Below are 72,089 nucleotides of genomic sequence, written 5' to 3' on the forward strand. Positions count from 1 at the left end.
ATTTTAAAAAATACTTTGCTGTGTGATACTCTGTCATTTTAATCACTTACCCCTGCACTGAAACAGCGGATCTAGCGCTGCAACGAAGCTACCATTTCGCCATCACTGAGAGCGAGGCGCCACGGCGGACACGCCCACCTCAGCTGGCCACGCCCCCTTATTCGTCTTATAAAGTGCGCGCAGCTGGAAAGCGCGTCACTTTAGATCGTGAGTCTCCTGAGGCGGAAGCCGGGAGTGAACCTACTATTTTAAAAAATACTTTGCTGTGTGATACTCTGTCATTTTAATCACTTACCCCTGCACTGAAACAGCGGATCTAGCGCTGCAACGAAGCTACCATTTCGCCATCACTGAGAGCGAGGCGCCACGGCGGACACGCCCACCTCAGCTGGCCACGCCCCCTTATTCGTCTTATAAAGTGCGCGCAGCTGGAAAGCGCGTCACTTTAGATCGTGAGTCTCCTGAGGCGGAAGCCGGGAGTGAACCTACTATTTTAAAAAATACTTTGCTGTGTGATACTCTGTCATTTTAATCACTTACCCCTGCACTGAAACAGCGGATCTAGCGCTGCAACGAAGCTACCATTTCGCCATCACTGAGAGCGAGGCGCCACGGCGGACACGCCCACCTCAGCTGGCCACACCCCCATGACGCCTATTCTCACAGACATAAATTATGTGTCTCGCTAGGAAGCGCAGCGGACGGGCGCAGCGGGCGCGCCGTCAGCGCGCCGAAGGCGCGCCAATGACAAGCCCGTCTGGGCCCGTCCGGGCCTGGACCGGGCCCAGGGCCAGACCCCCTGCCTTTTCCTCTGATTCTGCCCGTACGTGTTGGACCAGCACCCAGCTACACCTACTAAACCCCCGCCCTTGCTCGCCTAATACTTGCTGCATCCCAAACCACCTTGAGTCTGCTCATTTTCTCTGACCGCAGTGCAACTTCACTCTCCCGCCCTTCCAACCCTGTCTCCCCTCTCGTCCCCCATTTCAGCCACCCTCTTCAAATCAGCGGACCCTGAAAGCTGGCCTGATCAATTGCCGCTCTCTCCCCCGTCATGCCAATGACATCTGGATGTCTATCTCCTCAGACGAATGGGATATTTTATTCCTCACCGAGTCCTGGATCACTGACTCCTCCTCTCCGGATCTCTATCTGGCCATTCCCCCAGGATATGAGATAAAATGTTTGAACCGGGCTGGTGGTAAATCTGGAGGCGGTCTAGCTGTCATTCTCAAATCCTATCTCCAGCTGACCTTTACCAAACTTTTTAATATTGGTATAATTGAAGCCATGTACTTCTCGATATCTGACTCCACGGCAGTTATCCTGGCTGGCACATTAGTTTACAACCCCCCGACCGCCACTTCCCCTTCTCTCACTGCCCTCTTCCACCAACTGGCTGATTTATCCCTCAAACACCAATATTTCTTAGTCCTTGGTGATTTTAACCTCCACGTAGACAACCCGCTCTGCGTGAAGGCAAACAATCTGTTGGAAACTATGGAAAGCCTGAATCTCAAACAATTAGTTGTAGGCCCCACTCATGTGGCTGGTCACACCTTGGACCTTATATTCGCTAATTTCTCGAATATCACTGTCCTCCCACCCCTCCCTCTCACCTGGACTGACCATTACCTCATTCCTTTCTCTCTTGTCCTCGGACGAAAAACTGCCCCCCTGGCCCCTAGGAAGGAGTTGGGAAGAAAGTGGCACAAGGTTACATGTGACACCTTGGACCCGGTATTCCAATTTCAGACGGAGTACCTCTCCTCTGATATAGATGAAAATGTCTCTAGGTTGAATGCGGCTCTCGTCAATGCGATTGACTCCATTGCTCCTCAGAAAACCATCACCTCCACTAGATCGCGACCCTCCGCTCCCTGGTTTTCTACCCCCCTTCGTGAGGAGAAAAGCAGATGCAAAGCCCTTGAACGTAAGTGGAGACTAAACTACGAACCTGAAGCCAAACTCTTATATAGATCTGCCCTGAAAATTTTCCTTAAACAAAAAAAAAACGCTATGAAAGATCACTTCTCCTCTCAAATTACCAAGGCCAAAAACTCATCTAAAACCCTTTTTAGCATTGTTAAAGATTTTATTAATCCTCCGGCCAGGGCTCCTCAAAACACCGCGAGTCAGGCTCTTTGCGAGGGACTTTCAGACTACTTCCTCGAAAAGATAAACAAACTTTGTGTCTCCTTCCCCATAGGACCTGTCCCCCTGCCTTCCCCCACCAGGCCCCCAGATTCCCCGTCCTTTCTCTCTTTTAATAAACTCAACCGGGATGATGCTATTAGGCTACTCACCCATTGCAAATCCGGCGCCCCCTCCGATCCTGTGCCTGCGAAACTTATGGGAGAACTGGCGCCTTCGCTAGCCTGCCCCTTCCTTTCCATCTGGAATGCCTCTCTCCACCATGGCTTCTTCCCTACCACCTGGAAGGAGGCCTTGGTGATTCCCATCCTAAAAAAAGCGGATGCGGATCCCACTGTTTTTGCTAACTATCGCCCCATCTCCCTTCTCCCTAAACCCGCAAAAGTCCTCGAAAAAGCCGTGCAGCTGCAACTCACGGAATACCTGGAAAACCACTCCCTACTCCACGAATCACAGTCCGGATTCAGAGCTGGATTTAGCACTGAGACGGCATTGCTGGAAGTATCCGAATCAATCCGGGAATGCGTGGACAGGGGCGAGGAGGCCATGTTGGTCCTCCTCGACCTGTCCGCAGCTTTCGATACGGTCTCCCACCCTATCCTCCTTGACCGACTTAAACAGATAGGCATTGGTGGCACTGCTTTCAGTTGGATCGAGTCCTTCCTCTCGACAAGAAGTCAGAGGGTATTGTTGCGGCCCTTCAAGTCAGAAAAAAAACCCCTGTCATGCGGGATGCCACAAGGTTCTGCCCTCAGCCCCCTGTTCTTCAACGTCTATCTTGCCCCACTGGCTGACGTGGTGGAATCTTGCGGAGTCAGGGTGGTCTCCTATGCTGACGACACTCAGCTGGTGTTTTCCTTTAGGGACCACTCTGACTCCGCATTCGCCAACTTCCGCCAGTGCCTCAACAACATCAGCACCTGGATGACCGCTAACCATCTCAGATTGAATGCAGACAAAACAGAGGTACTGTTTTTCAATCAGAAAGCCTCCATCCCCTCCTCTTGGTGGTGGCCCACGGCGCTTGATCCCGCCCCATCTCCCGTTCACTCGGCTCGGAATCTGGGCTTCCAGTTTGATGACTCCCTCTCATGCAAAACTCAGGTTAATAGAGTGACGTCTGCCTGTTTCCTGAAGTTGCGCATGATCAGAAAAATTCTTCCCTATCTCCCCATGGATTCTCGCCGCACAGTTACCCAAGCCCTCATCACGTCCCACCTGGACTATGCTAACAGCCTCTATGCTGGTGCCCCCCAGTATCTGGTAGGCCGGCTGCAGATTGTCCAGAATGCTGCGGCCAGACTGATTGGTAACATCCCCTACCGCCAATCTGTCTCTGCGTATCGTAAGGAACTCCACTGGCTTCCAGTGGCTAGCCGCATCCAGTTCAAGGTCCTTACCCTCACCTATCGAGCCGTCAACGACCGCGGACCCAACTATTTGAAAAAACGTGTCTCGATATCCCGTTCCACCAGATCCTTGAGATCCAATGACCTCCGCCTCCTGATCTCGCCCCGTTTTAGATTATCTAGAATGGGTGGCAGAGGGTTCAGCGTCATTGCTGCTAAACTGTGGAACTCCCTACCAATCGAGTTGAGATTCTGTCCCTCCGAACCCATCTTCCGAGCCAAACTCAAAACCTGGCTCTTCTCCGGACTTTGAGTCACCCTACTGCTTCTCCTTGCTCTTTGCTCCCTCTTCTCCCTTGGAGGCTCAGGTTTTTAGCGCCGGGACACCCCTTCGGGGGTAGCTGTGCGCTCCATAAACTACATAAAATAAATAAATAAATAAATAAATGGCAGGCTCATCGCCCTGAAAACTGTGGCAGTGAGGAAACTCCAAATATGCTTGGCAGTGCCAAAGCGGCACCACCAGTATATTAAGGGGACTCAGACCACAGCAAAACAGCAAGGGATTGTGGATCCCTGGCAGCAGCAATGTTCCCATGGCGGTCTGACCGCAGTGGACCACCGGTCCGGCAGTAGCTGCATAGCCACTGTGGGCATGGCGGTCCATCTAACCCCCAAACTCATAATAAGGCCCATAATCTTTCTGGTCACAACCGTCCAAAATAGTCCTTTTTATAGAGGAACAAAAAAGGCAAAGAATACAAGTATGGTTTCCATGTGATGCACCCCACTCTAACATGGGCAAACCACTCACTCTCGACTCACATAGTCACGCCTCTCACCGCACTCACACAAGCATTACTCTTAGATACACTCATGCAGACGCCCTTACACTGCTTATAGTATACTCTGCCAGACACATTCGTCGCTATGCACTCACACCGACCTCACCTCATGAACACACCATTATGCTGTTCTCACACAAGCACACCACACAGTATCACCTGCACACCTCTCCCACTGCACTCATATGGGTGCACTTCAACACTGGCACCCTTCTCTAATTGCACTCAGATATGTACACTTTTCACCCTGTCTCGTTCAGCTCTCTACCGGCACTCATTCAAGCTCACTGCACAGTGTACACCTAGATAGGCACACCCCTGCTAGTGCTCATAGAGGTACACCCCTCACCTTACACTTATACACCAACACCCTTCAACTGGCACTCACACTTGCACAGCACTCACCTTGCACTCATTCATGCTCACTGCTAAAAATGTACTCACACAGGCGCACCATAACCCAGCACACCTCTTAATCTCCACATACAGGATTACCTGTAAAGGAGGAGGAAAGCGGGGTAGACCGGTAGTGGACTATGGCGGTGCCATTTCAGTCCAACCCGGAATCAGGCAGCAGTCTAGTTGTGGACCCGGCAAGAGGGGAGGAGTCGAGAACGGAAGCAGAAACGGGACGCATAAATCATCCAGAGAAGACGCTGAGTGTGTGCGATATCGGAAGGTGCACCCTAGAAAGGGCGAGAGCGAAGAAGGAGAAGGCGAGGACAGAAAGGAGGAGAACGACAACCGAGTGGAGGAGGACGAGAGTGGAGCAGAGGACGGTGGAGCGACGATGGAGCAGACGGAACGGAGCCAGGAGAGCATTACCCTGAAGGTGACCAATTCTGGTGGGCTGAAGGGAGGATAATACGCCCCTGGTCTCAACGCCACAGTCTAAGGGACGGGCCATGGCTTAAGGCAAGTGCCTCTCAGGGGACCATTTGCCTCCCGCACTGTACCTCCGGTGGTGGTAGCACAGGCTGTACCAAACTAGTATCGGTACTGACCCCAACCTATTTTGTTTACTTTCCTCCCTTCCCTCACCTGACGAGCATATCTACTGAAGATTCAGAGCACGGAGATCGAAGATCCCTTAAAGACAAGAAAGACCCAGAGCAGGAAGAATCTGGCTCCTGACTGTTTATTTATTTATTTATTTTTTACTTTGGCCTGAGTCACATTTGAGAAACAAAATCCTGGAATACAACGAGTACCCTATCTTTAAACACAATAAAAAGAGTGGCTATACACTCCTGAACCTCACGTTTTGTGGTCCATCTTCCTATTGGGCACCATCACATCCTACATACCTCTTACAGTGAAGCCATTTAGGGGTACACCTCATCAAGCAGTCATATACGCAGACCGCTTCCAATGGCACACCATTCATTATTCATTCACTCACATTACACACCATTCACCCTGCACTCAGGCCCAGTTCTCATCCTGACCTCACACAGGAATCAAGCTCGCTCTCTACTCACATTGGGATAACCCTCACCATGTGGTCATAAAAGCACAATGCTCACAGACTCCAACATAGGTACTCATCCTGCACTTACATAAAAACACTTTACACACTTCACTAACAGTAGCACACTGCTCCCTGTATGTTCACAAACAACTCTTAGTCTACACTCATTCACGCACAACCTTCTACTACACACTTCACTCAATGACTGAAGCACACTCCTCACTCTGCGAACACAATAGCACATTCATCACGTTGCACTCAGAAAGGCAAACTGCTCAACCAGAACACAATTTCTATTTCACTCAATCACAATTGTTTGTGGCTTTCCATTTTAGAACATCTCCACCTGCGCTGGACCCCAAAAGCTCACTTCATGATCTTGCCAACAGAATTCAGGGTCTGACCACCACTGATACCCATATGAGTGTCCTCATTGCACTCTCTGGCATGTGACTCTCATTTGTATTATAGTGGGGTAAGGAAGAACCTACTTTAACAGCAAACTTTGACAGACACATCTGTTAACCCACACACCAATAGTTTGCTCCTAATGCATGGGGCAAATAACCCCATCAACCTCTTCCAACATGCACACATTCGAAATTCTGATACATGTCTATAGCCCACTTATGCCCTCTTCCTATTGCTAGCCACCTTTCATCCCATGTGGGCGCCCAAGCCCCACTGCTCCCCAGCCAGGCTTTCAACACTGATTTTTCCCACCAGCCACTGTGGCACATTGGAGAGAGACCCTAGAAGATTGAGGTCACTGGCAAATCCTTCAAACCCATGTGGAGTGGATTCCTCTGACCGGTTGCCTCAAAAGCAGTTGAAGGGTGAGGTTGGTGTTCCTTAGGTAATGGAGGGAAAGGCTGCTGCAGGACTGCGCATCACTGGCTGAACTATTGTGGGGGTTGGGAGGGAGGTAAGCACACATGAGACCCGCTCTATAGAACATCATGAAGGCTGGAGTGGCCCTAAAAACTCTTGATGAGGACAGGGAAGCTGCAGCCTGTGCAGATAAGCGCAGTGGGGGGTGGATTCCGGCAGTCAACAATGAGGGAAAATTATTTATTTATTTCATTCTCCCTCGTGGTCATCGGTTGAATACCCCCCCACAACTCTGCCCCAACACCCACCGCTCTTACTTGCATGGGCAGCGGCTAATACAGGAGTGGCTTTGTGATCCACTGCCTGCAGTTTGCCTTTCAGCAGTGGGGTAACAGAAAGGGAGCACGGATTAGGTGCGTGCAGAGAGGTCGATCAACAAAGGGAGAGATAGGGTTCAAGGGCACTCTTAGTCCCCAATCAATAGATACAAAAACAAAGGAAGAGTGTCCGTCAGTAAGGCGTGAGTGTGATCGAGATAGCACGTATAGATATAAGGCCAGCTGTAGTTGGTCAGAAGGCTATGCTAACTTTCAAGAAAAAACTCATTATTTCTTCAAGAAACCCTCACTCACCCTAGTGGTGACATGCTTCATCATCGGGTCCACTCGGGAGATCGAGTACCTCCCGAGTGTGCTACGACGCCAGGAGACTGCGGAGCAGGTTGTTGTGAGAGTGAGATGTGAAAAAAAGTGTAGTTAAAAATGTCAGCGGTTGTACCAAAAAATCATTTATTCGCTGGTCAACTTGACATATTAAAATTAAAGGCTATGTGCAGGGAAACTATCCAAAAGAAATACAGGTGTTTCCCTGTTAGGGGAAGGTCAACATGTTTCTGCCCTTTAAGTGTGTGAGTTTACAGGGCTTTCGTCAGGACCAATAAGCGGGTGTTACCTCAACAGGTATAGGCGCGCTAAGGCCTACCCTGCTGTAGGTTGTGAAAGTTAAAAACAGTGGCACTATGTGTAAAAATAAGTGCGTGGAAATACAAACCAAAAGGCTTGGGGATTTGCCTCTGTTGCGAGGAGCCCAGAAGTCTGCAGATAGGTAAAAGACAGACAGACAAACAAAACACAAAACATAAAATGAACAGATGGTCATTACTGATCACGGTTTGTTGCCATGCAACTTTAGGTGTGGCGTGATACGTGCTAACAGACCTATCAATGGCCGTGGTCGGAAGGGATCACGTTGTAGAGTGGAAGTTGTGCCCAAGAACCTTGGTGATGGGCCTCAACTAGAGCCAGGGTAGTGTGACCTGGCGCAGTAAAAATAGTGAGGTAATGCAACGGGGGCTTGCAGTGCTAAGTCTGTCCGTGAGGGAAGCCTGGTAGGCTGCCCATAATAGTAACATTACCTATGGTAAGAGTACGGAGACATATTCCCCGAAGAGTGATGTAATAAGACAGAGCTACGTAATGGTAATGCGCAGCCCTGCTGGCCGTGAATAAGAGAGCTTAAATAGGCACACTAATTGAGAATATCGGTGGCACAGTCCTCACTTGTATTCAGTATGAACCACGCCCCATAGATTCAGAGGGGGGGGTGGGAGCGACAATGGCACACCCTGTCAGGGTAAAAACAAAAACACACACAAAGGAGAGTTCAAGGAGAGTAGGCAGAAGCTTACACACACAAACACTTAGCTTATTAAGATGTCAGGTCGCTTGTACATACGCCCGCAACGCTCAGCACCCTCTCGGCACCTAGCTGTCCCCGCTGGATCTCGTGGATCACGAGCGAGGAAACAGCCCGGCGCTAAGAGAGGGAGGCGTCGGGACGTCGGCCAATCCCGAGCGTTCACTGGAACGAGGCTTGGGAAGCAAGCCTCGCGTCGTCGCGTACAAATCACTGTTGCACGCTGTGTCAAAACGAGGCTTGGAATGCACATTGGGTGCGCATGCGCGCACATGGATAGTGTTAGAACCAGATCGAGGCTTGGCACGCAAGCTGCCGAGCGAGATTCTAAAAGAGGCTTGACACGCAAGCCTGCAAAGGACGGACCGGCTGAAAGGTTCGTGAAACAGAAGTCGGCTATGATAAGAAGTTTAAAACTCACGTTAAAAACAATTAACATTGTGTATGGGTATAGGTTCATTGACAGTTAGGAGACAGAACAATCAAGGTGTTGGGGTACCCATCATCGCAAATGTAATAAGGTGGATGATGGTTTGGTCAATCATATTTGTGTACTGTGGGTTGTAACACGGGAGTACACTAATCAATATGAACAGCACACAAAACGATAGTGGTGAGTACCCACCATCATGGATGATATATTCAAGGGTCTGTAGTATTGGCATACTGAGGGCTGTGGCCAAAAGAGCGATATCACCAGTGAAGAGAATACATCATTGGTAGTGCCCTGAAGTGGAGAGAAGCACAATATTAATGTTTCAGAACGCTGGCCCAAGGTATTTGGTCATTTAGACCTTGATTGTGTGTGTTGAGTCTGTAGACCCAGCGCTGCTCTTTTTCAAACAAAATATTCTCTCTGTTCCTGGGGTTGTTGACCTGTTCTATTACTGTCCAGGTCATATCATTGGGGGTATGATTTGCTTGCAGAAAATGCTCGCTGAGTTTGGTCGTTACTTTCTTGCAGCGAACATTGCTGCGATGTTCGCCAATGCGGGTCTTCACTTTCCGAGTTGTCATGCCCACATATCTCTTGGCACACGGGCAAGTAATCAAATAAATAACATGAGTGGAATTGCAGTTGGTATGGGACATTTGCGTCCATATTTTACCCGGTTCCAGATTTAACTGTTTTGTGTGGGTGGTTAAATGACAGACACTGCAGTCGGTACAAGGGAAGTGTCCGGTAATGGGGGGTAAATGCCATGGTTCAGTAACAGATCTGATAAGTGCTGATGGACATGCTAAGGGCCGTGTGTGTACCAGGGCATCCTTAATACTCCTGCCCTTTTTGAAAGAAAACAATGGTTTTTCCCAACTACCAATGCTACTGGTGATAATTCTCCAATTTTTGTTTATTGACTTTTTTACATTGTCGGATAGTGTGCTATATGTGGTAACACACGTCAAAGGGACCTCTGTGTCGATTTTTTCGTTCTCTTCCAGAAGGGCTTCCCGGGGTTGGTTCCGGGCCCTAGTCTGTCCTTTGTTGAGGATGCCTTGAGGGTAGCCTCTTTGTTTCAGTTTGACAGTTAGGTCCTCTGCCTGTGTCTTGTAGTCCGTAGTGCTACTGCAATTCCTTCTTAAGCGGAGATATTGCCCGTAGGGCAGGTTCTCACGTAGTGGTCTTGGATGGAAACTACTGAATTGTAGAAGATTGTTCCTTGCTGTCGGTTTGTGATGGGTCACAGTAGTGAGAGCTGTCCCATCGATCCTTATCACCACATCCAAGAAAATTATTGATTCTTTGCTGTAGTTGTTCGTGAATTTTAGGTAAGGGTCAAGAGTGTTGACCCAGCTTAAGAATTCAATGAGACTGTTTTCAGTGCCCGTCCATAGTATGAGAATATCATCTATGTACCTCCTCCATAAGCCTATGGAGGAGGCAAAGGGGTTGGAAGGGGGCAGGATGTGTTTAGTCTCAAAATCGTAAACGTACAGCCCCGCTACGCTTGGAGCGAAGGTGCTGCCCATAGAGGTCCCTGTGCATTGAAGGTACAGTTGTCCCTTGTACTCAAAGTAATTTTCTTTTAGTGCCATCCTTGCACATTGTAAAATAAACGCCTTGGGCGTGACATAATCCCAAGTCACAGTGTCCAGTGCTTGTGCCAGTACCCGTAATGTTTCTTCCTGCGGGATACTCGTGTACAGACTCTCTATGTCCATAGTGACCAAGATGACAGAGTCTGATTCAAAAGAGATGTCATTCAGTAGCCTAAGAAGGCTTTTAGTATCCTTCAAATAGGTGCTGGAGTTTTGTACTATTGGCTTTAGGTAATGATCGCAGAATGTGGATAGCGGTTCCAGTACTGAGCCGATGCCAGACACTATAGGTCGTCCTGGTGGCGGTAATCTATTTTTGTGTGTTTTTGGCAAAGTATAGAAATAAGGGATTGTTGGTCCCCCTGCCGTGAGATAAGCCGCCTCATGAGCTGAGATATGTTCATTCAACTCCGCCTCTCGTACCATTGTGGATATTCGTGCTTTCATATCAGCAGTTGGGTCTATAGTGAGAGGGGTATAGTTGGTCCTGTCATTTAGGGAAGTTAAGCAGACTTCGTCATAATCCTTGGTATCCTGGATGACAATTCCACCGCCCTTGTCGGCGGGTTTTATGACGATGTCTTTGTCATTTTTCAAGTTCTCAAGGGCTTTGTGTTCCGCCGCCGAAAAGTTGTTGAACCGTTTGGGGTTCTCAAGGGCTTCCAGATCTTTTGTGACCGCCTGTTCAAAGGTCGTGATTGCGGCTGGTATAGTATGCGGTGGTGGCATGAAAGTTGATTTAGGTCTGAATGTTGTGTCAAACTCCTGTTCGTGGGTTTCAGGCTGTTCTTTAGACTCAAAAAACGCCTTGAGTTTAAGTTTTCGGAAGAATTGTGCTAACTCGCAGTGGAGTCGAAATTTGTCCGGACGTGAAGTTGGGACAAATCCTAGGCCCCTCTCTAGGACTTTTGTTTCCTCTGGTGTGAGAATTTTCTTTGAGAGGTTTGTTACGAGACTTAGATTGCACTCGTGCTGGCTGTTGCTGTTCGACTGCGAGTGTGTTTCCCCACTGAGTCCTCGTCCTCCCAGGTCACTTGTGTGTTTCCTCTGCTCCGTCCCCGTCCCCGCCCGCCTCTCCCTAAAAAAGGCATAGGTGGGTGGTTCTGAGGAAAAAGGGGTTGCATGTAGGGGTTCCAGTTCATCATCGGGAACTGGGGTTGTTGGTAAAACATGGGTGGGGGACCATTGTTTGGTTGTCCATAGTTCTGCCACCTTGGTTGTTGTGTAGGGTAATTAAATCTGCCCCTACCCCCTCTTCGTCCTCTTTGTCTTGGGCTCTGGTTGCTCGTGGAGCTCCCACTGGACGAGTGGCTATCTGAATCGTCAGATTTGTTTGAATCCTTTTTTGGTATACTATAGTTAGGATCAGAGTAAGGGTATACAGTTTCAAACTTAAATTTTTTTAGATCCTTTTGGAACTTTGTTAGTTTTGCTTGCATCAGGTTGTCTTTGTATTCTACAAGGTCTCTATTAATTTCATCCAACTTTTTTTTATATCCAGTTATTGTAGTTTTGAACTGGGCTTCTGTCTGTTGGATCTCGACTTGTAGGGTTTCTGATAGGCGTAGTGCTGTTTTAATGATCAGCACTAGCCAGTCTCTTGTGCAATGCCATGCAATCATGGCCCAATCCCTTCTAAAGGTGGCATCATTTAAGAATATTCTTGGAGCGTTGGTGACCAATAGCCCTTTTGGGGCCGAGTTAGAGGTGAGGTATTGTTTTAAAATTGTACCATGTAAAATGGTTCTAATTCTATCACGTTTTATTTCCGTCAATTGTTCCCATTCTGCTGTGTGTGACACTGCTTGAGCTATTGCTGGATCTGCAAAGATGTTTGGGTCTGCCAGTAGTTCGTCTATCTCCTCCGTGGTGAAAGTTAAACCCAGGTTAGGCGTTGCCATTTTAGTTTCTATAGATACACGTTATTGTATCTATGAATATTTTGAAGGAATCAAAGGAAAGGGAAAGGTAGAGACTCTCACTGCTGTGTGCAGCTGAATATCGATCAACAAAGGGAGAGATAGGGTTCAAGGGCACTCTTAGTCCCCAATCAATAGATACAAAAACAAAGGAAGAGTGTCCGTCAGTAAGGCGTGAGTGTGATCGAGATAGCACGTATAGATATAAGGCCAGCTGTAGTTGGTCAGAAGGCTATGCTAACTTTCAAGAAAAAACTCATTATTTCTTCAAGAAACCCTCACTCACCCTAGTGGTGACATGCTTCATCATCGGGTCCACTCGGGAGATCGAGTACCTCCCGAGTGTGCTACGACGCCAGGAGACTGCGGAGCAGGTTGTTGTGAGAGTGAGATGTGAAAAAAAGTGTAGTTAAAAATGTCAGCGGTTGTACCAAAAAATCATTTATTCGCTGGTCAACTTGACATATTAAAATTAAAGGCTATGTGCAGGGAAACTATCCAAAAGAAATACAGGTGTTTCCCTGTTAGGGGAAGGTCAACATGTTTCTGCCCTTTAAGTGTGTGAGTTTACAGGGCTTTCGTCAGGACCAATAAGTGGGTGTTACCTCAACAGGTATAGGCGCGCTAAGGCCTACCCTGCTGTAGGTTGTGAAAGTTAAAAACAGTGGCACTATGTGTAAAAATGAGTGCATGGAAATACAAACCAAAAGGCTTGGGGATTTGCCTCTGTTGCGAGGAGCCCAGAAGTCTGCAGATAGGTAAAAGACAGACAGACAAACAAAACACAAAACATAAAATGAACAGATGGTCATTACTGATCACGGTTTGTTGCCATGCAACTTTAGGTGTGGCGTGATACGTGCTAACAGACCTATCAATGGCCGTGGTCGGAAGGGATCACGTTGTAGAGTGGAAGTTGTGCCCAAGAACCTTGGTGATGGGCCTCAACTAGAGCCAGGGTAGTGTGACCTGGCGCAGTAAAAATAGTGAGGTAATGCAACGGGGGCTTGCAGTGCTAAGTCTGTCCGTGAGGGAAGCCTGGTAGGCTGCCTATAATAGTAACATTACCTATGGTAAGAGTACGGAGACATATTCCCCGAAGAGTGATGTAATAAGACAGAGCTACGTAATGGTAATGCGCAGCCCTGCTGGCCGTGAATAAGAGAGCTTAAATAGGCACACTAATTGAGAATATCGGTGGCACAGTCCTCACTTGTATTCAGTATGAACCACGCCCCATAGATTCAGAAGGGGGGTGGGAGCGACAATGGCACACCCTGTCAGGGTAAAAACAAAAACACACACAAAGGAGAGTTCAAGGAGAGTAGGCAGAAGCTTACACACACAAACACTTAGCTTATTAAGATGTCAGGTCGCTTGTACATACGCCCGCAACGCTCAGCACCCTCTCGGCACCTAGCTGTCCCCGCTGGATCTCGTGGATCACGAGCGAGGAAACAGCCCGGCGCTAAGAGAGGGAGGCGTCGGGACGTCGGCCAATCCCGAGCGTTCACTGGAACGAGGCTTGGGAAGCAAGCCTCGCGTCGTCGCGTACAAATCACTGTTGCACGCCGTGTCAAAACGAGGCTTGGAATGCACATTGGGTGCGCATGCGCGCACATGGATAGTGTTAGAACCAGATCGAGGCTTGGCACGCAAGCTGCCGAGCGAGATTCTAAAAGAGGCTTGACACGCAAGCCTGCAAAGGACGGACCGGCTGAAAGGTTCGTGAAACAGAAGTCGGCTATGATAAGAAGTTTAAAACTCACGTTAAAAACAATTAACATTGTGGATGGGTATAGGTTCATTGACAGTTAGGAGACAGAACAATCAAGGTGTTGGGGTACCCATCATCGCAAATGTAATAAGGTGGATGATGGTTTGGTCAATCATATTTGTGTACTGTGGGTTGTAACACGGGAGTACACTAATCAATATGAACAGCACACAAAACGATAGTGGTGAGTACCCACCATCCTGGATGATATATTCAAGGGTCTGTAGTATTGGCATACTGAGGGCTGTGGCCAAAAGAGCGATATCACCAGTGAAGAACATACATCATTGGTAGTGCCCTGAAGTGGAGAGAAGCACAATATTAATGTTTCAGAACGCTGGCCCAAGGTATTTGGTCATTTAGACCTTGATTGTGTGTGTTGAGTCTGTAGACCCAGCGCTGCTCTTTTTCAAACAAAATATTCTCTCTGTTCCTGGGGTTGTTGACCTGTTCTATTACTGTCCAGGTCATATCATTGGGGGTATGATTTGCTTGCAGAAAATGCTCGCTGAGTTTGGTCGTTACTTTCTTGCAGCGAACATTGCTGCGATGTTCGCCAATGCGGGTCTTCACTTTCCGAGTTGTCATGCCCACATATCTCTCGGCACACGGGCAAGTAATCAAATAAATAACATGAGTGGAATTGCAGTTGGTATGGGACATTTGCGTCCATATTTTACCCGGTTCCAGATTTAACTGTTTTGTGTGGGTGGTTAAATGACAGACACTGCAGTCGGTACAAGGGAAGTGTCCGGTAATGGGGGGTAAATGCCATGGTTCAGTAACAGATCTGATAAGTGCTGATGGACATGCTAAGGGCCTTGTGTGTACCAGGGCATCCTTAATACTCCTGCCCTTTTTGAAAGAAAACAATGGTTTTTCCCAACTACCAATGCTACTGGTGATAATTCTCCAATTTTTGTTTATTGACTTTTTTACATTGTCGGATAGTGTGCTATATGTGGTAACACACGTCAAAGGGACCTCTGTGTCGATTTTTTCGTTCTCTTCCAGAAGGGCTTCCCGGGGTTGGTTCCGGGCCCTAGTCTGTCCTTTGTTGAGGATGCCTTGAGGGTAGCCTCTTTGTTTCAGTTTGACAGTTAGGTCCTCTGCCTGTGTCTTGTAGTCCGTAGTGCTACTGCAATTCCTTCTTAAGCGGAGATATTGCCCGTAGGGCAGGTTCTCACGTAGTGGTCTTGGATGGAAACTACTGAATTGTAGAAGATTGTTCCTTGCTGTCGGTTTGTGATGGGTCACAGTAGTGAGAGCTGTCCCATCGATCCTTATCACCACATCCAAGAAAATTATTGATTCTTTGCTGTAGTTGTTCGTGAATTTTAGGTAAGGGTCAAGAGTGTTGACCCAGCTTAAGAATTCAATGAGACTGTTTTCAGTGCCCGTCCATAGTATGAGAATATCATCTATGTACCTCCTCCATAAGCCTATGGAGGAGGCAAAGGGGTTGGAAGGGGGCAGGATGTGTTTAGTCTCAAAATCGTAAACGTACAGCCCCGCTACGCTTGGAGCGAAGGTGCTGCCCATAGAGGTCCCTGTGCATTGAAGGTACAGTTGTCCCTTGTACTCAAAGTAATTTTCTTTTAGTGCCATCCTTGCACATTGTAAAATAAACGCCTTGGGCGTGACATAATCCCAAGTCACAGTGTCCAGTGCTTGTGCCAGTACCTGTAATGTTTCTTCCTGCGGGATACTCGTGTACAGACTCTCTATGTCCATAGTGACCAAGATGACAGAGTCTGATTCAAAAGAGATGTCATTCAGTAGCCTAAGAAGGCTTTTAGTATCCTTCAAATAGGTGCTGGAGTTTTGTACTATTGGCTTTAGGTAATGATCGCAGAATGTGGATAGCGGTTCCAGTACTGAGCCGATGCCAGACACTATAGGTCGTCCTGGTGGCGGTAATCTATTTTTGTGTGTTTTTGGCAAAGTATAGAAATAAGGGATTGTTGGTCCCCCTGCCGTGAGATAAGCCGCCTCATGAGCTGAGATATGTTCATTCAACTCCGCCTCTCGTACCATTGTGGATATTCGTGCTTTCATATCAGCAGTTGGGTCTATAGTGAGAGGGGTATAGTTGGTCCTGTCATTTAGGAGAGTTAAGCAGACTTCGTCATAATCCTTGGTATCCTGGATGACAATTCCACCGCCCTTGTCGGCGGGTTTTATGACGATGTCTTTGTCATTTTTCAAGTTCTCAAGGGCTTTGTGTTCCGCCGCCGAAAAGTTGTTGAACCGTTTGGGGTTCTCAAGGGCTTCCAGATCTTTTGTGACCGCCTGTTCAAAGGTCGTGATTGCGGCTGGTATAGTATGCGGTGGTGGCATGAAAGTTGATTTAGGTCTGAATGTTGTGTCAAACTCCTGTTCGTGGGTTTCAGGCTGTTCTTTAGACTCAAAAAACGCCTTGAGTTTAAGTTTTCGGAAGAATTGTGCTAACTCGCAGTGGAGTCGAAATTTGTCCGGACGTGAAGTTGGGACAAATCCTAGGCCCCTCTCTAGGACTTTTGTTTCCTCTGGTGTGAGAATTTTCTTTGAGAGGTTTGTTACGAGACTTAGATTGCACTCGTGCTGGCTGTTGCTGTTCGACTGCGAGTGTGTTTCCCCACTGAGTCCTTGTCCTCCCAGGTCACTTGTGTGTTTCCTCTGCTCCGTCCCCGTCCCCGCCCGCCTCTCCCTAAAAAAGGCATAGGTGGGTGGTTCTGAGGAAAAAGGGGTTGCATGTAGGGGTTCCAGTTCATCATCGGGAACTGGGGTTGTTGGTAAAACATGGGTGGGGGACCATTGTTTGGTTGTCCATAGTTCTGCCACCTTGGTTGTTGTGTAGGGTAATTAAATCTGCCCCTACCCCCTCTTCGTCCTCTTTGTCTTGGGCTCTGGTTGCTCGTGGAGCTCCCACTGGACGAGTGGCTATCTGAATCGTCAGATTTGTTTGAATCCTTTTTTGGTATACTATAGTTAGGATCAGAGTAAGGGTATACAGTTTCAAACTTAAATTTTTTTAGATCCTTTTGGAACTTTGTTAGTTTTGCTTGCATCAGGTTGTCTTTGTATTCTACAAGGTCTCTATTAATTTCATCCAACTTTTTTTTATATCCAGTTATTGTAGTTTTGAACTGGGCTTCTGTCTGTTGGATCTCGACTTGTAGGGTTTCTGATAGGCGTAGTGCTGTTTTAATGATCAGCACTAGCCAGTCTCTTGTGCAATGCCATGCAATCATGGCCCAATCCCTTCTAAAGGTGGCATCATTTAAGAATATTCTTGGAGCGTTGGTGACCAATAGCCCTTTTGGGGCCGAGTTAGAGGTGAGGTATTGTTTTAAAATTGTACCATGTAAAATGGTTCTAATTCTATCACGTTTTATTTCCGTCAATTGTTCCCATTCTGCTGTGTGTGACACTGCTTGAGCTATTGCTGGATCTGCAAAGATGTTTGGGTCTGCCAGTAGTTCGTCTATCTCCTCCGTGGTGAAAGTTAAACCCAGGTTAGGCGTTGCCATTTTAGTTTCTATAGATACACGTTATTGTATCTATGAATATTTTGAAGGAATCAAAGGAAAGGGAAAGGTAGAGACTCTCACTGCTGTGTGCAGCTGAATATCGATCAACAAAGGGAGAGATAGGGTTCAAGGGCACTCTTAGTCCCCAATCAATAGATACAAAAACAAAGGAAGAGTGTCCGTCAGTAAGGCGTGAGTGTGATCGAGATAGCACGTATAGATATAAGGCCAGCTGTAGTTGGTCAGAAGGCTATGCTAACTTTCAAGAAAAAACTCATTATTTCTTCAAGAAACCCTCACTCACCCTAGTGGTGACATGCTTCATCATCGGGTCCACTCGGGAGATCGAGTACCTCCCGAGTGTGCTACGACGCCAGGAGACTGCGGAGCAGGTTGTTGTGAGAGTGAGATGTGAAAAAAAGTGTAGTTAAAAATGTCAGCGGTTGTACCAAAAAATCATTTATTCGCTGGTCAACTTGACATATTAAAATTAAAGGCTATGTGCAGGGAAACTATCCAAAAGAAATACAGGTGTTTCCCTGTTAGGGGAAGGTCAACATGTTTCTGCCCTTTAAGTGTGTGAGTTTACAGGGCTTTCGTCAGGACCAATAAGCGGGTGTTACCTCAACAGGTATAGGCGCGCTAAGGCCTACCCTGCTGTAGGTAGTAAAAGTTAAAAACAGTGGCACTATGTGTAAAAATAAGTGCGTGGAAATACAAACCAAAAGGCTTGGGGATTTGCCTCTGTTGCGAGGAGCCCAGAAGTCTGCAGATAGGTAAAAGACAGACAGACAAACAAAACACAAAACATAAAATGAACAGATGGTCATTACTGATCACGGTTTGTTGCCATGCAACTTTAGGTGTGGCGTGATACGTGCTAACAGACCTATCAATGGCCGTGGTCGGAAGGGATCACGTTGTAGAGTGGAAGTTGTGCCCAAGAACCTTGGTGATGGGCCTCAACTAGAGCCAGGGTAGTGTGACCTGGCGCAGTAAAAATAGTGAGGTAATGCAACGGGGGCTTGCAGTGCTAAGTCTGTCCGTGAGGGAAGCCTGGTAGGCTGCCCATAATAGTAACATTACCTATGGTAAGAGTACGGAGACATATTCCCCGAAGAGTGATGTAATAAGACAGAGCTACGTAATGGTAATGCGCAGCCCTGCTGGCCGTGAATAAGAGAGCTTAAATAGGCACACTAATTGAGAATATCGGTGGCACAGTCCTCACTTGTATTCAGTATGAACCACGCCCCATAGATTCAGAGGGGGGGTGGGAGCGACAATGGCACACCCTGTCAGGGTAAAAACAAAAACACACACAAAGGAGAGTTCAAGGAGAGTAGGCAGAAGCTTACACACACAAACACTTAGCTTATTAAGATGTCAGGTCGCTTGTACATACGCCCGCAACGCTCAGCACCCTCTCGGCACCTAGCTGTCCCCGCTGGATCTCGTGGATCACGAGCGAGGAAACAGCCCGGCGCTAAGAGAGGGAGGCGTCGGGACGTCGGCCAATCCCGAGCGTTCACTGGAACGAGGCTTGGGAAGCAAGCCTCGCGTCGTCGCGTACAAATCACTGTTGCACGCCGTGTCAAAACGAGGCTTGGAATGCACATTGGGTGCGCATGCGCGCACATGGATAGTGTTAGAACCAGATCGAGGCTTGGCACGCAAGCTGCCGAGCGAGATTCTAAAAGAGGCTTGACACGCAAGCCTGCAAAGGACGGACCGGCTGAAAGGTTCGTGAAACAGAAGTCGGCTATGATAAGAAGTTTAAAACTCACGTTAAAAACAATTAACATTGTGGATGGGTATAGGTTCATTGACAGTTAGGAGACAGAACAATCAAGGTGTTGGGGTACCCATCATCGCAAATGTAATAAGGTGGATGATGGTTTGGTCAATCATATTTGTGTACTGTGGGTTGTAACACGGGAGTACACTAATCAATATGAACAGCACACAAAACGATAGTGGTGAGTACCCACCATCCTGGATGATATATTCAAGGGTCTGTAGTATTGGCATACTGAGGGCTGTGGCCAAAAGAGCGATATCACCAGTGAAGAACATACATCATTGGTAGTGCCCTGAAGTGGAGAGAAGCACAATATTAATGTTTCAGAACGCTGGCCCAAGGTATTTGGTCATTTAGACCTTGATTGTGTGTGTTGAGTCTGTAGACCCAGCGCTGCTCTTTTTCAAACAAAATATTCTCTCTGTTCCTGGGGTTGTTGACCTGTTCTATTACTGTCCAGGTCATATCATTGGGGGTATGATTTGCTTGCAGAAAATGCTCGCTGAGTTTGGTCGTTACTTTCTTGCAGCGAACATTGCTGCGATGTTCGCCAATGCGGGTCTTCACTTTCCGAGTTGTCATGCCCACATATCTCTTGGCACACGGGCAAGTAATCAAATAAATAACATGAGTGGAATTGCAGTTGGTATGGGACATTTGCGTCCATATTTTACCCGGTTCCAGATTTAACTGTTTTGTGTGGGTGGTTAAATGACAGACACTGCAGTCGGTACAAGGGAAGTGTCCGGTAATGGGGGGTAAATGCCATGGTTCAGTAACAGATCTGATAAGTGCTGATGGACATGCTAAGGGCCTTGTGTGTACCAGGGCATCCTTAATACTCCTGCCCTTTTTGAAAGAAAACAATGGTTTTTCCCAACTACCAATGCTACTGGTGATAATTCTCCAATTTTTGTTTATTGACTTTTTTACATTGTCGGATAGTGTGCTATATGTGGTAACACACGTCAAAGGGACCTCTGTGTCGATTTTTTCGTTCTCTTCCAGAAGGGCTTCCCGGGGTTGGTTCCGGGCCCTAGTCTGTCCTTTGTTGAGGATGCCTTGAGGGTAGCCTCTTTGTTTCAGTTTGACAGTTAGGTCCTCTGCCTGTGTCTTGTAGTCCGTAGTGCTACTGCAATTCCTTCTTAAGCGGAGATATTGCCCGTAGGGCAGGTTCTCACGTAGTGGTCTTGGATGGAAACTACTGAATTGTAGAAGATTGTTCCTTGCTGTCGGTTTGTGATGGGTCACAGTAGTGAGAGCTTTCCCATCGATCCTTATCACCACATCCAAGAAAATTATTGATTCTTTGCTGTAGTTGTTCGTGAATTTTAGGTAAGGGTCAAGAGTGTTGACCCAGCTTAAGAATTCAATGAGACTGTTTTCAGTGCCCGTCCATAGTATGAGAATATCATCTATGTACCTCCTCCATAAGCCTATGGAGGAGGCAAAGGGGTTGGAAGGGGGCAGGATGTGTTTAGTCTCAAAATCGTAAACGTACAGCCCCGCTACGCTTGGAGCGAAGGTGCTGCCCATAGAGGTCCCTGTGCATTGAAGGTACAGTTGTCCCTTGTACTCAAAGTAATTTTCTTTTAGTGCCATCCTTGCACATTGTAAAATAAACGCCTTGGGCGTGACATAATCCCAAGTCACAGTGTCCAGTGCTTGTGCCAGTACCCGTAATGTTTCTTCCTGCGGGATACTCGTGTACAGACTCTCTATGTCCATAGTGACCAAGATGACAGAGTCTGATTCAAAAGAGATGTCATTCAGTAGCCTAAGAAGGCTTTTAGTATCCTTCAAATAGAGGTTCCTTCAGGGCTGTGCAGAGTGCATGCTGGACTCCATGCCCATAGTTGTTAGAGGTGGCACAATGGCAACCAAAATCCCTTATTATATAATTAGTCTGACATGCTCATCATAATCCTCCAATTGAACTCAAAGAAAGGAAGCGTATCCAAGAGACGGTTGTTTCAAATGGATTCCATGCTTGTGGGAAGTGCAGAACAAGAAGTGGGGACCAATGGGCGGAGACACCGAGGTGGAGGGTACAGGAGCGGCCACGAAGAGACTCAGGAATTCTACAGACATCCATCATTAATATAAAAATAGGAATAACCGAACATGGATGTAGCCTTACGGCTAGAGTGGTCGACCTCAAACCTGGGGAACCAGGTTAGAGTCTTGGCATCAACGCCCACTATCCTGTGATTCTGGGCAAATCACTTAATCTCCCTGTGCCTAAGAAAACTGAATGTGTCCATCTAACTAAACTGTTACTCATGTAAAGCGCTCTGATACCCACTATCTCGGGTCTAGTTCGTGCTATATAAGACACTGATTTTGTTTTTTTTTAAACTCCAAGACATCAATTTTGAATTGGGAAGATACACAAAAGGCAGACAGAAGGAAGTATGAGATTCGTTGTAGTGCTCTCAGTTCAATAAAGTCATAAAAAATGCCCTCCCCACACAGCTGCTGGATGGAGCCTGGGCAACACTGCGGTGTTCAGTGCAACACCGAATGGTAAAATAGAAATCCAGAGAACAAACTAATATGTATCATCTCCATACAGCTGTTGTGTTTTGATCCTGAGCCCAAAGCAACTCGAACAGGCTGTAATAAACCCCCCACATGCATGTTTACTTTTTGTCAGTCTGCTGGATTTAAAATAATGGGAGTTTGACAGTGTACAGCTACAAAACAATCGGTCTGCTGTCTCAGGTCACAAACAGCAACCGCTCTTTTTACATGGCAGGAGAACTTAGAGACCAAAGCCCTCTGTGTCTACAAAGCACCAACCCTAACACTAGCTTCTGTAGAAGTCATGAAGAGGTTGCACATTTTCATTTCCCAGCATGTCAGAGAGGATCCAACATGTGTGTCCTGACATTATATTCCTAAAGAACATGCACACTCTCTCCTGAAAGCAGATGTATGCTCTGAGAACTTGGGTTATTGGTTAAGGGGGGTGAAACCCAGTTCTCAAACAACAATCACAATCTATGTCAGGGTGAACCACAAACGTCACTAAATTAACCTTTGCTTAACCCTCTGGTAGCTTGGCACAAAAGCAGTCATGCTTAACTTAGAGACAATGTATAAAGTATTTATGCAGCACACAAACAGTACTGAGGTGAAAACACAACACAATAAAACACCCACATCTACTTAGGAAAATAGAGTAAAGTTGAGTGAATAAAATGAGACCAAAATGAGAAAAATCCAATTAGTAGAACAGGAGATTTGCAATTTCAAATATTTTGGGAATTGTCACACTCAAAAACACAAAGCGCCACTCGTGGTTATCTGGTTGTACTAGACTGGGGGAAATACACAAGTTCAGGCCGACCGAGATGGAGCACTGGCCCGAAGCAGAGACCAGGTTAGCCTCGCTGAAAAAGTTACCTTCTCAAAGTCCGGAGCGAATAGTCCAGCTCGCGGTAGAGGCCGCCAACAGCAAGCAGAGCGTTGTTGTAGCACACAGTGCAGATCTTACTGTGCCGATCGTCACTCATGGCCACTGTACCACATAGCGTCTGGTCCACCGGAGCTTCGCATAAGCGGCCATCGCAGGGGGCAATATCTTTGTGCGAACAGGTCCATTCATGGATGCAAAGAAACCAGAACTTCAGGCTTTTTTTATTTTCTTCACAGGAGGAGCTCAGCTGATGCCAGCCAAGGATCCGCAACCTATGGAGGCACCTCTTGGGGATCAGGAACCAGCTCCAGTTGAGGCCAGCAGGACTCAGGCAGGTCCAGTTGCAGGTCCAGGCATGTCCAGTGCAGAGGGTTGGATGGGCACTTGTAGTGGGACCTTTGGAGCTTGTTCTGTCCCTGTAGCTCGGAACAGGTGGTCACTCTTCCTGGGATGAAGAGAGTAGGTCCAGTCTATCTTCTGAGAGAGCAGGACAGTCCACAAGCAGCGGGGTAGCCCTCTGGCAGTGGAGCATCCACAGGTCCAGGAGTGCATTGAAGAGTTGGTGAGGGTCCTGTATTTATACCTGGTGCCAGCTTTGAAGCAAGAAAAACTTCTAGGCTTCACCACACATCTGATTCTAGAATTTCCTTCCTCCTCAGCCAAGGCTCTGGGCAGAGACGTTTTAAGGCATGGGCAAAGTGGGTTCTGGCCCAGGGCCCCAGCCTTTCAGGGGGGCCCATGACAGAGCCAGTTCTTTTCTGCAGAGTCTTGCCCTGATGAACTTGAATAATTCTTAAACTTATTTTAAATAGCATTTTAGCAAAATCCATAAAAACATAGTTTCTTTTAGATTACAAAGGACCTCACATATGAGAAATGGGATGGTGTCAAAAAGTTTATTTGCAATATTATTAGTGAGCTGCTGCTTGGTTAAAATATTGAAAAGACACATCATTATCCTTGAATATTAGATGCAACACATTTAGAATTTGGACGAGTGCGCCTGTCCACTGTCAGTGACCTGGCCAAAGAGGGCACAAAAGAGCTAAAATTGAATCATAAATTCAAAGCTATTCCAAACAGGGGCCCACAAAATAAGTTTGGCCCAGGGTTCCCTGAAATTCTTAAGATGTCCCTGGCACTGGGGTGACAATAGGTGGTGTCAAGTCTTTTTTGAGTGCACTGAATGCAGTCTTTTGAAATGTACTTAGGGCAGGCAATGGCTCTGCACCTCCCACCCTGACAGATTGGATCTTCCTTCCAACACCTAGATCCAGTTTGTATCACTGAGAGCAATACAGAAAGGCCAACTACATACACCTAGTCATGTGACACAGGACACAGGCTTCAGGCACTAAATGATTAGGACCAAAAAATGCCAACTTGCTAAAAGTGGCATTCTCCGAATTGTGAATCAAAATCTGACTTTACCATTTAGGAGGATTTTAAATCCCAATTTTTTAGAGTCCAAACATGACAATTCTGCCTATTCCCAACCAAAAGACATCACCTATTAAATGAAATAAGGAAACCCAATGTTTTTCTTTGGGAGAAGTAGGCCTCGCTGCAGTGAAAAACAAATGTAGGAGTTTTTCACAGCCAGGACATGTAAAACTTAAAAGTAATTGTCCAACACTGCACACTGCCCTAAAGGCTGTTCAGGGTCAACACTAGGAGGTGACTTATATGTATTAAAATGAAGAATTTAGGCCTGACAAAAGGTTTATTTTGTCAGGTTGAAATAGCAGGTTGAAAACTTCGCACAGGTTAAAATCGCAGGCCTGAGATATAATTAGAAAGGTTCCTAAAGTGAATGGCACAGTAATTTCTGCAGGCACACTAGCAGCATGTAAGTTACAGGCCCTTGGTACACGTAGTACCACTTTACTAGGGACTTATAAGTAAATTAAAAGTTCCAATTGGGTATAGGTTAATCTTACCATGTTTTAAGGAGTGAGCACAAGAACATTAGCAGTGGTAAGCAGTAGTAAAGTGCAGTGACCTAAAACCAACAAAAGCTAATTTCAGCCAACAGGAGGGCAGAAGGCAAATGCTTGGGAAAAGACCACACAATAGGTTGACAGGTTAGCCTATGCCCCTTTGGCCAGGAATAAAGGTTCACACTACAATTTTTTTTCAATGGGTCTGAACAGTTTTTATACTTTGGGTAGTGGCCAGTGACATCAACGTGCCAAAGACATAGGATTGTGAAAAATCCAAATGATACTTAATGCACAAATGTGCTTAATGAGTGATTTTTTTTAGTGTGGTGTGAGGGTCATGCAAGGTCGAATAGAGCACTTTGGAGTACATCTTATCCAATATATGGCTAACATGTGGTATTCAGTTTATTGTCCAGAATATTGAGCATGGGTGTATATTCGGTGAATCAGTGCACATTTTTTTTCCAGCACATTTTATCATGTAAAAACAGGAAGAATTTATATGGGTCAGTCCTGCAATACCCTATATTTTGGACCTCGAATTATGCAAAAACGTATTATTAGTGTTATCCTTCATTCTGGGTTACAAAGCATGGAGTGGGTAGGTAATACCACACATGGCAAGAACAGGACCGATTATATGTTTAATGGGTGCGGTGTTGCTTCCTCACATGCTGTGGGATTTACCAGGTTTTGAATATGTTGTTATTTTTCCTATACATGAAAAGTTTACTTTGTAAACTAATCAGATGTTTTGCTTGCACGTGTGCTGCAGCCTTCTCCTTTTGCCCTAAACTGTATCCCAGCAAGAATGGCACAAGGGACTGAGTTAAAAGAATTACAGGCAGCGGTCAGAAGAAGCCTCATCAGCTGTCACTAAAAAAAATGTGCATGTTGCAAGACAAATATGCAAAGGCCTCGTCATTGTACATTTTCAATGTGAACTCCTTCAAGGTTATCTGGGGTGCTGTTATACCTCCTGCAGCCATTGTTCCAGTGACACTGTTTTTCTGCCAAAGAACTAACGGTGACATGCATCAACAAAACGTTTTGCGATTCCTTATTAGCGATTTTTAAGGAATCGCAAATAAGGAATCGCAAAAAGGGATGCATCAATTTATTCACATAATTTTTGCGATTCGGTAAAAATCGCAATTTTTACCGAATCGCAAATATTATGCGAATTCTAATTTGCGATTTCGCAATTCCCATTGATTCCTATGATCCAAAAGGCCAATAGGAATCAATGGGAAGGCATTGACATTTTGCCAATTGCAATTAGCGATTCGCAAAATGTTAATGCATTCCATGGGTGCAGGGGGGGGTCCAAAGGACCCCCTCCTGCACCCCTGAAATGTATTTTAAAGTGCATGTTTCACACACACATGTCCTAAGGACATGTGTGTCTGTAACATGACAGTGTTTAAAATGCTAATTTGAGCATTTTAATAATTTTTCAAAAATTACCACGAGGTTCACCCTCGTGGTAATTTGCAACCCCTACTTGCGAATTCGCAATTTTAAAAGGTTTCTTGCATTGCATTTAAGGAATCGCAAAATGCGATTCCTTAAATGCAATCGCAAATTGAGAATTCGCAAATATTTGCGAATTCTTAAATTTCGAGGGCTTTGAAACTTCATGCATTCCAAAAGAGGATTTTGCGATCGCAAACGGCCTATTTTTGCGATTCGCACCGTTTGCGATCCTAAAATACTTTGATGCATGTACCTGTTAAACATTTAAAACTTTTACTCTTCAAAGTCCTGCACACAGTGTCAATGTGGGGCTATGACCAATCGTGCACCATACCATAATGAACCTTGTCAAGGTGCGTGGTCGGCAAGTCTGTACAAATAACAATACTCCCAGCACAATTGTAGTGATTTATTTTCCCAAGACAAAAAGGGAGAACAAAGAGTTCTTTGATTGCCTAGGTAAAACATACAATCTTTCCATGCACTTTGATAGGAGGGGACAGACTTTAGTCAGCTTCAGAGTCATTAACTGATCAACAGTCTTTTATTGCTAGATCATGACATTATCCATCCAGACTGCCACTATGGTGCATTATCTGATGTCCCTATGATGCAGAGCAGTAAGGTTGTTAAGTGACCATGTGTTGAAAGCAGTGGCCGCCTGGTTGGCTAAGACAATGATCCCGCCAAGCAGAGTCTGGCACTCCCATCAAGGGCAGATGATTACACTTGCGTCATAACCTTTGCTCACCCTTGGGTAGCTCGGCTCTGAGCAGTCAGGCTTATCAAAGAGGCAATGTGTAAAGCATTGGCACAGCACTCACTCACAATAAATACCCTGCACGGTACAAAAGAGACTTCACACACGATGTATGTAAAAATCGTATGTATTCAACACATGTATATAATCAATGCAATATGAACATCATGTACTTTTGGGTATAATTGACACTTGGAAGTACTACTAGCAGTACTAGACCCACTCGTGTTGTGATAATATGAAAAATATGTTCACAGGGACAATTCCTAATCTAACCCCTCACCCAGCACACATCACCCTTATGCAGTGAAACATGCTATACACCCAAGGCCCACCCCAACAATCCTTTTAATTCAATCCCACACAGTTATAGGGGCACCCTGGGTCATAATGAAATCAGGAAAATGTACATTCAGGAAATAAGGCCACTTTTAGCAGCACAGTGGGTTAGGGCCACATGGGTAAATCCAGTGTCAAATGCAAGTGCTCTACATAGAAAATCCTACCGCCGGCCTATGCCGTGAAACACGGTCAGTGCACACAGTGTCACTCCCACACACACTCTGCACCACATGCAGTGCCACTGATACCAGCCTAATCCGTCCAGAATGTTCTTGCACTAATATACACTCAGCAGCTTAATACGTGCGCTGATACTCAGCAGGTCAATGGAAAACACTCTGCAGACTCCGTGGCCAAAACCTCCCTCCATACCCCATTCCACTCAATCTGTAACCCCGGATGGAAGATCACCAGGTCCCACTTAGTCTGGATTCTCTTGAACAGGAGGAGGAAGTAACACGTTCTAATTAAGAGGTAGACATAAACAACAAGGTTTTGGCAGCCACTTAGGACGTTTACCCACAGATATAAAACACAAGGGAGATACGCAGCCTCTTGACCCATGTACGAAAAGTTTTGGAAGCGTTCCCCTAGCCCAGTCAATCTCCCTTGCTACTACCTAGCGCCACAATGTCTTCAGGATGGGCTAGGTGAGGAGAAGTTAGTTGGTCTGCCAAGAAGAAGGTCAGGAAGGGAGTAATGATGAATGGGTATGATGCAGCAGGATACCCCCTCAGGTTCACACTGCTCAGGGTTGTACCTATGCAGCCAGGGTCGAAAGTCTGGTGCACTTTGATATGGGTCACACCACACACTTCAGGTAACACACAAGCAATAGTCGCAAATTCTGTACCTTACTGGAAATGAGGCACACCTTCCGGTCCACGTTGATTTAGGTTACACCAGACAATTCCTGGTACACACAAACTGAAGGGTTGCAAATTCTGTAGCTCCTCGAAAATGAGGCACAATGTCCAGTGCACCTTGTTTTGCGTTACACAAGACCAATCCAGTCACACAGGCACAAGTTCAGCAGAGCCACATGAAGTTGAATGAGGCACCAATACGGGTATAACCCCATCTCCGAAGGTTGAACCCTATGAATCGGACACCGCACGCAATGAGCATGCAGTCGCCATGACGCACAAGAGAGATGAGGCACAAATGTCGAAACTGGCCATGCGGGGTCCCGCAACCAGTGTATCTGGTCATTACCAACAAGACACTAATGAATGTCGGGATCCCTGCAGTACAGTAACCAAACACCTTAGGGGAAGGCAAAATTTCTGGGGCTCCAAACTAGGGCAATCTGTTCTCAGTTACTGTTCTTAGTCCAATGCCCAGGACTCGCTGCCCAACGGTATTCAGAAGACAAAGTTGACACTTGCAATGGCACCACTCTCCAGGTGTCAGGTAGATGGTGTAGACCCCTTGCAGGAGATCTTTGATGTCCATGAGATCTCTGGGAAAATAGGAGGCCTACCGATGGGCCCTTGGAGAGCACACTCCAGGGCACCACACTTCAGCAGGTCACAAGCCCAGGCCAGCCATGATTCAGTTATCCTTCATATGTACAACAGAATCCTCGCAGTGTGTACGAAGCGGTCCGGGTGCTCTGGTACCATGTCCCCGCAAGAGTATCTCACCCTTTGCTGAAACATGGCACCAGTATTTATACTGAAGTGTGCCTTTGAAGTTGGGGGTGGTTCAGGTGGTGTACCTTTGAACCACAGATGTCTCCCCTAAATTTCAGGCCTGTCTGCCATGGGTCCTTGGAATGCAGATCTTAATCTTTATTGGGGCCATCATCCGGCCCGAGAGGCTGAGTGTAAATTCTCCCTTAGCAATCAATTACCCTCTGCCCTCAAATGACAGAGGTCTTCTGTTCCAGGGCATGCCCATGGTTTGTAGCTGCCTTTGGGGAATGCACAGATGTGCTCCCCTGGCCCACAGTATTGACTGAAGCCAGGCCCAAGGCACACAAAGGGTTTTAAAACATAGAAATGCTCACATTCTATAAGGTGCATTTCTAAGCAAGTTATGCTTAAACCACCTTTACCATTGGAACGAGTTTGGCACTGCTAATACATTGATAGGAAACACCATGAGGCTGCTCCACTGTAATCCACTGTTGCAGATGTAAGTAGGGTCAAATACTTCCCCATGTTAGCATATGGGAAGAACAGATATCATAGGTAGTGAAAACACACTTCGGTATTCCACACTACCTGTGTGCCTGTGTGCAAATGGACACCCAGGCCTGCTATAGCAGGCTGGACACACAGACCCTGGCACCATCTGTGCCAGTGCACTCACAGAATCCTGCAAGGGCAGGCTGGAAACGGTTTTAACCATTCTGGGCCCAAGTGCACCTACACAGGCCTGCTATGGCAGGCCGAACACGTGGTCACAGGCACCATAGGCACAAGTGCGCATGCACAGGCCTGCAAGAGCAGGCAGGACACATTCTCTAGCACCATCACACAAGTCTGCACAGCAAGCAGCATATGAGTACCTAGCACTAGCGGTGTCAGGGCGTACGCACAAGCCTGCAAGGGCAGGCTGGACACTGGTTTGCACACTACAGGGTCAAGTGCGCTCATTGAGGCCTGAGAGGGCAGGCCAGACAAGCAGTCACTAACAACTTGGGTTCACACTCAGGACAGCAAAAGCAGGCCTGAAACTGGTCTGGGAACATCATAGTTGTAGGTATGAACACACAGGCCAGACACCTAGGCCAAAATACATTAACTCTAAGTGTGCACCCATAAGCATGCATGGCAGGTTGGACATGCATTTGAACCAGAACAAGGGCCAAACCCATAGGTGCAAGCGGGCACCCACAGTTCTGTGATGGCAGACCAGCCCATGTCTCAGAAAATCATGCACGCGCCACTTCCTAACATGCTTGCACTTTCCCTCTGTCTTTATGGTGAGGAAGTGCCCTGGACCTTAAGGCCACACAAGAGCATTGGCAACACCCCAGGAATACCCCGTGGGGAGTGAGCTCCAAGGCAGGGGAAAACCCACGTGGAGTCTCCTCACTACCTGGACAGGGGACATCCATCTGTCCACACCCTGACTTCAGGCTACCATCCCCCTGCGCCTCTCTGGGCTTTCCTTGTGGGGATGTCCTCATGGCATAAGAAGGCCCACTCAGGGTTGGCTGAGGCGTGAGCTATGCCAAACTAAGCAGGGGTGCAATGGCGCCCCATAGGCCTGCAATGGTAGGCCCAATTCATGGTTGACAGCCTATCCAGTGGGTGGCACACTCAGTGCTATGTCCCACTACTAGCGAGTGGTGTACCCTCCATGAGTATGTGGGGTACCTGTTTACGGGGCACAAGTACGGGTCAGTACCAAAACCAACCACATATGCACCCCCTTCCTGGTACGTGCAGGACCGGTGTTCACCTCTTCCCTCTGCAGTACAGTTGGAAGGTGCCCAGAGTCCTAAAGTCATCCAGAAAGAGCCAGCAAAAACTAGGATCAAAAAGCAAAAGGTTTTGTGGCCATTTCCCTAAGAAGGTCCATGTCCAACACCATGGCATACCGTGCATTGTATCAGTTAGTAGTCCCACAATATAGCGCAGTGTGGTTGATTAGCTTCCAGAGATGACATTGTAGTGGAGCAGGATCAAGACCTTACACTGTGATCTGTTACTAGTCAACTCTCTTTGATTTCTTGGTCCTGAAAGTATGCACCAAGACTATGATGGACTATATGATTTCCCTAGGATGTAGCAGAATTGAAGTGTCCATCACATGCAGTGTTATGTGTGCTGAATTAGTATTCCCAAGATATAGTGCAGTGTGCTGGATTAACTTCCATGGGCTGCACAGTAGAGGAGTAGGAACAGGCCTTTACAGTGCAGTATGTTATTAGTATTTCTAGAATGCAGTGTGAGAATTAGAGCCAATAGGATGCAATGCTGTGGGTTGGGTTTGGTTTCCTAGGATGTTCTGCAGTGTGTTACATTAGCGCCCCTTGGATGCAGTGCAATGGGTTAGGTTAGCGACCCTAGGATGTCATACATTGTGTTATGTTAGTAGCCCTGGGATGCAGTGAAGTGTGCTGAGTTACTTTCTATATGATGCCATGCAGCATGAAGGGGTATTATCCCTAAGATGAAGCTATCAGAGAGTCCTTCCATAACTCCCATTGTATGTGTTGTTCTACAAATGAGATGTGTGGTAGGAAATTTGAATGTTGCAACAATAAATGAAGGTGTCAACCATGATGTTTCTAAGCACAGAATAAACACCAATCCAAACTTCAGAAAATCTGGCATTTTCAGTAATTTACATATTCTGTTCTGTACAACATGCATTATGAGGAAGGAACAGCTGAAACTGTCTCCAGAAAACCTAAATATAGCATATTGACAAAAAAGAACAGATTCCTTTACCTGACAAAAGCTGCATGTTCCTCCTCATCTGTAGAAAACAATATTTTCAGTTAAAAACAGGCTAAGTTAACTTTCCTTATTGAGGACACATTTTTACAGATGTCTAGCTAGGGTCAGTTGCCTACAGAAAGAGGCCTGCATCAGAACAGGTCCACTTCACTTTACCTTTTTCCAGAGTTGAATCCATATCCACATAAGATGTTTCTGGTCTACGGTCAGTGGTTTTTGCCGTGGCACTAGGTCACATTCTTGCATTAGCCTACAAGGGGATTACATACTTTGGAAGAATAAACAAAGGGGTTATGTACCAAAAGGAGTTGTTCCGTAAACGGTATCCAACTCTCTCCTTAAATGAGCAAGGAGTATTCATTATGAATACTTGAGAACCATGAAATGATTAAGAGACTTTCTTTACTTTAGATATTTGTTTGAATGTCCCATCATGCTTCCCTATATTTATACATCTTCTGCTCCCAGGTTGACGGTGTGTCAAATCAGCTCACCCATGAGCTAAGCATTTTTGTTCCTTATTGTTAGATGGAAAACTATATTTCCAACTAGTTGGAGCCCCTGATCGAAGGCTACCTAAGTATTCACAAAGAGGATACAGTAAATTATGGGGGACATAATACTCTAACGAGTGTCTTTGGCTCAGCTGATACAGTTCGAAGTATTAAGTATTATTTAATGGTTGCCCCGATGTTCTATGATAAGTGTCACTGTGCTTTCTGAAAATCAAGAACCATATCTATGAAACATCTCATGTAACAGGTCACATTGTGTGTTTAGAGGGAAATTATTAATTTGACCCTTGCTTCTGGTATAGTCCTGAGATATGGGTCTGTCATTAGAGAATCAAATTATGTAATTTGGGAAAATTACATATGAAAGTAAATCAGAATGAAACATTGAATGTTGATTTACATACATTTTGAAAATAATCTTACCTTTAATACGTTCCGTCAGATAGATTATCTTTGAAATGTAAAAGAAAAGTACAATTACTTATCACTTTCTATTGTTTTGTTTAATACACACATTTAGAGACTGGAGATTATAAAGAGTTGCTGCTAGAGTAAGGCCATTTTAATGGACATGCACCCCTGCCGTGATAGTTTCATCAGTGTTAAAGTCTGGAAATGCTGGTGAAGAGACAAGATTCACATAGGCCAGCTTTGCAGTGTAAGATAGAGCTATACCAACTAACTGCAGACAACTCAAAGCACACTAGTTATGTGGCGATAAAGTGCATTAATAAACACATTAATCTGAGTACACAAAGGCTCTTATCAGAACCCCTTTCAGAGGCCCACGGGGCAAGCAGGAACTACTGGGCCCAACCGTGATGGATGTGGCATTTTATTCCTGATGTTCCGGGGCTCAACCATACTTGGGTCCTGAGCAACTAGACCAACTACCCCATCAGTACTTGGCTTTCAGGGGTAGTGAGAGTCAAGGCTTCTCTGGTGGGGAAGATTGGTTAAATATTAACACAGCTCAAAACATAAAATACATTGCAACCCCAATAAATGCTGTTCCATTCGGATATTTGCATTTGTGAAAAAGGTTAGTATTTATATATATAAACTGAAATACGACATGCACAAGCAATATACACATCCATCCTAAGGTCAACAGCACTCTAGCTTTTTTCCAGACAGGGCCACAGGTTCCATTTCCCTGCCTACTAGTAGTGGTTATTTGCCATTTACTATATGCAGCATTCAGTTTAGGCCCTGGAACGAGTCAGTCTTTGAAGTCCAACTATGGCTTTTTAGAGAGGTCAATGCATTTCAGGGCTATTAGGCTATGTTGTAGAGTAAGTTCGACTGGCCGGCAATCCTTACCCGCTCCCTCTGGTGTTACAATACGGAAGACCATGGGAATGTTCAGCACTTGCGGTGGACTAGAGGCGATGCTAGTACTGAGCGGTAGTCTTGTCGCTGCAAGCAAAGCTGCTGTGCTAGTTTGGATGAGGTGGTAAAGTTACTTTGATCCCACTGGCGGATCGAGGGCAGTCATTGGCTTCCGATCCTTCAGGTGAGGCTTCAGAACCTACTTCTGTCTCCAGGTCACATAGCGCACTTGGCTACAGCCCTCTCTTATAGCAACAGAGTGAAAGTTCTTGCCCTTCAAAGCAACCCGTCTGGCAAACGCGATCACTGACTTTGGTCTGCACACAGGCAACAGCCTGATCAGAGCAACATCAGCTTAGCTCACAAAGGTCCCCTCTAACATAGGGCCACGGAATTAAGTCTGCACATGTGCAATGGACCGAGTGCTGCGACTGGAGTATTCTAACAACTTGCTATGGGAATCCAGTCGACAGGATCGACCACTGGGTCTTGCTCTCACGAGGCACTCTCCTCCTCCTCACAGGGTTGTCTGGTGTTGGCAGACAGGAAAGTGCAGATGCTCCAGTCTACAGGGCAGGTAGTATTGATTTCGCTGGGTGATGTTTCCATACTAAGCTGGTAGACTGGCAGAACTTGATCCCTAGTCCTGGTCACACCAGGCAGAACAGTTGCTGAGCCTCCCCATGTCTACGTACAGCCAAGGCTGCCTGCTTGATAGCTGATGACTTGGGAGCTTCAAGCTCCCCTGTTTATAATCCATTTCTAGACACAGATGTGATTTAGTGCCTCATGCTTTGAAGTTCATGTTGTGGCGGGTGCCTCCTTTGAACTGCGCTCTCCTTTGTCCACTCCTTTGCCCAGGAAGCAGTCTGTCACAGCAGGAGTAACTCAAATAACAACAGCCTCATAACACAGGCCATGTGAGGAACTCGTGCTTCACACCTGAATGTCACCCTCACTGAAATATATATCTAACAAAATGTTACACTGCCCCCAGCCTTACACCTTTTGATTCAATTATCAGATACATCTCCTTTCTGAAATGTGCGCAGGCCCCACTGACTAGCGCATTTTCAAAATAAAAGAGCCCTTTTGAAGTGCCCAGGACAGCCTAGCTCTCCCTTCCTTCAGTGTGTGTCCCACCCAGCTCCCTTCCTTCAGTGTGTGTCCCACCCAGCTCTCAGGAATGTAGCCATCCACAAATCTTTCTTGGGGGCTCATCTATATTCCATCCTCAAGATCCTAGGCTTCAAATATGGAACTCACAGGCCTCCATTGTATAGTAACACTCATAAGCACACATACATCACAGCACGCACATGCACACACACACACACACTGCACAGAACTACATGCTTATTCAATTTGGGCCAAGGCTAAGTTAAGTACACAGCAGCAGACCTTTACATGAGTGGGCCAGTGGGCCCCAATTTAGTGACACATACGTAAAACGGCCTGCTAACTCTGCTCATCAACATTACTAAAACAGCATATGCTCCCACCACCACGCTCATGCTACCATGCACTTTGGTAAAGACAGTAGCCTTTTATCTCTTATGAGGGTAGCACTGGTGGCACTCCTCCAGGTCCTAGCAAGATCTCAATCCATGAAATAAACGTAGGTCATGGCTCACATGTATGGTCCCTGTTCGCCCATAAACAAAAATCATCACCAGGTATCCAGATAAAATAGCTGCTGTGGCACTCAGGACAGGGGTGCATGTCTGGGAAAAATCAGTACCAGCATGCTAGGGACTTTTCCATCCAAACAGCCCTCTTTATAGTGCTGCAAAAATTATATGTGTAGCACCAGAATATTAGCGCATTTTATAATTATCCTAGTGAAAGACTACCTGTAAAATCTCAAAATAAACATAAAGCAGGCTTTAACATTTCACACGTATATCCCCTAGCTTTTCCCCTAAAGTCCACATTAACAGGCATGACTGTGTGAGCATTACACTGCATTAATTAAATAATTAATGCATGAATTACTAGGATTACATGAATTACTAGGAAGTTCTATCTGGAGAGATCTAATAGATCTAATACATCTATTCATAACCAGGACAACTCCTACTTTTATGCTAGATATCCTGCTGCCAATCGGAATGCTGTAACTAGTGCTTAGAAATAAGGCTGAGTCCTATCTGAATGGTCTTTGAACCATGTTTCAGACATATAAGACCCTTCTGTAGAGTCAAGTCAAAATGTCATGCGCAGACTACCACGGAGCTTGCATTGATGAATGAAATGGTGAACCATTCCGGGGATTCAAGTTAGAGGCTGATATAGTTCTCAGTCGGTTGCAGAAACCTTCGCTGCCTGATGACTGAAAGTGAGGTAGTGGTCGATTCAGATACCAAGGCTCTTGATCTGGTCTTTAGGAGACGGAGCCGCGCCTAGGCAATCTGGCCAAAGAGATGCCGAATTGAAGGCAGGGGAGTTGCCCAGGTGCATAAGCTCTGTCTTGTCCCCATTAAGTTTAAGGCATGAGAACTCGATCCATTTGGCGACCTCCTCTAGGCAACAGCCTAGGGTGCTTGATGACCCCTCGGGTGGTTGAGTGCCACCACAAGCTGAGTGTCATCTGCATAGGTGATGATTGTTATGCCAAATGGATGGACAATCTCTGCCAAAGGGTCTCATATATATATATTAAACAGTGTGGGGCTCAGGACAGAGCTGTGGGGTGCCCCACAGCTGAGAAATATGGCTATACTACATAAATACATACAATGGTGAAGCTCACTAATGCTGTCAAAGCTACCAAAGACGAGGTGTTTTGCCTTTCCAGGCTTTTTATCTAATTTTCCTAAACATTATAGCATTTTGTAGGTTCATTTCAGCATTATAGTACCAGAACTACTAGTGCAAACATGATGAATATGGGCAAATGCACGTGCTGCATGTGTTTACGTTTTTTAATATCCCACCATTCTTAATGAGTTGACAAGGTATTTGGTCACCTTTCTTTGCAGATATAATTATAGACAAATCAACTACAGCAAGACGCCAGGGCACAGGAAAAAACATTTGAGATAGGAAGAAGTAATGTGTGTAGTGAGAAACATGTTCTGTACCCATTCCACAACATTAACTTTTTGGACTTTAAAAATATAATAAAGCGGACGAAACTCTGCAAATTTTGTCCCAGGTGTCTTAAAGTAGAGTGGTGCCCAGCCATATGACTTCTAGTTCCCACCTATTGTCAGAGACCAAGAAAATCCTTTTTAGACTGAAGGGTATACCATACCTCCACAAACTACTCCTAAGATCATTCCCTTAACATAGGATCATAGTCTACAGTTTCCTATAGAAGCTATCATTCATATTGTATTGATATTCTTTGAATGGTTGCGCCCCACACACACATATATATATATTTATATATATATATATATATATATATATATATATATATATATATATATATATATATATATATATATATGAATCCAACACGATCCTTCCAAGCCTGAGAGCGCTCGACAGTGTGTGCTCAACCCGAGAGCTGGATCGAAGCCCCAAATTAATTTTTGAACAAAGGGGGCGGCACAACTGGATACTATATTAAGCTTTTATTCACACAAACACTGAGAAAAGCCGTGAGGCTGAAACGCGTTGGTGGAGTGTTTGTGTGAATAAAAGCTTAATATAGTATCCAGTTGTGCCGCCCCCTTTGTTAAAAAAAAAAAAAATATATATATATATATACGACGCAATCTTCATACCATCAAGGCTGCAGTAAGGGAGATTTTATTCAACCTCTCAGGTTATATATGTATATGAATATATATATATATATATATATATATATATATATATATATATATATATATATATATATATATATATGTAAAAGTGCCCACATTCTTATTAGCAGTACCTCCTATAGCATCTCTCATAGGGTGGCAAATGAGTAAGTTCTTCTTTTCTATTCTGACTTGTCTTGATGCAGGTTCATTCTGTAATCTGCGTGTGTGTGTGTTTGTGTGTTTGTGTGTGCGTGTGTGTGCGCCTCTCCAGAAATCCTATTGTGCAAAGGAGAGTTTTGAACACTCTGTTCCTCACACTTTACCAATGCTTCGACAACCTTAACTGGGCATAGAAAATTCAGCCATGGCAATAACACTGCCAGCCAGGTGCCATGCCTAGAACGCTGGTATATATACATATACCATGCAGCTGTGGGATTGAAATGTGGCAGCACTGGGGTAGAGAATAGACTGAGAAAGGGCTATATAGAGTGGAACAGATAAAACCTGCACTACACCACATTATCCCCAAAGTGCCAGTAACAACACAAGGATTCCACAGTTCCGAGCATGAAGTGAAAGATGTTCCTCCAATAAGGTTGGGTATCACAGTACTGCCAATGAATCACGTGCACAGCCACACACCACATCGCAAGAACGAAGCCAATGGCTCAACACGCATCTGTCATGTTCTCACCTTGTGTGGGTTAATAGTAAGCCGAAAAAAGCAAGCTTTTCAGGCATTCTGCCACTAAGATTTCTGCAATAATGAGTCACAAATGGAAGACAGCAGCCAAAAGGGTAAAGGAGCACACGAGGAGTGACAGTGGGACAACATGACCACCTATGGAGTCTCAAGCAATAAGAACAAGAAATATATACTAGAAGTGGTACACACATCCCCAACATTAGAAAACGCAAGTAACATGGGGGTACGGCCACACAAAGTTCAGGCGATATTTTTGAAGGCTTAACCCTCCAATGAAAGTATACCTCATATTGCGCCTGTATATTACAAGGTTTAATCTAAAAACAGCAACAAAGTTCTACATAAAAAGCTTTGTGGGTATTCATAACATAATATGACATGTTTTAACACACCATAACATTCCCTCTGATGCAACAACATCCAAGATAGGGCTTTTCTTAATATGCACTTAGACTTGCCTACATTTCTTGCTTTGCATCCATGAAGGAACTAGGTCAGATGTAGTCTTATTGTGTACAAGCAGCAGGGTCTGAATTACAACGGTGGGTGAAATAGGCCAGAGCTTAGAAGCGCCAGCACATTTTCAGCACCATAATAGTTTTCGATGCTACTTTGTTTAATGTATCTAAAAACCTATTGTTTTGGTGTACAAGTCATAAAACAGTTTTACTTCCGCTTTCAAATTGTTCGACTTATTTAGAGTTTGGCAGATGGGATACTCCATTGCATACGTGGCGGATGACCCATTCCCCGTATTATTGCAAGTGTGTTTTACCCTATGGCAGTTGTAATACGGTGTACAGGATATCTGTCATATGTTGACCTAGTGTCACGTCCACCAAACTGTAAATAAGGCCCTTCATTTTCATACTTTTAATGATGTAAAATTTAAAAAAATCATGATTCTAAACTATGATTTTTCCTAAGTTGCATTTGTACTTACCTGGTCCCAGATGAATACGCTCCCTGGCTTCAGTCTCACTCCATTCAAAGATGCCTTCCTTGAAAGTTCTAATCTCAATACTGTCCAACAAAGCCACCACCACATCAGTCCCAATCTCAGTGACGTCTACTGACCTTTCCTCCAGGTAAGCAACAAGTTGAAACCACCCTGCACCTTCTATTAATCTCTACACTCAAAAAGAAGTTCTACTCCGTGGCTTATCTACATGTTCTCCTGCCAATGTTTAATTGTCTACTGTTTTTAAGTTGGAAACAATTTGTCATGCCACTTTTAAAAATAATTTGTGCATGAAGAAAGTATTACATCTTATCTTATCTTAGGTGCAATTTGTAAAGCGCACTGACGCCGAAGCTTCCTGGCGCTGACATGAGGTAAAATATCTTGTTGTACGTCAGTAATGTCCAGCCACGGCCCATGTAGGTAAGAGCGGTGGGGCCGGGTGGTGGTGGGGGATTTCGTCAGACGACGAGGAGGGAAAATTATTTATTTATTTCATTTTCCCTAATGGTTGTGTGTCAAATTCTCCCGTCCCCCCCTCCCCAGCCCACCGCTCTTACCTGCACGGGCCGCGACTGGTAATGTCTCCTACTGAGGACAATACAGTAATTTGCTCCAAGGCCATAGAATCTTTAGCTGACTTTGCTGTCTAGATTAACAAATGCAACAAACAAGCTGAAGTTCAGAATGCCAAATTCAATCAATTCAGATTGTCATCATTTTTTTGCCCAGTAAAATTAGTATGAAAGTTATGAATTCAATTGCAAAGACTATTTAATGTTATTTGGTGCAGATAGAGAACTATGGGCCAGATGTAGGAGCCCTAATACCGGTCGGTAACGGCCGAATTCGGTCGTTACCGACCGGTATTAGGGTTTCCAGATGTAGGGGCCCTATATTTTACCGATTCTGTAAATTTACCGAATCGGTAAATTTACAGAATCTGTAAAATACTGAATCGGTATATTTACCGCTTCGGAATATCCACATGTAGGTGGCACACCTAAGAGTGCCACAGGCCCTTAGGAATCGGTATTTTACCACCCAATCCTATTGGGTGGTAAAATACCGAATTCAGGTGTGCATGCACACATGTGCAATGTGACACACAGACATGCCCTTAGGGCATGTCTGTGTGCCACATGGCACACAAGTCCAGAATTGGGGTGCTAGAGGGTGTCAAAGTGACACCCCCTGCACCCTTGCTGGATTCGGTATTTACCGAATCGATAAATACCGAATCTGTATTTCCCATTGATTCCTATGGGCTTCAAGGCCCATAGGAATCAATGGGAAATACAGAATCGGTATTTACAGATTCGGTAAATATCGACTCTTACAGAATCGTTTTACCTACATCTGCCTCCTTCCAATTTACTGACTCTTAAATACCGAATCGGTATGAGTCGATATTTAAGAGTCGGTAAATCGGATTTACCTACATCTGGCCCCTAATCATCAAAGTTACCGGTACTGTACTGACAGGGGCCACAATGAGAGAGCCCATTGGTACACATTTTACAGACCTCAAACTTATGAGTGCCAGTGCATCCACTGGTTTTCAAACATTATGTGACCTTCAAGTTACCCCAGGATCTCTACATCGGATACATTCATCCACTGAACCATTTTACTACATGTTGTAATATACCCTTGATCAAAAAATCACAACATATAATATTACCACCCTTCAACCCTAAAAAAATTACCATAAATTGATAAATATTTCCAAGACAAGCATCAAATGCTTACCTTCGCCAGCACACAGAAGTAGATACGGTCAGTAGAGGGATCATAAAGGAGAGTGAAGGGATCACATTTTAAGCTTATGTTTAATATAAATGTTGCTCCTCTGTTCTGTTACATCACAGAATGCCAAATGTTTTTTGGGTGCATAAAGTAATAAGTGCCTTACACTGACAGATAATGGCTGCAGTCACAATGGGGAGTTTAAGGGTCTCATTTTAGCCCCTTGCTTACCATGACTGAGGCCCCTCTTTTCTGTTACTAAGAGAATGGATATCGGAAGTATATAGATGGTGGTGCACCATAGTGTGTATCTCTGTTCCTATGGCTGCTGGATACTCAGGAAGCAGCTCATGGGAAATAAGGGTGCCCCAGTAACAGCTGTTGCTAGGGACGAGAGACCCATAAAGACCAAAAAATGGATGTCATGCTTTAAAATACCTTTTGACTAAAATATTTCCTAATAAAATGTATTCAGCATGTCAGTTACACAGTTGTACCCCAAAGAATTTACTAACTTAACACTCATTTCAAATTATTCCCCTTAATATGCTTTACAGATTGGCTGTAAAAGGTTACAATTTTCTAACATGACGAGATGAGAGCAGAAAAGCCCCATTACTGGCCCAATCGGGCATATATTTGTTCTACTTTTGCACAGGGATTTAGGCTGCTGAAAAGAGCTAAAATCACTGACAATTTTGGGGTGAATTGAGAATTGCCAGGAAATCCGACCTAGAATTGCAGAGTTCCCATTACACATTCCTTATTGGACCCACATGAACCAAATCCTAATGAGCATGGTTCCCCTCCTCCAGAGACACCGGTACCTCCTGTATCAGTAACTCCTTGTGTGGGGACAATTCAGGTCATTTTGCGGGCCACTCGTAATGAGGCCTTGTGGCGTTGGTGGAGAAGGAGAAGCACCATAACTGTGAGAAGGTACCAGCCGCAAAAACACCCAGCAATTTATTGCTCAAAAAGTCATCACCATACTTACTCTCATTTCCAAGACCTCCAGTCTCTCATCTATCTTCTCCAGCTGCAGCTGAACAAAGAAAATGAGCTTAGAAACAAGTATGCCATGCCACTGTAGGGTCTCAGATCAAATATGCCCCAAAATAGTTTTGCATCACTCAATTATCAGACCAAAAGTAAAACTTTGCTTTTTGAATTCATTTTAGGGTGTGCATTTTCTGGGGTGTTTATGAACAACACAAAGCCTCTTCTGATTAGTGAGGAAAAGGCACTACACTGCCCCAACCCAGTGACCTTCAGCCTGACAAAGAAGAGAAACCCCAGGCCTTCAGTAGAAGAGAAAACACAAGAAACAATGTATGGGATTGAACACTAAATGCTCAGAGATGCCAGTGATGTTACTATGATCCCTCTCCACCACCCCTTCCTTTAAGACTTAACACAATGTACCCAATGCACTAGAGTAAGTTTTTCCTGTTTCTGCTGTTCTGTTGGGTGCTCATACAATCAACAGGCCCCACAGGCTATACAAAACTAGACCCTACATCTCATTGAGTACTCGTTGATGCACCAAGCTAGCTTAACCATGCATCCTTTCGCAGTTTCTTCTTGTCCCGATATCATGGTACTCGAACATGAGATACATGAGAACACAGCACCATGCAATAAATGCCATTTAGCTGGTAGAGTTCACCCCCCCCAAAAAAAGGCTATTTTAAATTCTGTCTTATGTACTATCCTGTGTCAAGAGACACTATTTCAAATCTTGGACAATTCATTAGTCTGTATATTTTTCTATTAACTTTTCTTTTTCCACAATGCAAGAACACTCCCTTGAAAAGCACCCCATTGTCAATTCTGCTCCCAATTAATATGGGGGGTGATGGCCACTGCGCCCCCATTGGAAGTGATATAATCAATAAACCTGGCATTTTACCTAAGCCATCACCAGCATATTAAATGGATCTCTATTTTATGCTTTAAATAATTCACTTTAGAGTAGGCGGAGGGCATATGCACTTACCTCTTCTCTACTTCTCTCTATCGTAGATATCTTCTCACTTCAAACATAAAACATAATATATTATGATTCGTCCAGATGTAGAATCAGCCAACATTAATCTCAGCGAGACTCATAAGAGAGTGAGTTTGATTGGGTTTTCCAATATGACACCAGGTGCTACTGAAGTTTGCAACTTTGAAACGTTATAAATCAGACAACAGGGGGATAAGGGAGCTGGAACTGATGCACAAATGTGTGGGAAATGTAATCTAGTGAGTAATCCAATTATAGCTAATGAATGTTTTCCCAAGTGTTTTTGACAAATATAGTAGTCTTTTATAGTAAGATGATGACATTTGTATAAAAATTGTACATGTTAATAGTGTTACCCACCAATATTTAAAAGAACCTAATGTTGCATCGATGATATTGATAACACGTGAAGCCTATCGCCCTGCCTTAGGAGCCAAACCGAGTTTTCTGCAATAGCCCTAGATCTCCTGCAGATCTTACACTCTGAGTTACTGTAGTGCTCTTACGGCTTCTCAAGGTCGCAGGGAGATCAACCATATACAAAAACTAAGGAAAACAGTGGTGAAGAAACATTCTTTTTTTAGGTTGTTCCCTGAGTATATAATATGTATGTTCCTGCTCTATTAATGAATGTAACCTTGATCCAAATAGCTTCACTAAATTGTATAATCAGGTGCAATCAAAGTGGCTCCATCCCCTGTTTCTGCTTTTTAGACACTGCCCGCCTCATCTACTTAGAGGAAAGCACAACTATAGTCTACAATGCAGGTAAAAAATCTTGATTTTAGTTCGAGAGAGCCATAATGTTGTCAATAGATGAGCAATTTGGGCAAAACGGAAGCTTCATAAAATTAATTAATTGCTCCTCTTTGCCCTCTCCTTCAGTTTTTCTAACTTTGGGAATAGCTTCCTTTCAGCATCTAATAATGCAATAATAGTTATTTGGTTCACTGATGTGTCCTCACTTTAATAATAAAGATATTCAACAGTGAAGTTAAGACTCATTCCCAGAAGGCAGGCAATTTCATGAGTACGTTTATTGATATTCCATTTGAACCGGCAGCATTGGAGGGCTGGTATGACTATCACTCAATCCCACTCATTCTAATGTACTCAGTCTTATTGTGACTCAGTCACACACACAGTTACACTCATCATCATTCTCCCCCAATCACTCACATTCGCTCTCACACATATTGGTCCTTTTTGTCACTCAGTCTCACTCTGACTTATTGCTTCACTGACTCTCACTTTAACTCACACACATAGTCACACAGACATGTTCACAGTGCTGGAATGGTGCAGACCCCTTCATTTACACGTGTCCGCAATCAAACAATGTCACTTGCTGCCTCAGATTGTTCCTGGACCCGAAGCGGGTCTGAATTTTATTGTTATTTTGTCAAGAAAATATCTGCACATGTAAAATAAGATCCCCCTCCCGTGCCGGTGGAATGCCACTGAAAGTTTGCAGAAAAATGTGCCACATTCTCAAATCTTCTTTCACACCTGAAGAGAGATGCCCATGATGATAAGGCAATCTGTTCCCTGCCAATGCCCTCACTAGCCTCCTGCAGAAGGTTCTCCCTACTTTCATTACCCTACCTGCAAAATTGAGATACCCTAGCAAGGCTTGTATCTCTTTGACCATTACTTTTTCCTTTGCCATCATAGCGTTAAACAATTCCAGAAAGTTATCCCTTTAATCATCCGGCAACCGGGCTGGCATTTTTTTGGAGTCAATCTCAATTCCAAGAAAAGACAGTGCTGTGCTGGGCACATCATCTTTTCGGGTGCCAATGGCACTCCCAAATCCTCCGTCAGCTCTTTGAAGTTTTCCAGGGCCTCCTGGCACTCCGTGGAGTTGGAGGTTCCAACAAAGACAATTCATCCAAGTAATGGATCACTAACATGTGCCCCTTCCTTTTTTAAAACAACCACTGCAGAAAGGTGCTAAAACACTCAAACAATGTGCATGACATAGAAAAGCCCATCGGTAATGCCTTGTCCACGTATCATTTACCATGAAAATGGATACACGCACAACCCCAATCATCAGGATGGCCTGGAAGCAAACAGATAGCCGATTTTATGTCGCATTGATTGTGCCATTTCTGCAGTTGTGCCCGCCGTCACTACCCATGACATGGCCACGTCAACTGACAAGTAACATGTGCCCAGTCCATTTTTAAAACAACCAATGCAGAAAGGTGCAAAAACACTCAAACAATGCGCATGACATAGAACATCCCATCTGTAATCCCTTATCCACGTACCATTTACCATTGAAATGGATGCACAGAAGATCCCAATCATCTGGATGGACTGGAAGCAAATGGAAAGACGGTTTTATGTTGCATTGTGCCATTTCTGCCGCTGCGCCCACCGTCACTACCAGAGATATGGCCATGTCAACTGGCGAGTAAGAAACAGTGCCTTCCTTTTCATCGATAAAATCATTCACTGAGCACCCTTCTGTACATGATAAATGCTGAATAAGCCAGAATTGTCCAGGTTCCTTCTTGGGCACCACCCCAATTGGTGACACAGTCAAGTTATCCAGAGGCCAAACTTGGAAAGGGCCAGGCATTCTCCCTTTCCTCTCCTCTTTTTCTAATTTCCCTTGCACATCCTGTGAATGTTCTTTTGCTGACTTCAAAGTTTCTGACCAACGCCTGTGTCTAGGTGCTGCATGAACCAAACGAAAACCCCACTTTGAACCCTTCCCTTAGTACTTCTGCAGTCTTCTTGTGGTAATACCTCTGTAAGGCTGCCTTCTGCCTTAACTGGCGTATGAGCCTTTTGTCCCAGACCCCTGAACACTCTTAGCTCCCTTTGACCTAAAAGAAATGCTACTGCTACTGTCCCCCTGTGTTGCCCCCTGCTGCCACTGCTGCCCCAATTGCTGAAACCCCCCCTACCCCAAAACAGTTGTCCAAGGGATGTTTCCTCCTGCATTTTGAGCACTCATGGCGCAATCTTCAAAATGTGCACGTGCACAGCCTTTTATAGATATCCCAGCAGTAAACACTAGCATAAATCAAGAACACTGCTGTCCAGTTTTCTATAGTCAGAGGAACCCATGCCCGCTTAGCCAGCTTGCATTCCTCTTCTTTAGATCCTTCTTTTGCGTGTACTTCCCTGTGCAATTGTTTCAGCATTTTAACTTCTTCACCTTTCCATATGCGCTCTTTAGTCGCCAGCATCAAATGTGCCCCCAATGGCTTAGCCACTCCCAAATAAGGGGGTCTCGTAATCTACAACTCTTTATTTTAAAGCTTATCTTTATTTTCTCCGCTGGTTTCTTCACTTATCTCAGATTTCTCTGTGTCTTTGCTAATCACTGGCTTGGCCGGATTCTTTTTACATTCCTCCTCCGTACCCACTCCTGTGTCTATAAACATACTTGTCCTCGCGCAACCTACCCTCTTCCCCCCTCCTCGAAACCCCCTCTCCCCCATCCCTACAGAGACCATTACCAGCCCCTCTCTCTTTCTATGTTTTACCTGGCTCTGAGGAGGGTGCCTGTGTTGCTGCAGTCCGCCTAGCCAGTTTCCCCGTGGTCAATCCCGACTTAGTTGGCCTTACCGTAGGCTCTGACTCCCTTCTGCAAGCCTCAAAAACCCTCCAATAGACATTACTCTTATCCCCTCCACCCCATCTAAATCATCTCTCAGCTCACCTTTCTCAAGGCTCTCCTCATTGAAATCTAACTCCGCGCCTTCAAGCTATCCCACATGGTGGCCCCTCATGGGCCCACAACTCCGTGCCTCCGGGGGCGCCGACTGCACCCTTCGGTACACCGCTGAGTCCTTTGACTGTGTTCTCCTGCTGGTTTTCTACCTTGCAGACTGCTGAGGTCCGTTAGGTGTTGGAGCCTGAAAGACCGCTCAGGCCTACATGTGCTGGCCACGCTGGGATCCCCCGATGGTAATGGGTATGCAATGCGAGGCTCTACCCTCCCTTCTACTTGGCGCCAGTAAGTAGCACCCAGCTCTGCCAAGTTCGGACCCGGACCTGAGTCCTTGCCCTGCAATATAAATGATTGGTCTGGTGTGCTGGGTCTCTGATACTCATCCCCCGTCTCCCTTCTCCTTGCCTATTTAAGTCCAAAGTCTTCTCTGCCCATTGACACCCTACCTTAATCAAATCACCTACTTCCCTGTCCCTCAACCCCCCCTTCTCCATTCCAGCCAAGCCTCATCTAACTCTGACCGGTCCTGGTCAAGACCTGTCCCCCAAGCTTCCCCACCAAGCTTTCTTCTGCCCCCGCCTACGCCCCCCTTACCCCCTCTTTTCAAATTTAAACCTTTGCCTTCCAAACCAGATGACCCTCCCTGTGCAAGATAAGCATCCACTTCACCCACACTAAGAAGGCCCCTCATCTCCTCATTCCATGAGGTGAAAATATCTAGCCCTTCCCAGGCATTGCTACGCCCAGCCGTCTCCCAATCCCCAGGACCCCCTCTCCTCCCCCAAAATCAATTTGAGCCCTGGCCTTGCCCAAACTCCCTATGTCTTCCTCCCCACTCCACTCCCTAAAACCAAGTTCCCCTCCTAAAACCCTCCGGCCCTCACCCTGCCTAACCCAACCCGGGTATGCCCCATCCACCTCCCAAACACCAAAACTGTCCTGCCTTCCTGTCTCCTCGTGTCCCAGAGAGTCTCTGGGTTCATGTTCTTTGGGCAGCCCCCTCAACCCGCTCCCCCCGAAAGGCTTCTGTCCCTCCATATCCCCCCTTGCCTCCTTCCCCCGCCTCCCGCTCTTCCTTTACTAACTCTGCCGTTGCCTCAGTCTCATTCGGCCCCAGGCCGTGAGCAGGAAAGACCTAATTCGAGGCCCTAGCGGAGCGAGCAACAGACGCTCCCTCAGCCCACAGCCCCTCCCTCGCACCCTCTCGCCGGAGCCTCGAAATGTGCACGAGGGTCCGGTGCATCTGGGGACAAAAGGACCACTTTTTGGGCATAAGAGCGGCCCCCAAGACCAACTGCTTTACCTCTCGCCCACTTAGGGGACATATAGACCGGGATGGCGGCCGCCACACCCACAGAAGCGCCTCGAGGAGGGCAGCTGAAGGGATCACTAAATCAAGGCCGCCTGCCTCGCTCAGCAGGCGCACCACCTCCACGCCCTTATAATCCTGCAGAACCATGTCTAACTCACTAAACACAGCTAATTGAACAGACAAGAACAGCTAATTAAACAGCCAAGAAAACTATTACCAGCTACCCTGCTGCCAGCCACCAGGTCACCAAAACCTAAAATGGTGGTTGGCAGTCCTCTCATAGGATATATAAGCATTGGGCTATGTAGGAGAGTAGGGTCTGCTATCCTATGGTCGCCCCAAATTTTTGCTTTTTGCTTCACTTGTTTTTTACTTAATGTGGCTGTGGGCCTGCTAATCAGACCCACAGCCTGCTGTTCTCTCTCTAAATTCACATACATGTACTATAGGTACATAACCCAATTGGAACTGGACACCTTGTCAGCCCCTGTACCATGCACTATAGGTGCTCAGGGCATAGGTGCCAACAAGGCCTACCAGGGGCTGCAGCATATCTTTTGCCACCCCTGGCTGGTACTTAAATCGACACAACTGGTTGATCACTCAGCTGGGGTAAGGTGGTGTAGTCACCCCTTGCTTAGATTTAGTATATCTATATCTAAACCTATATCTGGACACATATATACCTATAAGTCACTCCCATGGCAGGCCTTAACAATCCTGGAGGCAGAGTGCTTGGTTTTATGTGAGATGGTGCTCTAGCATGAGCTGAGCCTGTCTGCAGCTGTCGGGACCAATTCCATAAGCTGTTCTGGGATAATGCCATACCATATACTATTAAGTGCATTATAATCCATCGCTGTTATGTGCTAACTTTGGTTTGACATTATCAAAACATGTCGTGTTTGGTGTCATACGTTTTGGAATACTACCCCCTCGCCAGTCCTGGCGACGGGGGTAGCATTCCACCCTTCTAGAGGGAGAAGACATGTTACTTTACTGAAATGTGCTTGATTTTTAAAAGAGCCTCAGCATCACAAAATGGACGCTTCTGCCATAGACACGAGTCTGACCTCCTGCTGCTGACCGAACCTCACCCGAGTAGGCCTGGACAAAGGGTTTCCTGTCACGGGGAGGTGTCACACCACCCCAGACAGGAAATAGTGGATTGTAGCAGGGATGTTTGAAAGAAACCAGACAGTTCCTGGGGAGCACAAGGCTTCCCCTTGCATAATCCGGTCAAACCGGTTCTGGAGCTCACCAGCGCGACCCTGGAAAAAGGGAAAGGGGTGTAACCACCCCCTTCCTGGGTCCCACCCATAGGAGGGACCTAGCAGGTAATCCAGCCCACCAGATTGGTATAAGAGTGGGAGCAATGCCCAAGCATTCAGATTATCCTGACTGAAACTTATGAAACGAAACTCTGGACCCTTCGACATCCTACTCGACGTAGAAGACTGAAGAATCTCCCTTGTGGTCAAGGAGTGACCACCCTGTGCAAACAGGCACCATCCAGCACCTCAACGTTTGCTTTGTTGCAGTTCCCGCCAGAACTCGAGTGACAGAGTTCGACAAGACCCAGAGTTCCTGCCTTCTAACAGCCCGATCCACAGTCCCTGCAGAGCTGAGACCCGTGGAGGTGACCTGAAGCGTGGGGCCGGCCATCTTGGAAAGACCATGAGGCGCTGACCTTGCAGCTTCCGAGGGAGATGTTGTGGACTATGTACTTGGTCTCCACTCCAGGATGGCTGAGTACATGGAAAGAGCATCCAAAAACCTGGAGGCCAGTCAAGAATTACAGAAAGCTTGGCATATCCAAAAGGCTGTTCTGGTTGAGGTCCAGCCAGGGCAAAAGGTGTGGGTGTTGGAGCCAGTGGCCCCAGCAGCTCTCCGGGACAAATGGTCTGGACCCCACACCATCATTGAGAAGAAGGGAGAGGTCACCTATTTGGTTGATCTTGGAGCCCCTAGGAGCCCCCACAGGGTGCTCCATGTGAACAGCTTGAAAGCATTTGTTGACAGGGAGGGCATGAGCCTGCTCATGGCCACAGATGGGGAACAGGAGGAAGAGAGTGACCCTCTCCCAGACTTGTTGTCCCAGAACCCTGATGATGGTTCAGTTGATGGAGCAGCAACAGGTGGACTGCAGACAGGTGTTGCAGACCCACAGACATATGTTTTCTCTCACACCCAGTCAAACTAACTGGTGCACCCATGAGGTGGACACTGGTGACAGTCTGCCTGTGAAGAATAAAATCTACAGGCAACCTGACCACGTCAGGGATTGTATAAAGGCTGAGGTGCAGAAAATGCTTGAGCTTGGAGTGATTGAGCCATCAGAGAGCCCATGGGCCAGCCCAGCAGTCCTTGTGCCAAAACCCCATACCAAAGATGGAAAGAGAGAAAGGAGGTTTTGTGTGGACTACAGAGGTCTCAATGCTGTCACTAGGACAGATGCACATCCCATTCCAAGAGCAGATGAGCTCATTTATAAATTGGCTTCTGCCAAGTTTCTGAGCACATTTGATTTGACAGCTGTCCAGTCCTGGCGACGAGGGTAGCATTCCACCCTTCTAGAGGGAGAAGACATGTTACTTTACTGAAACGCGGTTGATTTTTAAAAGAGCCTCAGCATCACAAAATGGACGCTTCTGCCACAGACACGAGTCTGACCTCCTGCTGCTGACAGAAGCTCAGCCGAGGAGGCCTGGACAAAGGGTTTCCTGTCACGGGGCGGTGTCACAACACCCCAGACAGGAGATAGTGGATTGTAGCAGGGAGGTTTGAAAGAAACCAGACAGTGTCTGGGAGCACAAGGCTTCCCCTTGCATAATCCGGTCAAACCGGTTCTGGGGCTCACCAGCCCCAGTCCCAGCGCGACCCTGGACAAGGGGAAAGGGGTGTAACCACCCCCTTCCTGGGTCCCACCCATAGGAGGGACCTAGCAGGTAATCCAGCCCACCAGATTGGTATAAGAGTGGGAGCAATGCCCAAGCATTCAGATTATCCTGACTGAAACTTATGAAACGAAACTCTGGACCCTTCGACATCCTACTCGACGTAGAAGACTGAAGAATCTCCCTTGTGGTCAAGGAGTGACCACCCTGTGCAAACAGGCACCATGCAGGACCTCAACGTTTGCTTTGTTGCAGTTCCCGCCGGAACTCGAACGACAGAGTTCGACAAGACCCAGCGTTCCTGCCTTCTAACAGCCCGATCCACAGTCCCTGCAGAGCTGAGAACCGTGGAGGCGACCTGAAGCGTGGGGCCGGCCATCTTGGAAAGACCACGAGACGCTGACCCTGCAGCTTCCGAGGGAGATGTTGTGGACTATGTACTTGGTCTCCGCTCCAGGAATGCTAAGTACATGGAAAGAGCATCCAAAAACCTGGACGCCAGTCAAGAATTACAGAAAGCTTGGCATGACCAAAAGGCTATTCTGGTTGAGGTCCAGCCAGGGCAGAAGGTGTGGGTGTTGGTGTCAGGATTCGAGTAATTGCGCCTACAGGACTACAAATCCCATAAGGATGAAAAGGAACAGAGTCTATATATTGTGATGACCACTAGATGGCGCTGTAAATGATTACTCCTTGGAATTGAGAAAGAGAGAGTGTGGTCGCGTTCCCCGTGTTGGGAGCTTTGTTCCAGGATTGAAGATTCGTATTTGTATTTGGCTGCAGTTCTGCGTGGCGAGGTCCTCACGCATTGCCAAGCAGACGGGAGGGAAGGCTTTCCCTCCGTTCATCTTTCTGGTCGCGAGCGGCTGCCGCGCAGAGAGAGAAGCGTGTCCTTACTGGAAAAAACGCCGGGTTGGTGTAACGGCGGCGGTGAAAAGGATTCGTGTGTTGAAAGCAGGATTTCCCGATCGCGAGCGGCTGCCGCGAGGGAAGATCTCCGGTGCCTGTGTGCCCGCTGCAAGGGGCGCTTTTTCGTTTTGGACTATTAATGGGAAAGAAGGGTGTTTGCTCTACGATTCACTACGGTGCCTTGATCTACATCGCGAGTGGATACCGCGAGGCGAAAGCAGCTGGCACTGTAACTGTTTGGGTTGCTGGAAACGATAAGAATCGTACAACCACATGTTTGAACTATCCTAATACTAGGGATTGGTAAGCCTCGGATGCATCTTTGAACTATCCAAACAACAGGGAGCTGGTAAGCCTCGGACGAGGAAGTATTGTTTAGTTCTATTTTTTGTTAGTATTCCATTTAGTAGTTGGGCCCAGCTAGGAATACTAAATTGAACTCTTTTTTGTCCTGGATTGAACTGGAAGTGCATTAAAATAGAAATTCACGACTTTCTAGAACTTCCTTGATTTGAAACTACGGCCGCATCACTACCTATCACAACTGGGTTACTGGAGAAAACTATTTGTTATTCAAGGGAAGCAGTATATGGTATGTGTGGTGAAGGTTTGGCCTTTTTGTTGCCGTGCTGAAAATTGTAGAATCCTTAATAACAAGTGGTTTCTTTACAGGGAGCCCTCTGGTATAGAGAAGTATCTATGGTCTTAGAGGAAAGAGGTCCCCCTCCTGATATATTGGTATGTACCGTTCCACTAGCGAGACTTGAATGAGAGTAGTCAGGATTGATGTGATAATCTTCTCTTTCTTGTCGTTTCAGCTATCCCATCCGTTCCAGACCCTTTCCTTACCTTCCCTGATTTATCCCTCGCTTGATTACCTTTACGCTCTGTGTTATTTGTGCAGTCAGAGTGTGGGGAAATCAGGAGGTGGACCCCTTTTGGCATCACCCTGATCCTGAGGTTTCCAGAATCGTGACAGAATCATTTACCCAAGAAAATAGTAAACCTCCCGGTCAGGGTGTGCTGAAAGATGACCACACTAGAAGAAGTCATGCAGGCATTGGTTATAGTTCAGCAGGAGTTGGTGAATTCTCGGGCAGAAACTGCTGCTCTAAAGGAAAGGCTTGATAGGCCGGCTAGAAACCCTTTTGATGCTTCTGCAGGTGTACCTCAAATACAGGTTACGGTGCCCCCGCCGATACCCTTGGCTAGTCCAGAGAGATATGCAGGGGACCCTCTTAGGATTCAAACATTCTTGACGCAGATTACTTTGCATTTTTCATGTAGGCCAGCTTCCTTCCCAACCAACCATTCCAGGGTGGCTTTTGCGATATCTTATATGACTGGGGAGGCAGCAGATTGGGCAGTCCCTTTGGTGCGCAAAGACGATCCTTTGTTGACAGACTGGAATGCATTCCGAAGAGAGTTTGAGAGGGTGTTTGATAGAAGGGCTACCACCCTTAGTGCGGATCGTGACTTGTTGGGGTTGCGTCAAGGGAGAAAGGATTTAATAACATATATGACAACTTTCAACAGACTGGTGGGGGAAACTGCATGGCCCGAAGAGAAAAGAATGGCATTGTATTACCAGGGGTTGAATGAAGACATGAAAGACGTCCTGGCCCAAATTGATCCCCAGCCCACGAGTTGTTTAGCATTGATCAATCTGACCCTGCGTTTGGATCACCGCCTTTCTGAGAGGGGAGGTGAGCGGAAAAGAGGTGGGCGAACATGGAGTGGGTATGAGGTGGAGAGCGTTAACCAGAAGAGGGATTCAGGTCCTGAGGCTATGGAAGTAGGAGCTGTTCGGCCTCCATTAACCAAGGCAGAACGAGAGAACAGACGTACCCTTGGTTTGTGCATGTATTGCGGCAAAAAGGGGCACTATGTGAGGGAATGTCCGTCAAAACCCCAAAAAAGAGGTTTGTTTTTTCCTCCCAAAAAGATGGTTGCAGTAGTCGCAGAAAATACCTATGCGTTACAGGAAGCAGAAGAGGGGATTGAGAGTAGGCCTACTTCTCCTAAGGAATGGAGGATACCATCCTTGGGAGTAGTGGACAGAATGGAAGCAGTGTCACATGTTATATTGCCCATGTATCTGGGGTCAGGGCAGCAAAAAGTATCTGTGAACACAATGGTGGATTCCGGGGCTACGGGAAATTTCATAGACTATGGGTTGGTGCAGAAGCTAGGATTGAAGAAAGTTCCCACTCACGTACCAGAGTTGGTGTTGGCAGTGGATGGCACCCCTCTTAAGTCAGGTCCCATTGTAGAACATACCGAGGCGTTAGAGTTGACTCTTTGTGGACAGCCTTGGGATCATGTGGAATCCATTGTACTAAATATGATTGAGGCTCCACAATACGAAATCATATTGGGGATGCCGTGGTTGTGGAAACACAATCCTTTGATGGATTGGAAGTTGAAAACTATCCAGTTCACTTCGGAGTTTTGTGTAGCCGAATGTTTGCAAGACAATGAGGGATCACATACTCTATCTTTGGCCCAGAGCTATAGAGTAGCCACTGCAGCCGAGAAAGAGGTGACTCTGCCAGTAGAATACCATCAGTATCAAGCAGTGTTCAGCAAGGTGGAGGCTGAAAAGCTTCCACCTCATCGCGACTATGACTGTCGAATTGATTTGGTGGAAGGTTCCAAGATCCCTACGTGTAGAGTCTATGCGTTGTCTGATTCTGAGACGAAATATTTGAAAGAGTATTTAGAACATCTGTGTTCATTGGGGTTCATAAGACCATCACGTTCCCCAGCGGCCTCGCCTCTTTTCTTTATTTCTAAGGCCAACGGTGAGCTGCGCGCTTGCATAGACTTTAGACAGCTGAATAAGATCACGATTAAAAATCGTTACCCTCTTCCGCTCATCCCTGTTCTGTTAGACCAGGTGAAGGAGGCCAACATATACACCCGGTTGGACCTTCGCGGGGCGTATCATCTGGTGCGGATTCTGGCCGGGGATGAGTGGAAGACGGCGTTCAAAACACGCTTTGGTCTATTTGAGTATCTGGTGATGCCGTTCGGGCTCTGCAACGCCCCTGCGGCGTTTCAGTTTTTCCTGAACGACATCATGAAGGAATACATCGATCGTTTTGTTGTCATCTATATTGATGATATCCTGATTTACTCCGATGATCCAGCTCAGCATGTTAGTCAGGTTGTCTTGATCCTCCAGAAGTTACAGGAACACTGCTTATACTGTAAATTAAGTAAGTGTGAGTTTGGAGTGACTGAAGTGGAGTTTTTGGGGGTGATCTTGAATCCTCAGGGGTTTAGGATGGCGGATCGAAAAGTGAAGGCAGTACAAGAATGGCCTGTTCCTAGGAGTGTGAAGGATGTACAGTGCTTCCTAGGCTTCTCCAATTATTATCGGAGATTTATAGCTCATTTTTCACAGCTAGCCTCTCCAGTAACCCGGTTGCTAAGAAAGGGTGTTACCTTCTGTTGGACTTTGGAGGCCGGAGAGGCCTTTGAGCAGATGAAAAAGGCTTTCTGTTCTGCCCCTATCTTGCGACATCCTCAATCTGATGTTCCCTTCGTTGTAGAAGCTGATGCCTCGGACATTGCCATTGGAGCGGTACTCTCACAAAGAGATAAAACCACAGGTCAACTGCACCCTGTTGCCTTTTTGTCCAAAAAGCTGAATCCTGCAGAGGTGAACTACACAGTGGCAGAAAAAGAACTGTTGGCAGTAAAAAAGGCCTTTGAGGAGTGGAGGCCTTATTTGTGGGGGGGTCAACATCCTGTTACTGTGTTCTCTGATCACCGCAATCTGCAATTTATGAAGACTGCTAGGCACCTGTCGCAACGTCAAATGCGTTGGATGTTATTCTTCGCAGAATATGACTTTACTATCACCTTTCGTCCTGGGGCTGACAATCGAAAGGCAGACTCTTTGTCCCGCCAATTGGATCCCGGAGCATCACCAAAGGGAGAACAGTTGTCGATTCTGCCTCCGGAGAGAGTGGTGTGTGCCACTACTGTTGAGATGTTCCTGGAAGCAGTACGTAAACAACGTTCCGCATCACAGTGGCAGGTTTGGGCGGGTAAAGAAAAACACCGAACACTGAAACATGGGCTACCAATGCGGAATAATGCTCTGTTTCTTCCCACGCATGAATTACGTCTGATGGCCTTCAACTGGTGTCATAACGCCATGGTGGCAGGTCATCCGGGACACACAAAAACACTACAGGCGATACAAAGACAATTCTGGTGGGAAGGAATGATGACGGATGTAAAGTCCTGGATTGAGCAGTGTGAAATCTGTGCAAGAGCTAAAAGTGAACAAATCAGGAGTAAGGGGTTGTTGATGCCTCTTCCTACCCCCTCTAGACCTTGGCAAACGATAAGCATGGATTTCGTGCTGGGACTACCAATGGATAAGGGTTGCGATGCCATTCTGGTAGTGGTGGATAGCCTGACCAAGATGGGACACTTTATTCCCTGTCGCAACCTTCCTACGGCTGCCCAAACCGCGTAGTTGTTGTTGACTGAAGTGGTGCGGTTGCATGGAATACCAAAGGTCATCATCTCGGATCGTGGACCGCAGTTTGTCGCCAGGTTCTGGCATACTTGGTGTAAGGCGCTACAGGTAACGGATGCATTGTCTACGAGCTTTCATCCCCAGTCGGATGGTCAAACCGAGAGGCTTAACCAAACGCTTAAGAAATACTTGAGATGCTACGCCGAAGAGGCTAAGGATTCCTGGGTCTCTTTGTTATGGTTAGCCGAACTGTCCTACAACAACGCTTGGCATAGTTCTACGGGGGAATCTCCTTTTCGGGCCAACACAGGTTATCATGCGGACATCTTGCCAGTAACTATCCCTAGCGAGGTGCACAACCATCCCACTGTTGCTGCCAGGATGAAGGCTTTGCTGAAGATCCATAGACGGGTACAACTGCACTTGGAAAGGGCAAAAACTTCGTATAAGAAATGGGAAGATCGTCGTCGTCAGAAGGGTCCTGAATACCAAGTGGGGGATAAGGTGTGGCTGTCGACCAAAAACATTCGTTTCCGCTACCGCAGTATCTTCCATCCTAGGTTCATTGGACCTTATGAAGTGCTGCGGGTAGTGAATCCTGTAGCCTACAAACTGAAGTTGCCAGCATCCTTACGAATCCATCCGGTTTTTCATTGCAGTCTGTTGAAACCCGCGAGAACTGGGAGGCGTCAAGCGGTCCCTCCAGTGATGAGAGATGGCCAGTTGGAATATGAGGTGCGTCGTATCGTGGACTCTAAATACCAACGAGGGAAGCTGTGGTATCTAATATCATGGAAAGGATACGACTCGGAGGATGACTCCTTGGAACCCTGTACTGAAGTACATGCCCCTCTTGCAGTTCGACGATTTTATGCCCAGAATCCTGGGAAACCTGGTGCTAGAAGGCGCCGTTGAGGAGGGCATACTGTCAGGATTCGAGTAATTGCGCCTACAGGACTACAAATCCCATAAGGATGAAAAGGAACAGAGTCTATATATTGTGATGACCACTAGATGGCGCTGTAAATGATTAAACAAATTTTAACAGGAGGGGGGAGAGAGAGAGAGAGTCAGTGGATTCAGTCTCCCAAGTTATGTAAATAAACAAAGTGGAATCCACTCAAGTGATAGTGATCCCTAGAGTGATGGGGAACACACAGTGTTGTTTAAATGCCCCTCACACACCAACAGGCCCCTTGGTGTCATGCTTCATCATCGGGGCCTTCGCACCCCTCTACGGGATGCGGCGTGCTACGACTCGCGAATACGCAGGAGCACTTGAAGTGAACTATGTGTGGGGGTGTGTGTTATATACCAAGATGTGAGTGAGGTGAGGTGAAAAAAAGTGAATTAAAAAATACCTGGCACGTGGGAAGAAAAAAACTTTATTAAATCCCCGGCTGGTATTATTAAAATTAAAGTGCAGGGCGTGGTTTCAAAAGATACGTGTTAGGGTATCAAACCACTGTGTTAAAAGTCAACATGTTTCGGAGGTCAAAGCCCCCTTCTTCAGGACAAGGGTGAAATGCACTTATCCTCGCCTTACTCACATGTAAGATGTAAAAGTGAAAAATAAAAATTACCACAATGTGTAATGTTCCTTACAATGTTTTATATGTAAGTGAGTGTAGTTGCGCCCAGTTGGCGTAAGAACTTTAAGTTCCCAAAAACAGGACTTCATGAGCCTTTTAACGTATATTGGGGAATCCTTCCTTTCTAATCAGAAACGGTTACAGCAACAGCTAATCGCCTGCCTTCCCTCAACGCGGCTCCGGTGAAAGGAACAGAGTCTATATATTGTGATGACCACTAGATGGCGCTGTAAATGATTACTCCTTGGAATTGAGAAAGAGAGAGTGTGGTCGCGTTCCCTGTGTTGGGAGCTTTGTTCCAGGATTGAAGATTCGTATTTGTATTTGGCTGCAGTTCTGCGTGGCGAGGTCCTCACGCATTGCCAAGCAGACGGGAGGGAAGGCTTTCCCTCCGTTCATCTTTCTGGTCGCGAGCGGCTGCCGCGCAGAGAGAGAAGCGTGTCCTTACTGGAAAAAACGCCGGGTTGGTGTAACGGCGGCGGTGAAAAGGATTCGTGTGTTGAAAGCAGGATTTCCCGATCGCGAGCGGCTGCCGCGAGGGAAGATCTCCGGTGCCTGTGTGCCCGCTGCAAGGGGCGCTTTTTCGTTTTGGACTATTAATGGGAAAGAAGGGTGTTTGCTCTACGATTCACTACGGTGCCTTGATCTACATCGCGAGTGGATACCGCGAGGCGAAAGCAGCTGGCACTGTAACTGTTTGGGTTGCTGGAAACGATAAGAATCGTACAACCACATGTTTGAACTATCCTAATACTAGGGATTGGTAAGCCTCGGATGCATCTTTGAACTATCCAAACAACAGGGAGCTGGTAAGCCTCGGACGAGGAAGTATTGTTTAGTTCTATTTTTTGTTAGTATTCCATTTAGTAGATGGGCCCAGCTAGAAATACTAAATTGAACTCTTTTTTGTCCTGGATTGAACTGGAAGTGCATTGAAATAGAAATTCACGACTTTCTAGAACTTCCTTGATTTGAAACTACGGCCGCATCACTACCTATCACAACTGGGTTACTGGAGAAAACTATTTGTTATTCAAGGGAAGCAGTATATGGTATGTGTGGTGAAGGTTTGGCCTTTTTGTTGCCGTGCTGAAAATTGTAGAATCCTTAATAACAAGTGGTTTCTTTACAGGGAGCCCTCTGGTATAGAGAAGTATCTATGGTCTTAGAGGAAAGAGGTCCCCCTCCTGATATATTGGTATGTACCGTTCCACTAGCGAGACTTGAATGAGAGTAGTCAGGATTGATGTGATAATCTTCTCTTTCTTGTCGTTTCAGCTATCCCATCCGTTCCAGACCCTTTCCTTACCTTCCCTGATTTATCCCTCGCTTGATTACCTTTACGCTCTGTGTTATTTGTGCAGTCAGAGTGTGGGGAAATCAGGAGGTGGACCCCTTTTGGCATCACCCTGATCCTGAGGTTTCCAGAATCGTGACAGTTGGAGCCAGTGGCCCCACAGCTCTCCAGGACAAATGGTCTGGACCCCACACCATCATTGAGAAGAAGGGAGAGGTCACCTATTTGGTTGACCTTGGAACCCCTAGGAGCCCCCACAGGGTGCTCCATGTGGACATATTGAAAGCATTTGTTGACAGGGAGGACATGAGCCTGCTCATGGCCACAGATGGGTAAAAGGAGGAAGAGAGTGACCCTCTCCCAGACTTGTTGTCCCAGAACCCTGATGATGGTTCAGTTGATGGAGTAGCCTTGGCAGGCAGCCTCACTGAGCAGCAACAGGTGGCTGCAGAAAGGTGTTTTCTCTCACACCCAGTCAAACTAACTGGTGCACCCATGAGGTGGACACTGGTGACAGTCTGCCTGTGAAGAATAACATCTACAGGCAACCTGACCATGTCAGGGATTGTATACAGGCTGAGGTGCAGAAAATGCTTGAGCTTGGAGTGATTGAGCCATCAGAGAGCCCATGGGCCAGCCCAGTAGTCCTTGTGCCAAAACCCCATACCAAAGATGGAAAGAGAGAAATGAGGTTATGTGTGGACTATAGAGGTCTCAATGCTGTCACTAGGACAGATGCGCATCCCATTCCAAGAGCAGATGAGCTCATTGATAAATTGGCTTCTGCCAAGTTTCTGAGCACATTAGATTTGACAGCTGGCCAGTCCTGGCGATGGGGGTAGCATTCCACCCTTCCAGAGGGAGAAGACATGTTACTGTACTGAAACGCGGTTGATTTTTAAAAGAGCCTCAGCATCACAAAATGGACGCTTCTGCCACAGACACGAACCTGACCTCCTGCTGCTGACCGAAACTCAGCCGAGCAGGCCTGGACAAAGGGTTTCCTGTCACGGGGAGGTGTCACACCACCCCAGACAGGGGATAGTGGATTGTAGCAGGGAGGTTTGAAATAAACCAGACAGTGCCTGGGGAGCACAAGGCTTCCCCTTGCATAATCCGGTCAAACCGGTTCTGGGGCTCACCAGCCCCAGTCCCAGCGCGACCCTGGACAAAGGGAAAGGGTTGCAACCACCCCCTTCCTGGGTCCCACCCATAGGAGGGACCTAGCAGGTAATCCATTCAGCATTCAGATTATCCTGACTGAAACTTATGAAACGAAACTCGGGACCTTTCGACATCCTACTTGACGTGGAAGACTGAAGAATCTCCCTTGTGGTCAAGGAGTGACCACCCTGTGCAAACAGGCACCATCCAGCACCTAAACATTTGCTTTGTTGCAGTTCCCGCCGGAACTCGAGCGACAGAGTTTGACAAGACCCAGCGTTCCTGCCTTCTAACAGCCTGATCCACAGTCCCTGCAGAGCTGAGACCCGTGGAGGCGACCTGAAGCATGGGGCCGTCCATCTTGGAAAGACCACGAGGCGCTGACCGTGCAGTTTCCGAGGCACCCTCAAAGCTGAGCATTGGTGTTTCAGAAGCCCCAGCCCTGAGCCACTCCTGCACCGAAGCTCACCCCTCTACACTCACCGAGTGCTGCGTGGGGCCCTTCTGCACTTTTTAGCTCAATGCGTTCGACCGGTCACTTGCCCGTTGGTTTGTGGCCCCAGTACAAACGAACCTTTGAATTTGACTCACCAGTCCGGTTGCTCTGGACTGGCCCTCGATCCCCTGAAAAGGAGCACCCGCTCTGACCTTCCTGGTCCGAGTATTAGGCGATCTTAGAGTCCTGCGTGGGTTTCGCTTGCCAAGGGTTGTTTGCTCTAATCCGGAAGCCGACACCGCCGACAGCGAGAGCCTTCGTGGGACAGCTTGTTATCCACTCCTGGACATCCTCGGTGCCCCAGAGTCCACGTGGCAGCGGAGAGAAGCTTCTCGACATCGACCTGATTGCGCCCGACATTGCCTGGTTCCTTTCTGGTTCCACCCTGGTCACTGATAATTAAACAAGGAGAATCCTACTTCCAGTGTACACCACAGGGTGGGGGACACTCAGTGTTGTGTAAAATACCCCTCACACACCAACAGGCCCCTTGGTGTCATGCTTCATCATCGGGGTCTTCGCACCCCGCTAGAGGGATGCGGCACGCTGCGACCTGCGACTACGCGGGAGCGTTGACAAGGTTGACTATGTGTGGTGTGTGTCAAGTGCAGGTGAGGGGATATATGTGAGTGAAGGGTGTGGTGAAAAATTAAAAAGTACCTGGCTAGTGAGTGGTGTGAAAAAACTTTATTCAGGACCCTTAGCTGGTGCTATTAAAAAGATGTGCAAACAAGGCGAGGTCAGTTGTCTTAATTAGGGACAAAACCTCTGGTGTGCGTCGACATGTTTCGGAACCGGTGTTCCTTCTTCAGGACGGGGCACAACTTCCCAACCCTACTCACGTATTTCTATATAAAAAAGTGTTATCTACAAAACTTTTTACTGAAAAGTGATAACGATCTCACGGAGGCTAACAATGTGCCTACAGCGGTATTTATCGGTTCATGCAATTGCATGCCTCGTAATCACTGTTGTATATTGCATCATGAGCATACCCAGAACATCAAGGCAGGTAGGTGGATCCACAATGAAATCCGCCTGAATGGGCCTCCTTCTACCACCCTGTGCTGCTCCGCTGTCAATGATTGGATTGTAGATAACACTTTTTTATATAGAAATACGTGAGTAGGGTTGGGAAGTTGTGCCCCGTCCTGAAGAAGGAACACCGGTTCCGAAACATGTCGACGCACACCAGAGGTTTTGTCCCTAATTAAGACAACTGACCTCGACTTGTTTGCACATCTTTTTAATAGCACCAGCTAGGGGTCCTGAATAAAGTTTTTTCACACCACTCACTAGCCAGGTACTTTTTAATTTTTCACCACACCCTTCACTCACATATATCCCCTCACCTGCACTTGACACACACCACACATAGTCAACCTTGTCAACGCTCCCGCGTAGTCGCAGGTCGCAGCGTGCCGCATCCCTCTAGCGGGATGCAAAGACCCAGATGATGAAGCATGACACCAAGGGGCCTGTTGGTGTGTGAGGGGTATTTTACACAACACTGAGTGTCCCCCACCCTGTGGTGTACACTGGAAGTAGGATTCTCCTTGTTTAATTATCAGTGCCTGTGGAGTAGGAATCCTATCTCTTTACTCTACCTCCCCCCATTGTTATTTCAGTCCATCCTGGTCACTGCTGAGTGACCCAGACTCTGTCCCCTCTGCTTTCAGATCATCTTTATCTTCGATCCACCCTTGCATCACACTGGACACTTCTCCTCTCGACGCCTGCAGCATCTTCATCTTCGGGCACCATCGACCTGCGTGACGAAACCCGACACTACTTTGCACCTGTGCACCCGCTTCCTGTGGGTGAGGTAACTCAGCAACGCTGGTGTTCCTACACTGGTACACACCTCTAGTGTATGTGTCTAAAGTTTTGTCTTTCTAGGTCAGTCGGAAGGTTCCTTAAACAGTAACTTTATAACTTTTACGCACCATTGACATTGCATTGGTGCATGTGTGTGCTTTAAGCGCTGCACCCGAATCCCGCGGGCTTTTCCAGACTTCAGCATTGCTAGTCCCGATTGGTCCCAGCGATTCCCTATGCCCTAGGCCTAACCACTGTTCGATTGGTATCTCTTATACCACTTTTTTAATATATGGTTTGCGTGGCCCCCCGGCCTCATCCATAATGGTGCTACTTTCATATGTTTAACTATGCTTTTGTTTAAACGCTTGTGCCTCTAGAGTCATAAAGAGTATAGAGGATTATTCTAGTAATAAATACATATATTTTTATAATATATAACTTGTGTGGTGTCCTTTCATTTGATATTACAGGATTGTGATTGGTAAAACAGCTCACTTAACACGACCTCTTAAGTTAAGCCTTTAAGGCTGCTTAGTCCATGCTACCATTAGGATAGCTTGTCTAATAAGGTTGACTTACAACCAGACACCATAAGGGTTGTTTGGACTGATACAAGGTGCCCCCAGAATTGGAGACATCATATATCAGGCCAACTTCTCACAGACTACTTGGGCTACTTAGGCTATAATTTGGCTATTATTGGGCTATGCCCTAAAAAAGCTCCAAACCACAAAATGACCGATCTGGCCAGCCCAAACCCCTGCCAAGCAGCCTGGGAGGCAGACCTCACTACGTTTGGCTGCCCCCCAAACCTCCTTCTAGTCTTGAAACTCTGTTTACCCTCCTCCTGCCCTGTTTTGCACCTTTCTAATTTGAGAACACAAACTGTGGGATGAATAAATCCAGGGCACGGGGACCAAGCCAAGGGGATAGGGGAGGCCCCGGAGACCACAGACCCCCCTGCAATCAGGAGAGCCCCTCTCCAATCTACATCAGGGACCTGGAACCTTCCCGTCCACTGGCCTCACAACTTCCAGGAGTGTGACAGTTCTTGCTGGCCTCGCTGGCTGCGGCCGGGGGCAGGGCAGGGCGCACCAGGTGTAAAGGTCTAATCCTCCTGCAGCCCCGCCACACTCTCCCGCCAGGCCCCGATTCACCACCACTCGCACTCACCACTGCCGCCTTCAGAAGCCTCACCCTCTCAAGCCGAACCGAAGTGGCCACTTCTCTACTGGGCTCCCACCTCTTCAGTTGCGCCGCGGCCTGCAGGGTTGCCAGGTCGGCGCCTATACTCCGCCACCCGGGAACTCCGTCCCCGGGTCAGCTCACCTCAGCAGTCACTTCCTCCTATGTGGCCCAGCCCGGCGGGTCTCCAGGACCGCCCGTGACTCCGCCACTGATGCATCTAGGCCTGCACCTCGAGTCTCTGGAGTAGTAAGTAAATTTCTATTGGTGGCTTCGTTCAGCAAGGACAAAATATCTGGCCAGTCAGTATGTATTCTTCTGGGGGTCATGCCCACAACATACGGTATATATAAGTCTTCCCAAAACATGTGACATCTGTGGCACATTGTCTGCACGTTTGAAAAGTGTCTCTGATATGCGCCCTATGAATAAAACTTGTGTGCATTCTAAAGAAATTTCACCCAATCAGATTCTTGGATTGGTGTGTGGATGTTTTCTGCTCATTTGTTCCTGAAGGGGACCAGGGAAACAATGTGTGTTGTAAACACTGTATACATCAGGGCGGTTGCCTTATATGTAACTGATGTAGTAAGACTAGTGTGAACACCTGTGAGCATTGAGTTCACAATTGCCATTTTTCCTCGTAGCTTTAATTGCTGATGCCAGCGCCTCATAACGTAAGACTTGTTCAGCTGATCTTCATAGGAGAGAAAGCAGCCATCCTTAAACAAATCGTAAATTGTCTCAATCCCACCAGCCAGCCAGAGATCTAATGCGCTCTGAAAAGCTGTTTGAATCAACATATTCAAGTAGACTATTGGAATATCTGGTGAGCAGGGAGTAAATGGTTGAGTTCATTGTAGGTCTGTAGTCCAGCAGTATTTCTCCACCCTCATAACAAGTTGGCTATTAGCATTTTTTCCCAAGAGTTAGTAATAGCCACATAGGTTGATGTTAGTGTGTGCTGATAAATTCAATTTTGTCATTTCCCTTGATGTGTGGCACTGCCCACCGAGTACCCCATTACAGCTGAGCCACTGGATGATAAGTCTCCATTTCAAGTTACAAGGCTGCACACTTTGGCAGTTAATTGAAATGTAGGTAATGCTACTCTATTTCTACCTGGGTTCACAATGAGTTCCACAAGAGGTATATCTTTCTCTTGATATTATCACCACAGGAAACGATGGGAAGTGATAGAAAAGCTGTGTCAGCACAATCATTTTAACAAGTGCAAATCTCTCTACCACTTAGTCTTCCAATAGGCCACTCCCACCCTTGTCGCCATAACCACATTCCCTATATTACCCTCAAACAAATCAGCCAGGGGTGCCCTTCATGTGGTTCACTCACAACAACTGCAAAAAGTAAGGAATAGGAAGATGAATGGATGAGGAAGTAATGGCGAGTATATGAAAACAGCTTCTAAATGGCCAAACCTTTTTCTCAAGAATCCAAGCTTGGTATTACAATATGATCAATTTATGAATTGTTTTATTGAGCCAGTTATTGTTCCGATACAGTTCTTGATCAGAACAGCTAAATCTTGCTTGAACAACTCCATCTCAACTTGCAGTAATTTCAGAATTTGCTCTTTCTGAGCGCATGTTCTGTGAACTTTCTGACAGATAGAATGATCTGTACATTTAAGAAGATTAAAATGGTTCTAATTTGCCTCCTTAGCTACTCTATGCCTCATACTCTAAAGAGACTGCTAGTTTGTGGTGATATAACAACAACTAGTTAAATTTGAACAACAGTACCGACCTGGGGCCAGACGTAAGACCCTTTTTTGGGTCACAATTGGGAGATCGGCCCGTTTGCGACAGCAAAAAAGGATCCAGGCATGTACAAACACTATTTTGCGAGTCACTGACTCGCAAAATAGCGTTTGCGACTCTCGCTATTAGGATGGGGGATCCCTCCCTAATAGCTAGTCTCAATACCATGTACTATTGTTTTGCAAAAAAACAATGGATTTAGGTCCAGATGTACTGGGGTGAATGCATAACATTGTTCTGCATTCCATCCATCAGTTGTTCTTTTTGCATTTGTCACCCTGAGTGGAACAGGTATGCCCAGACGTGGGTCCCGTAATCTCCATGCCACTGGAGTCAAGCTATCCTGGCTGATGAGGACTGAAAGCCCAAAATCGGTCCTAGGATGCTTGTTTCCAGTCCAAGGAGGACCTGGCCTGGTAGTTCGGGCTGGACTGTTCCAATTGGGTGCAGGATCAATACCGATTTGCATATTGTTGGGTCCAAACTGGAATGGCATGGTGAGCAAAATAGCCATGGATTCAGGCCCAGATTTCTTGACTGGGGGTGAATGTTTGGATTTGTTCTGCATTCCGACCATCATTTCTGTGTCTTTTGCTTTCTCGCCCTAAGTGCGCCAGGTATGCCCAGACGTGTGTCCTGGGCTCACTGTGCCACTGGAATCAAGCTATCCTGGCTGAAGAGGGGTGAAACCCCGAAACCGGTCCTAGGATGCTAGTTTCCGGTCCAGGGAGGACCTGGCTTGGCAGTTCGGGCTGGACTGTTCCCATGAGACACAGGGTCAAGACTGATTTGCATATGTGAGAAGAGGAATGATGGATTTAACCCAGATCTCTTGAATGGGGGTGAATGTTTTGATTTGTTCTGCATTCCGTCCATCAATTGTGTGTCTTTTGCTTGCTTTAAAAAGCAGTCATAGACATGGTGGTCTGCTGACCCCAGCAGACCACCATCCCTTCCCTGGGAGTGCTGGCTATTCCCAATTGGGTCGCAAATTGCGCTTGCCTCATGTATATTAATGAGGTAGGCAATTTGTGATCCCATTGGGAATACCAAACAGTGTCTGAGACACTGTTGTACATTCAGTTTTGCGAGTCGCAAATTACGAGTTGCAATTCGACACAATGTGCGACTCGCAAAAGTGAATGGTCTTACATCTAGCTCTTGGTGAATAGAGCCAGAAAAAGCCATGATATCCATTTCGTACATAATGTTGTGAATCACAAAATAATTAGAATTATGTATTTTAAAACTCTGAATTGTTATTTTACGTTGCTGAAAAATCCGATGCATATGTGATTTTAAACACTTTGATAAATATGTATACCAAGAGCCTGGGCATGGCCCTCAGAGCCTTCCCCTTCCCTCCTCCTGTTGCTCTCGGGTCACTCAAGATTGGGAAGAAGGAAGGGAGGAATTCTGCTTGGTTCCAATTTCTCTCAGCTCTGCCCAATGATGAAAAATTGTTCGGCAGAACCCAAGGAGGATAGGATTGACTTGTGCACTTTCACTACTCTTGCTGTGTGTCTGCATGATAGTAACTGCCAGGCACCCACAGCGAAAACTGTAAAAGACACTTAAGCCTCAGAGGTGTGAGGAGATGTAAAAAAAAAACTGCGTCTCCCAGGAAGTTGTTTATTTCAATTAAGATATTCCACCCTTTTTGGGAAAATGTTCTAATAGCCAGACTGGTGCTCTGATCAGACTTTTTAACTCCGCCAGAGCAGTGAAACCCTCCATGAGCTGGCAGAACCCCATCCTCGGCCATTTGTGACATCAGTTTTCTAGTGAAAGGAGCCTCTGGGTCTGGGGGAGCTCTGATCGGGGACCTGGTCAGGGCTCTCCACCCCACTTGAGGGAAAGCCTCAAGTGGAGTCTGTGGACATGACTACTGGGTAACTGGAGACAACAATTGTTGATGTCTTGCACGAAGACCCCTGGCAAATGCCTTCAACTTTGACCGTGGACCTGGAGAGTGCTTCCCACCCTGCTGGAGAAGAGTAATCCTCTCCAGGCCTGAGCAAGTGTATGCTGGGTTGTTTGTTATACCAGTGGTTAGGGCTTGGAATCTAGGCCAAGGGCTACACCCCACGCATACAGCCACGTTTGCTGCTGACCTGGACAGATCTCCCTACCCTCCTGAGCAGGTGAACCATCCAGAACCCTGCAGAATCCCTTCCTGGGCACTTTGTGAAACCATGAGTCAGAAAACAGATAGGGCTACCAGTCTGGGCTTGCTGGATCTCTGACTGGGGGACAAAGTAGTAGCGTTCAACCCCACCTGAGGATGGGAAGCCTCCCTGGGCATGCACAAGCTCGATTGGGACCAGTTTGAGCTGTCAACCCTGCACGCGCTTGGGAGCCCTTTCTGGTCCTGTGGATCTCGATTCAGAGTATTATGAATTCCTGTGCTTGGTGGATGAGCCCAGCAGTGTCCTTGGAGCCAAAAGTCAACATTCTCACACCCTCTTGACTGGGAAAAGTACCTTAGTTGGTGCATCAGGCACTTTTTAAAAGGTCGAGTGTTTAATGTAAAAAAGTGTCACACTATATACTAGGAAACAATGCCCTCAAAGACAGCCATTACAGAAAGTTGTTCCACTGTGTTCGAAAAGCTTATTTTTAAGGAACAGGGCTAGTTATGAAAACAATAATTTTTTCATGTGTAGAGAATCCTGGATCAATATTTAAAAGCTATTTTCACTTAGTTAAATGCACTTTAATTAAATGGTGAATGTGTAACTTTAGATTATGTTGCCTGACTGGTTTAGAACTGGTTGACTTCTCACCATTGCTCCATAGATTGAATACACATCCTTGTCTAACTTTCTGAAACCTCTGCTCCTGACAACGGTCTGGTTGCAGCCACTGGACATGTTTTACCTCCACTGAATGTTGTAAAGTTCAAGGTAAATTTCTTGACTAGTCGAACCCCTGAATGCATTCAGTACACTCAGCATCACGTAGGGACCGATTTATCAAGGATTTGACTGGGGCACAGTCACAAAAAGTGATAGCAAATGCTTTAATGTTTTGAGAAACTATTATTTACTTTCCAAAGCAAAGCTTTTTTCACTTGAAAGTTGCCTAAAAGTTTCCTTTAAGTTACTTAGCATCATTGGGGCGTCCCATTAGTAAACATGAGCATTCCCATGCTATTATCCATGGCTTTTGGTGCAAAGCCAGATCCTCAAACATTTGTAAACAGGGATTTGTGCCACAAAACTGGGCCTTCTTGAGGCAGGCGTAAACTCAAAGAAATGGTTTTACCAACATTTCAAATATTGCACGTGTGCTGCATACATACAATGGTTGAAAATATTTACAGTTAGTGTACGCATAGTTCTTTTTTATTGTAAGGCTACCCCTCTGGTACATAACCTATGCTAGGCTCACACATGCATCTTTACACTATAGTGCAAAGGTGTGTGTGCTGGGCTAATCACCTCTAAAGAGGGTCTGCGCTGGGAAAAGGGCAGAAGCACCATATCTAAGTAGGTCTGGTGCTGTCCTGCTGTCTCTCTTATTAAAATTCAGCTCAGCAACTTCAGTTGTGCTGTGCTGCACTATATTTTAATAACTCGCTCACTTGTTGTCTTAGTAATTATGAAGTTCCACTTAAATTCTTCATTGATTTCCAGGGAGAGAGACTGTGGCTTAGGAGCTGGGGAACCGGGTTCGAATCTCAGCAGGAACCCTCAACATTCTGTGATTCTGGGCAAATCACATAGGGCCAGATGTAGGTATCCAAATATCGGTTGGTAACGGCCGATAATACCGATTTTCGTCCGTTACCGACCAGTATTTGGATACTGAGATGTAGGGAATGAAAAAATACAGATTCAGCAATTTTACCTATTCGGTAATTTTACCGATTCGGTAAAATTACCGAATCTGTATTTTGTAATGTAGGTAGCACTGTAAACAGTGCTACGGGCTTTAAGGATTCAGTATTTACCACCAACTATTAGTTGGTGGTAAATAACGAATTCCTATGTAAATGCAAATATGTGCATTTACACCAGTGCCATGTGGCACACATACATGCCCTTAGGGCATGTATGTGTGCCACATGGCACACCAGCACTAATCAGGGTGTCAAAGTGACACCCTGCCACCCTTGACCGATTCGGTAATTTACATTAATTTCTATGGGCCTCCAGGCCCATAGGAATCAATGGCAAATACCGAATCGGTAAATACCGATTCGGTAAATACCGAATCCTACCGATTCGGTATTTTTTACCGAATTATTACCTACATTGGATTTACCGATTCATGAAATACCGAATCGGTAAAATTCGGTATTTATGAATCGGTAAATACAAATTACATACATCTAGCCCTTAATCTCCCTGTGCCTAACAAAAATGAACGTGTCCATTTGTAACGTAACTGGTGCTCTTGTTAAGACCAAAACTTAAGTTTAACTGAGACAAAATCTTAACTTTACTACTCCTAAATGCCCTTTGTGAATACCGAAAGTTGTAAAGTTAGGATTTTGTCTCAGATTACTTTTGTGAATCGGGCCCACTCACTGGAAAAATGTTGGTACCTCAGTGGGCCTTTTTACATCCATGAGCTAAAGAATGCAGTGATGCAGCCGCAATAGTGACACAAATATTCAGTCAAAAAAGTATTTTATCTAGATAGCATGTCAAAAATAATATCTCTACAAAAGTACCATGAAACAAAATATAGAAGGTAAGAATATCGTTTTTATTTAAAAAAAATATTGTTTTATAGTATCATTGTTTACTTTAATATAGCTGTAAAAATATTGGTTATATTGAATGTAATGTGTCAGTGCTTACAATTATATTAGGTGTTAATGTTATCAGTATAATTGTGTTAATTATTTAGTATAGTTTGTAATTTAACATGAGCAATGTAAGACTTTGGACATTTAATTAGCAATCTATTTTATTGTTGGGTTTGTATGAAACTAGTGTAGAACGTGTTTAAATAATAATTCTTTTTAGTCTTCAAGTTATTTTTTAATCAATTTGTGATTGATAATTTAGTATGTAAATAGTAATTAGTTTATTGTACAATTATGTAAGTGCATTTTAGTGTATTTTATGATTTTGAATGTATAATGAATTTTTGTTTAGTTATAGAGTTTAATTAGAAATTTATAATTTAGTAGTGGGTTGTACAGATTATGGAAACTGCAGTGGAAACTTATTTACATTTTTATTTACATTTTTATACATTTTTTATGTTAATTAAATAATTTTATTGGTAATAAAGTGTATTTTTAAATTGATGAATTGTTATTCTAAATATTTAAGTGTTTTTGATGATTTTTAATTTATGTGTTATTTTTGTTTATTTCAATAAAATAATATATATTTTAGTAGTGGGTTGTTGGGTTTCTAGGGGAATAGGATGGGGAGTTATTTAAATTATATTGATTTTTTTTTTAAAAAATTGTTCATTATTTAAATATCCATTTTAAATGTAATTGATTATTTGTTATATCTTTTTATTACATATTCTAAATAATTGTTAATTTGTTGATAAGGGTATTTTAATGCACTTTGTGAAACATGTCATATTGACTATTGGTTTTATTTATTATATTTAATTAACATTTTAATGGAATTGTTTTATTAGCACATTTTTTTAAGAACAGGGTTTTTTGGGGCTTTTTGGATAGCAGGAAGTGTTTTTAAAAATTTATTTATTTTGTTTTTATTGTTTACATTATTTTGTATTATTACATATTTATTTATTTATATCTATTTCTTTATATAGTGTGCAGTTTTAAAAAAATGTTTTAATATTGTTTTAATGATGTTGTTTTGGTGAGAATTTAAACGTTTTGTTACACATGATTAAAAGTTAGAATCGTATATATAACCCTTTCGAAGTGAAACACTTTCCATGTTTTCACTTACATTTGAGTTGGAATGCCCTATTACTAACCTGTAAACGTCATTACTCCTGGTCCTATTGTACTTGTCACATTCAATACTAATACAAGATATACCTATCTGGCAGACAGAAAAAAGAGCAAAAGGAATACTGGAACCCCTACCCCACCCCTTCCACCATTAGTACATAAGGCATATTTACCCAGCATTCCTTCTGAACTACTAAGCACCCCATATGAAGGTCGGCTGTCCGGGAGGGAGGGGCGTAATGAGTGGGATGAGGGAAACAAGAACGGGAGCAATGAAGATTACCTGTAAGTAATAAGGCATTACTCCCTGGTCCCTCCTGTCCTCGTCGGATACATTACTATTTGAGATAACCCAAAATAGGAACCCAACATTCAATAGAACCAAAATACAAAGGAATACAACCCCATACAGCCTTGCCCAAAGGTGATGTATTAACATAGGCCAAAACACAACGCATGAGCACACAGCCTGCAACCTCCAAACCAAGAAAGTGAAGCAACCCCCAAACTATGCAGTCGATCATAATTCCAACCATACGAAGAAGAGGAGGCTCAAAGAGCTCCTTGGTAAAGACACAAATAGGACACCCAATGAAAAGCATCCCAGGAAGCAGCCACGTCCCCAGTTTCCCCGAAGGAGGGGGAGACCAAGTCAGAGTAAGGCAGCCTAACCTGTGCATGATCCACCAACAAATGGACAATTATGAAGCACTCATCCCTCAGAAGGAAGCCCCAAAAGAAACAATCAA

General features: G+C 45.8%; 1 long non-coding RNA gene across 1 annotated transcript; it reads right to left on the reverse strand.

The window, feature by feature from the left end:
- Window positions 1-32,687: 32,687 nt before the first annotated feature.
- LOC147692226 (uncharacterized) lies at window positions 32,688-42,816 on the reverse strand. Its single transcript, XR_015299814.1, has 3 exons — window positions 42,778-42,816; window positions 41,776-41,823; window positions 32,688-32,720 (listed from the first exon to the last, which is right to left on the reverse strand). It is a non-coding gene; the product is annotated as an uncharacterized LOC147692226 (long non-coding RNA).
- Between the last annotated feature and the right edge of the window lie 29,273 nt (window positions 42,817-72,089).

Source organism: Lissotriton vulgaris, chromosome 9 (genome assembly GCF_964263255.1).
Source record: "Lissotriton vulgaris chromosome 9, aLisVul1.2, whole genome shotgun sequence".
In the NCBI taxonomy this organism is placed as follows: Eukaryota; Metazoa; Chordata; class Amphibia; order Caudata; family Salamandridae; genus Lissotriton; species Lissotriton vulgaris.